General features: G+C 38.6%; 1 protein-coding gene across 1 annotated transcript; it reads left to right on the top strand.

Moving 5' to 3' along the window:
• The first annotated feature begins 30,161 nt into the window (after positions 1-30,161).
• ZNF804A (zinc finger protein 804A) lies at positions 30,162-67,536 on the top strand. Its single transcript, XM_019472533.1, has 3 exons — positions 30,162-30,383; positions 61,733-61,863; positions 64,245-67,536. Exons 1-3 carry the CDS (start codon positions 30,162-30,164, stop codon positions 67,534-67,536), a joined length of 3,645 nt encoding a protein of 1,214 aa, XP_019328078.1.
• Positions 67,537-72,089: the final 4,553 nt, after the last annotated feature.

Below are 72,089 nucleotides of genomic sequence, written 5' to 3'. Positions count from 1 at the left end.
CATATCATGTATCTGAGATACATAATTCTTTCTTATTTAGTCTGCACTGCTTAATGAAGTGCAGAAACACTAGTCTCTTGATGGAACTACCATTCACACTTGTCCTCCATGCTCAAATTCTTTGATACGTGCAGGCTTTTTTTAATATAAACCTTTACTTTTATAGTAGACCTGCAGTACTCATTTGGGAGGGGGGGGAGGTATGTGACAGTATTTTAAAGAATAGGGGGATCAGTTAGATTTTACTAAATATGTTGGTAATAGAGTGGTTATCATTGAAGTGCATGGATATAGATTGAACTTAGTGTTTAAATGCACTGCAGTTCTTCCCTATGGCACTTCTACAGTAGGTGAGAAATCAATGTTAAGTGTTTAGCTGAATTATTTATGCTAACAGAAAATTTTATTTGATCTGATAATTTTAGCCCGGAACCGGCCTAATAGGAAGTAGCTGAAAATTGCCATTGAGACAAAGTGGGGATTTGAAATGTAGATATTACCTGATCCTCATGTCTTGGAGTGCAGAAGGATAGGTGGAAAGGGTATTGTTCCATGCTACTGGGATGAGCACCTGCCTTCCACTTGAGGAACAGGGCATTGGCATGGGAGGGAAGTTTGTGTCAGTCAGTCAAGTCTTTGCAGAGCAAAATCATTGAGCAATCTAAGTGTTGCATAATTCTTGTTTTAAACCCAAGGTAGTACGAATTTTTAAACAAACACTACTGCAAAAACTCTAAATTCATCTGAGTGCCAAGATTTGCAATTCTGAGATAAAAACGTGGGGTGTGAGTTTACACTTGAGACTTCACCTGTTAAAAACGTGTTATTGGATGTGATTATTATTGCATTTATAAGCCAAGATAAATATTATACAAAATAAAGGACAGCAAATCTCGGGAAGGTTCACCTGCATATATTTGCTGTATATGGGCATTATTATTACTGCAAAAGGTAAATGGATAGCATGTTCAAGAAAAATTTTAATATAAGGTATTTTCACTGGCAAGGCCTGACATGTTCTAGTCAGAGGACTTACTAGAGTCTCAGGAAAAGAATCATCTAGGCTCAGCAGGCTGTTAAAAGAGAATAACCCTAGTTGCGAGGGTTTTCAGGACATTGTGCTACAATTGTTTTTTTGAGACAAATGTTGTCTTCCAAGTTTTTTAGTCTTAGTAGGTCAAGAGCTTTGCATGTTGCCAGAAATATTTTTAACTGACTTCCAAAGTGAAAATTAAAAACGTGGGTGGATTTAGCTGTCTATAAATAGAAAACGTAATGTATTTGGTGCTCTAAAGTATTTTGTCTGGCCAGCAGCTACTGCTCCAGAAATGTGCAGGTGTATTGTAGGTCCTGTCATGTCATACACACTCTAGAGAATCAAAATACCAACTCATCTCTAGGCTTAGGCAACTGAATCCCACCATGTGTTAAAAAATAATGTTTTTTCTCAAGCAGAGAATCACTTAAGTATTTTCCATAGCTGTTCATTACAACACAGTATAAAGGCAATAATTAATGCCTGCCTGATTATTTTCAGTACAGCAATGAAATACCATTAAGAATACTTGAAAATGTAAAAAATATATGAGAGAGCAGATAATTTAAACTGGAGGGCTGTTTCATCATACACAACTAGCAAATGCTACTTTTTGGAGACTGCGCTTTGCCCTATGTAATTTGAATGAATATAGGTTTTACTAATTTCACAGATTACATCCTGCATATAAAAGAGCCCTGGTTAATCATCAGTATTTTCTAAGTACTTTTTATCAATATTCTGTATCTTCCAGGAAACCTCTGGCATTACCAGAAATGTAATTTTTTCAAGGTTGGATACAGAAAAACACTGATACACTTTCTGTAGTTAAAGATCTTAAAATGTTTTCCATAAGCTGCTACTTAATACATCACCAAGGATCGCTCAGCTACATTTTTAAGTTCATTAAGGATGATGAAAATCAGGGAGATGGAAAGATGCTTTCAATTTGTGTTCCTTCAAGAATTTGCTACGTTTTTTACGATACAATCTTGAAATTATACTGAACTTGTTTGTGAGGAAGTTTGACATTGTAAATTCAATGACGATTTATCTATCTTGAAAAAGAGATTAATAGATGAGTATTCTTAGTCATAAATGTATTATATAAAATCATAGCAAACCAGACATTTCATTAAATGGCGCTCAGTGACTCCACAGTACTCAACTTCCTTTGACTTGACTTGAGCAAACAAAATTATATGTGTGTCTGACTTAGCCAATGTAAAGAGTGTGGGCTTTCAGAACTTTTAAAATACTATTCAGAGGCAGGAACACATCAAAGATGAATATGTAACATTTTCTTTGGGAATATTGTTTAGTGATTCCCTGGTTTTTATGTACACTCTTAAAATATGGAATTTATTATGTCCATTCATTCTCATCAGTGCTCTTTGAGATCCTTACTGATATTATAGCACTGAAATATTGTAATATCATTATTCTGAACCAGTGTTACTGGTCATATTTTCACAGAGGGTATGACTACCTGGTGATTTGTATGCTTCTAGTAATGTTAGTTCATTCCTTTTGATAAAGAGGGTACCAAGAGTCTTTGTAGAAGAGTCAACTTTTGATACCTACCAGAGAGCCAGTACTTAGTAGATTTGCAATGTTTATAATGGGGAAAAAAAGAAGGGGGGGGAAAAGTTAAAAGTAAGAAGCACTATCAAGAAATTATTCCTAATCATGTTACTATTCCTGAGGCATAACAAAAGAATTCTGGAAAAATAAAATTGCAGGATGCAAACCTCGGGTGTCAACTTGTCACTATGTTGCATTTAAAGTAGTTATTAAAATCATTATGCTATCAACTTGTGAAGTTTATATACACCAAATATAGCAACCTGCTTAATTGCTCACTATTTTACAGTGAGTGAAAGGCAGGCAGAAGGTGAAGCGGGAGTGGAGAGAATGGTATGTTTTCAAGGTACCCATAAAGGCCTCTCTTTCCTGTGGAGTAAATTAAGCATACGTTGTTCAATAAGACCTTAGTCTTTGAATATAGAATATGTTATTAGAAATGCAGCTGCCTACTGGTCTACATAGTTTAGAAATGGTTTTATTGGGATCTTCCAGTAATGCAGCACAATGCATATTGACATGACTTTGTAGCTCTAATCATGTTATTGACGCTTTTTCTCTTGGGGAACCAGATTAAAATGAACTGGTGCAGCCAAAAACAGTGTTTAAAATACTTCGGGTCAGGTGTCAAAATGTAATTTCCCATTGGAGTAAAGCTGGAGAAACTCGGCTGAAGTTACTTCAGGTTTGTGTTTGTAGGAAGAACAACTTGACTCTTGATTACTACAGAAACTCATCAATGAAAAGGCTGAAATGTGATTCTAGGTTAAAACAGTAACTTACAGCATTGCTACAGTAACTACATAACATAGCCAGTGAAAGAACAATTTCCAAAATATAAATTCTTGGGAAAAAAAACCAAAACCAAACCCTCAGCCGTTTAGATTTGAAGGGTAAATTTACCCCAAATTATATGTGTTGTCCCCATAAAAAAGTGAAGAATGAGGAAAAAAAGTAATTTCTCCCAATACCAAAGTTGTAATTGTAATTGTTCCTTCTGCTATAGCAGAAGAAACACCGACAAGTCCTATCAATTTTCATTCCTTGTAGAATAACGTCTTTGCGTTATTTTTCTCTATTTCTTCAAACCTGGGATATTTTTCTTTTGTCCTGCGCAGGGAGTAACATAAGGTTATTGATGCAGAACCTACCAATGGCACCCTTCTTTATTTGGGATGTAGTGATTTCACCAAATAGTAACTGATGACTCTGCATTTGTATTTCTCCACAGCATTGGAGGCTGTTAAATGAACTCGCACAATCACTAATTTCAGGGTAGTTGCCTTATCAAGTAAATTACTTCTTTCAGGTAATCTCAACGTTTTCATTGTTCTTAGTCATATCATTACTCAAAACTAGAATTCAAAAAATAAGGCATTTCACAGTTATTAAAGCCTATATATCACAAGATCATCTCTTTCTAGTAGGACATTAGTGGCAAATTTGTGCACAGTATGGTTAGGAATTTGCTTAACCCCCTCCAGTCTGCAGGTACCTGGTGGCTCCATGAAAGACAGGAGCAATGCATCTTCTCATGGCCTAGGAGCTAGATGAGGCTAAAGTTAAGAGATGCCGTATTTGCATACAAGGGGACCACGGTATGTGTTGGTTGGCAGTGTTATAGTAGCGTAATGTGTGAACAAACCGTAAGAACACGTTCATGGTCCCCATGGCAGACTGGAGGGTAAAAAGCCCGGAATGGGCATGTGTTTCAGGTCTGTGGGATGCCTTAGTGGATCAACTTAGTCAAAAATACTTGGTCAACTGAAAATATTTGGGCTGAGAAATCAAAGTCTGTCAAGATTTTTTAAGACATCTTTGAAAATGCTGTGTACCGGATTTCATTATACTCATTCTTACTGCTGGTAAATCACAATGAGCAGAATATATGGAGACCAATTTCTCAGAAAGAAGGAAAAAAAAGAAGAATAAAAGCAAGTCATCTGTCTTCTGATAACCAAGCTGGTTTAGTTTTCCAGGTGTATTATACAAAATAACCTGGTTTCTGTTATTGCTAAATACTCACCATTCAGATTCAGTTTTGGCTAAGAATTGGAGGACAGGCAATCTTTCTTGCTTACTTGTTATGTTTCCCGACAAGAAAAATGCAGAAAAATAAGCTTTAAATACAGAAATCACTTGTTGAGTGTATTTCTGTCGTCTGTAGAGGTCATTGCAAATTCTGCTATGTATATAAAATTTCAAAAAAAATATAAACTTGATCTCTTTCTTATCAATTCTAATGTTACAATGATTAGAGCACCAGACAAATGTGACTGGAGGTTAGCATTCACTAGTTTTTTTTTTCCTTCTGACTGGCAATTCTTGCCATATCACAATATGATTCATCGAGATACATGTGTACTCTTTGGTAAAAGATCTGAGTCAAAGAATAAGTGCATCATATCCTCTTCTGAGGATAATTCATTGAAGAGAATGTAGTTTTCATTTGTTGAAAGTATCTGGGTAGTAGGTATCCCTTCCTTCCATCTGACCATAAAAGTTGCTGGCACTGCATGCTGTAGATAGATCCATAGACTTGTTAAGCATTTGTTTGGAAGAATGGAAGCTGATATTGAGTTCATTAACACTGTTATAATGGGATGTTATTAGAGTTACAAGAGCACTGGGAAATTCAGATAGACTGTTCTGTCCAGTAGGGAAGTACTTAGCTACTGTAGCATCACGGTTATTTATTTCATCTCTCCTCACTTGCCAGGTAGTAGGTTGGTCTGGGAGGAGATTAAAAATTAGGGATCCTATAGAGCAACAAATATCTACTTCCTTCGCTCTGTACCTTGTGTCTTTTTTTTTGTATTGAGCTACTATTCTTTTGACCAAAAGTGTATATTTTTCCCATAAACCTTTATAGTAGAGATGTTGTAATTACTAATGGAGGCTGTTAAATGAAGAAATTTGTTATTTGTTATTTGTTATTTGTTATACCAACACTCATCCCTTCTTGCATAGAAGAATTCCAACTTTCTATGAATCTATGATTTAATTTTGGGTGTCTCTATTTAAGACCAGTTAATACACTATGGATAGAAATTATTAATATACCCACTCATTCAAATTATTCTGGATACTCTCCCTACTGTGATATGCTACCATAATTAATTCAAGTAAATGTTTATATTCAGAAAAATCGTGTTCTTATTCAAAGTACATAAGATCTTTTGGGGGGAGGAGGCAACACCCCCCCCTCCCCCCCAAGCCCAAGCACCAACACCAGGCTGATACATTTTCTCGCTAAATGAAGTTGTTTTTTATTCTTCCTTAATTCTTCCTAACAAAGCCACGACATTCAAGCCTTAAGTTTATAGTTGGTTCAGTGACAGGTGTGTCCTGTTTATAGTTGGTTCAGTGACAGGTGTGTCAGTGTCCAGACATGCATACTTATTTTCTGTTTTTATTTTTTCACATACCCTGTCTTCTGGTTGTACCTCATTTACCATTGTCTGTACTCTTACAAATGCTTAGGGAAGCACAGGCGCATCTTTGCATTTTAAATACTCAGGGCTTGTTGTCCAGGTTCCTCTGAACTGAACATGGCAGGGAAAAAGGGTGACATTACTACTTTTTTCTGTGTATGCCAGATGTGCAGGGCCTGGCTGATCTCGTGTGGCTAGATAGGAAAGCTTATCTCAAAACCTCTAACAGGAACTTGCTTTTGTGTGTTTCAGAAGCAGTATTAGGTGGAAATGAGCAGAGTGGACACTGTGATGAGTATTAGCTTTATCATAGCTATTAGCTATATAATTTAGGTTCTTCACACTTTCAGAGTGAAAGACTTTTTCACTTATTTTTATGAAGATATTTTAAAAATACTTTCATGAAGATACTTTGCACATGGTGTCAGAATCCAAAGCACTAGAGGGAAAGCATACTTGAATCCAGTAACACATATCCTGTGGTGGAGGAGCAGAGGCCTTCAGTCCTGATTTCTTAAGCCCTTTTTTAACTGCTTTTTGGAAGACTGAATGTGGTCCATCCCACCCAGATGTATTGAACAACTCCTGGGTGGGTTGGGTGGGTTGGGTTTTTTTGCTTTGCCGATACGTGTGACAAATGTGTGTGCAATTTTCACTTTATATTAAGGTGCTGTCAGACTCAATCTGTGTTGACCAAAATCTTGTATTGTGATGAATGACAAAATTCTAATATAATAATTACCTTTTATGTCTGTGCATAGATAATTTAAATTGGACAGAGAGAGGGCTTCCAGGCTCCTTAATCTTCTACAAAGGCTGATTTTCTACAGAGGCAAAGGTAGAATTTGTGGTTCGTTTTTTTCTGAGGATGAAACCACTTTGACTCAAATTCTGAATTTGTGACCTTTGAGAAGACCCCACAGGACAAAGTCTAGTTTGCTTGTGTATTTTGGCTCTGGGAAGTGTTTGTGGACCATGATAAAAACCAGAGTATAAAATGCTAATCAGCCCAGAACTGATGTTTACTTTTGTTATCTGCAGACTGCTATTGTTTTTTAGATATTCACATTTAAAAAAATGAAACAAACCCCAAAAAACCAAACAAACCTACAACCTATTTTAAGAACATTTGATTAAAGGCAGGAGGCAATGATGACTGCTGGCCACAGTACCAGCCTTTCTGATATAAAATACTCCCTTTTACTCTCTGATGTAAGAATGGTGTACGATGTTCTGAGCAATGATGTAAGAACAGCTGTAACAATCCCTTAGTTGGGGACCACCTCCAGATGCTTCAGAAGTTCTCTGATCTCCTGAAAAAAGAGAGATGTCATTGAAAAACCACTAATAATATGGCAAAGCAGACCTCTTCTAGTGTTAGGTCTTTATCTAGATTTTTTTAAAATGTGATTAGAAATTGCATATCAGTTGATTGTGTATCTTATTTCTTGAGAAACTGTTCTAATTGGTTACTTTACTATTACATCACCATGTACCTGAAGATTCATGTCATTTTTTCACTAGAAATTCCATGGTTTGTTTAGATCTCTCTGTTCAAGGCAAACTGTCCTTTTCTGTGTATTTGTACAGTCCTGATATCAGTGCATGGACCTTACTGGTCTTGTGTTGTTACATCAATATAGATGTAAATTATTGTCATTCTTAAAGTGACTGACGTAGCAGACTTTTCTTATAAAATTGCAGGCATTGGTCTTGTGTTGTGTCATCAATATAGATGTAAATTATTGTCATTCTTAAAGTGACTGACGTAGCAGACTTTTCTTATAAAATTGCAGGCATAGTCAGCCCACGATGAATTTTAACATTTGCCATATGACATCCATTTAAGAAAGCTGATTTGCAGCTTCTGTGAGTAGCTGTCAGAGATAAAGTTTTCCCTTTATCTCTCAGCTGATACAAAACTCCATTCTAATACAAAAATCGTGTGAAGATTGTAATTATACAGAAGCAAATAACTGAAAAATTTTGCCCATCCTCTTTCTCTGGAAGTAAAGAGAAATTCAAGGTTTTGAAGATGTGCTATGTTTTTTTCATTAGATTCAAACTACATTTATATTAGTTGTTCAGAAATGACATGAAAATGTACTGATGGACTGATGTTTATGGGGAATAAATTAAATATATTTTAGTACTGTAACTAGGAGCATAATGTTGATTCCTGACCACATTGCAGATTCCACCCTTGTCCTGTACGTCATACATTCAGTGTGCAATTTCTGATGTTAAATTCATGTCAACAGATACATTCAGTAGACATTTATGAGCTGGTACCTAAGAAATTGCATAAACTGTTAAAGCCAGCAGAGTTACCCTTTTGTTTCTGTGAAATAAAGGCAGAATAGAAGGGCATGGCTAAATCTGGGGGTTGGAAGTTGTTCAGGAAACAATAGACAGTGCAGTGGTGCCAATAAAAGGTGTTGCTTTGTTAGTATGGCATGTTTGGTTATATGAATTTAGAGGTTATTGAGAAAAAGTTCAAATTCAATTTCTAGTCGGTAGTTCAGAAAAGAATGAGATAGGTGTGTTGGCGGGTGGGCGCGTGAGGGATATCTGTCTCTGGGTTCCTCAGTGTCCTTCTGAGTCTTGTTTGTAGGAATCTAATTACGTTTTGAAAGGTGTGTTGACTTTCAGTGCCATTCTGATTCTCAGCAAGGACAATGTGATTGGATGTGGGATCTCTTGCACTTCTCTTTGCCGTTACTCTGTGACGGTGCTTCTTAGAAATGTTGGGGAAGGGCGAAAGAAAAGGCATAACAAATTTTCCATTTCCTTTTGCCAGTTAATTTTACGTTCTCAAGTTTGACCATATATTAGCTCTAATGTGATAGTCATGAAGCATCTCAAAACATGTTTGCTTTGGAGGAAAAAGTGTTCTTATAGTAAATTATTCATTTAGATTTAGCTTTCTAGATGCTTGCTCGGTCTCTGAAGCTTTGATTAGAAATATGAATATTGAATAAATGACCAGAGGTGAGCAGTAGTTACTGAAGCATTCGTGTAGCTGTCTGAGGCAAATAGCCCCAAGCTGATTATGTGTATCAGCCTCCTGCACACCACTTGACCCTGACACATTTTGGAGCAGGCAGGTCCTCCTTACTTCATCATTGCCATTGTTAAAGACAGTGGCCTGTTGGCTTGTTTCTTACCAAGGTCAAACACATCAAATGGAGTGGGACGTCAGCATGATCAGATCTAAATTGCTTGCTGCACCAATTTCTAGCTGTATTGTGGTCTAATAGCAAATCTCCTGGTTTCCTTGCAGCTAAGGCATAAAAGACACACATGGTATAGGGGGAAAAGAGGGAAAAAAATGGAGAAGAGTTAAGTTTTTAGCCAGATGATTGTTAATCTGAACTTCCAGACCAGGGAGATCTGTGGAGGCATGGATTGCAAAGCTCTGCCGTTTATTGACTGAATCTGCTGTTTTAGAATAGAGTTAATTTAACAAATTTTATGGAAGAAATATTGGCGATATAGTAATACAAGCATTCAGTACTTTTGTGGAAACACCAAATGCCCTTTCAGACATATTTCAGAAAAATATCAGCATTTCAACACAATCACATCTTTTAAAATAGGCTATTGGGAGGGTTCCGCGATCCTGTGGGAGCTTATACAGAAATCTGCTGAAACAGAATCAGTTCGTTCTTTTGACTGAGTATAGCCTGATTCTATATACGTAATCTCAAAGCTCCCAAAACTGCAGCTATTTTCCCAAATATGTACTATCACATCTTAAGCAACAAAAGGGGCTGCGTATTGGGTCTTAAGGTTGCCTTCAGAAAGCTAAATTCACATAACCTGCGTACTGTTTTTGTGAGCATCGCATTGCAGTAGAGTATTATTGGCCAAAATGCTGTTTATATGTTAGGGCTGGACAGTCTTTTAGAAATTGAATGTTTGCTCTAGATATTTCCTTCATATGTAGACTAAGAAATGAGCCACAAATTGTACTTGAAAACGGGAATGTCTGTATTTACCTTCAAAGAACAAACTTCACCTGAGAGATCTGATTGTTTAGGTTAAATGATGCCATTTAGAAAGAATTTCCTTCCCAACATAAACGATACATAAACTCCTAAATAGAATTTGACACATATGGAGCTGAGAAGAAAATGGAAACATTATGAAGGTTTGGTAATCCAACAAATCCTGCTCATATAGAGATTAGAGGGTTCTTTGGGTTTTGTTTGGGTTTTTTTCAAGTATTAAGGACTTTATCAATCTTGAGCAAATCTGTTACAATATGCTAAAAAACGTGTTGACAGTATCTGTAGTTCACCAGCACTTGTATTCCCCTAATTCAGTCTGATCTCTTCTATTGAGGAGCTTTTCTTTGGTATTCAAAATGGACAAAAAACAGTGCTCTGCCAAACAATTGAAACAGGTAGCAGCTGAGAGAATCGCCCTTCGTTCCCCCCTATTACCTGGCTATAAATGGCAAGGAAGAAGCAGCTTCAGAGGGCTTTAGAAACGTATGTGAAATGAGGGAAGAAAGATTGTCAGGAGACCTCCTTCTTTCGGTTGGTTTGCATTGCAAAAAAGCTACCTGAGAGCCCACCAATGTACAAGCCCTAGGAAGACAACTAGGTTTTGTGCTTTAATGAGGTGGAAGGTAAATGCTGTTTTGCGGGTGGGTTTCAGCAGCTAGTCAGCCTTTCATTCATACATTGTTTTCTCTTGTCATTTTTTAAGAGAGCTGCGGCATGCTTGGAGCTCTTTTAAAACCTTGACAGAAAAAGTGACAGATGTCTTAAGCATGACAATCCTCAGACTCTCCTCCCCTGTTTTTGGAAAAGGCTTTTTGCAACCTGTAACATAAATAGCTAAATCAGATGAAAAGGATCTATTGACAACCATTGCTTCAGCATGAATAGCGGAGGCTTGATAAATGTTACTGTAAGTGCCCTTATACATGCTCAGGTTCAAACCGTTTTTCGAGGTGCTATTAGAGGTTATGTGTTGGTAGTTATACATTTTAAATAAAGAAATCTTCTCATCCCAAAGATACCACTTATAATCAATGTTATTAATATATTTAATTCAGTATTATAAACCTGGAGTAAGCCCAATCTGAAACTGTCTTTAAAATTATGCTAAGCTACATCAGTTGAAATGAAGTCTATAAAACTGCTTTTCCATGTTGAATGCAAGCACGGATGATTTCTTTTTTAAATAAGGATAAAATCAAAGGTGTTATTTGTATTCACTCTGGTTTTGTACTAAAACCCATAAAAAGACCACACAGTAATCAATTGCTGGTGTTGGCTATTGTACAAATGTAGCTTTTGCAGTACATCATTAGTTTGATTCAGGTTGGCTGAAATAAAACCATCTGAAACAAGTCTCATTTTGTATGGCATTTAGCAAGTGCGAGATGATAATTGCTGTCACCGAAGCATGACTGCTTTTGTAATGAATACTTTTCGCTTGTGTTCTGAGTATGTAGCTCTGTGTGTGTAATACAGCATGCTTTAATCTTAAAATAATAAGCAAATTTGAAATTTAATTTATTGTTCAATAAAGTTGTATTTGACAGAGGTTCTGGCTTCAACAGTCAAGTGATCAATGTTTGCTTTTAATTACATAGCACTGGAGAGATCCTATACACCTCTTTTTGTGATGGCGTGTGTTTCCAAACAGTTATGTTGAAAATCAAATCTGAAAAGCGTGGTTTAAAATTGGTTAATGACATTAAGTGTTAGCCCAACACATCACGTTTTCTCCCCCGTGCTGTTCAATCAAATCAGTGTTACCTGATTTTACAGTGGCTTTGATGTGGTCCTCTTGTATTTAGGTGAGATTGTTTGACTTCTTTGCCTTTCCATTGATCTTGCCCACTGATGATACTGATGTCACCTTTCTGTTCACGTAAAGTCAATACATTCAGCAGTAGATTAAGAGCTACTCCTTTCTCGCTGGAAAAATAAGTACAATAGTATGGCTTTGCCTTCTGGTCCTCCTGTGCAATGGTAGAGCTAGTGTGCTACACATTAATATATGCCAGGGCTACAGGAAAGTTGTAAAGTCTCTCTTGACATTAATAAATGCCACCACATATATGCTGTGATCCTTTGTTCAAAAATTCTTCACCAAAACTCAACCTGTTTGACTGAGTGTGGGAAAACTGAGAACCACTGTAATGAAAAACCAGAGGTGCAAATATATATATGTAGATAGATATAGATACAAAATCATGTAGATGTGTATCACGTTTGGAGAAGAAACAAGACTTGAAAATCTAAGATTTCATTGTTGTAACCATATTGCGTTATATAATCAGAGATTTTTGGAAACATTATTTTAATGTTCCAGAGATAGGAAACAAAAACAAAACAACAACGTAAAAAACCCAGAAGACAAACTTTTCAATTTTAAGGAAGTTTTTGAACTGAACAAGGAAATGCTATGTTTTGTTGGACAGCAAATGTTATTTAAGTCTTCCTTCAAGAGCATTACTACGTGGGTTCTGCTGCCTAAAATTGGAGAATGTGTTGGGGGCGTATGCTTGAACTTGTGTTTCATGATTTCAGAAGATATGGAGAAAAAAAGAGGACAGAAAAAAATCATTTTATTAAGGTCAATATTTGCTTGCTGCAGGCACCAGCTGTGGACCTGTGGGAATGAGCTGGGTCCTGTCTTTCTGCTGGGAACTTCTCCCAGGATGGCTTACTTGGCTCCCTGCCACCAGTAGAAACTTCTGTTAATCCCGTGACTAGTTACGACGTATTCTCATAAGTGGTGATGGTGGACCCAGTTGTTTGCAAGTGATTAGATATTACTTCATTAATGGCTAGGCCCTCAGGTATGGATGGGCTTTTTGGGGTTGGTTACTTGGGTGTGGGATGACATCTGTTGGGAGTCAACTCTTCGCTGCCCTCCTCTCTGCTCATCTTCTTCTGAAGTGCTCAGCTGCCCAGAATAAAGACTGAAGCAAGCAATGCTAGAGCCAAGGAGCTCTGAGACTATGCAAACAGCCATTTAAATATACATTAAAAGAATTTGCGTTTTCACTTACATACTGTTGAACTATTTTGCCTACTACTTCTCTTTGTGACTCTATTACTTTTCAATGCAATTTAAAAATACTTTATTTCATAATTATTTGTGTGGCATATAGTTACATCATAAAGAAGAATATTATGACTAGAATCAAGTAGGCAGGGGAAAAAGTATTTGTTAATGGGAAAAGTAAAAGCTTCATGCTAGTAAATATTTTACCCATTTATGAGAGAAAATGGTATAGGAAAGCTTTTTAAAAGGTCAATGAATTTCTATTAAATTGTTCTGTTCTCATTGCCTTTAAAATTAAGCATGCAAGGTCAACATTAAAAGCCTTATGTTCAGCAGCTGAATTGCCATTTAAAGCAGAAGTCGAACATTTGGGCTCAAGAAAGAGAAAGGAGTGAAAACTTTTACTTCTTCCTACTGCTTTTCCAGGAGCTGTTATTCACAGCAATAATTTTAGATCTACCTCCTTTGGTAAGATATTTCCAAAATGGGAATAGTCTATATGTAGAGAATATTTGTGTATATATACCATCAACTCTAACCTCTTAAAGTGTCAGATTCGGTCAGTCTCATAGGTTATTCTCCTAATGAGTCTTGTGACGGTTTTGGACTTCTGGTAACTCCTAAAGGAAGTCAGCCAGGGAAAATACATAACCTATCCGTGTCGTGCTGTGTTATAGGGCTTTGTGTGCTTTATATCAGTTAGGAATCTCACCTTCCGTTCCTGTTGGAAAGGTGCTTGGTCAACAGGTGGTTTGGGGGTGACCTGGAGGCCAGGAGCTATAGGTGGTTGGTTGGCTGGAGCTAGTACTGGGGAGCACCATTGGTCCTGGGCATGAGGGGGTCTTTTATACGTGATGAGATGTTGATATTGTAGGTTTGGTCTTCATTTCTGCTAATTGCAGTTGCTGAAGGCTACGTTTCTGTGCAGATAGATGCTGTATCAATTGAGTTGGCCAAAGAATGTTTTTCTTTTAATAAAGACAAAAATCAGTATTTCAGTAGCTTGTTTGAAAACATTTAACAGAATTTAAGAATCCAAAGCGATGGCCACCATCACAACTTTTCTTTCGTCACTTGCTCGCTTGTGATTACTGAGCTATAAAACCCAATTTTAATGTGACAGGAGCACAATCCTGAAAAAATGTTCAAAAAAAACCTTACAAATGCAGGATGCAGAGAAAATAATATAATCAACAGACATGTGTCTCATTCTCAAGGAAAGACTCCAAATAAAACCAGGATACTGCTGAGCAACTGATTCTTTTCTATGTATTTTCAACTTTCTTTTCAGGGACACAAATTGTCATTCCCGGTCTGCTAAAATCTGTATTTTTCTCCTATTATTGTTGTTAAGGCATTTTTTTAGTAAGAGAAGATTGCTAACAGCTGCAGCACCTGTTAAATTCTCATATCAAAGTTAAAGGGATGTTTAATTTATTTTACTTTTAATCTGGTTTAGATTAGAATGACCTTTTCTTTACTTCATATTAAAATCCCTTTCTTGAGAAATTAATGTTTTCCTCCATGTTGCATGTATTGATTATTAGTGGTGGTATTTATTCATAATTAAAAATACAGTAGGGAAGAAAACCATTTTTAAAGCTTGATCTAAAGCCTTCTGGTATTTGTATTTCACTGCATTTTGATACTAACCCTTGTAAGCATGTAAATAGAGGAACTGTATTTTTTAAAGAGCTATAAGAAATTCAAATGGACCAAACTAGTATTAATCTGTCTTTCAAATTTTGGGCTAACCCACCTCAAAAGTGTTCTAGCTGATACAGGAGTGCAGTCAGTCGTTTTGTCGTGGCTTTGGACAGTGTCTATATGAAAATGCAACTTTGATCTCAACAGTATCTGCACAAACCCCAACCGAGAACCGGCTTTGTTCTGATTTTTAGTGCTAAAGGTAACAACTTTCTCTTCAGGAAAGTAATTGTTTCTTTTTTCTTTTTCTTTTCTTTTTTTTTTTTAATGTTACATAAGCAAGGCTCAAGCAGCCAAATATTAGAAAGATTAGAAAGAAGCAATTTAGCTTAGAAAGAGCTATACAGATTGTGGAGGGTGACGGAAGCTGTCAGTATTGATTTTCTGCCACTTTCCTGTCTGACCTTTTGGATTCCAGCGGGTGCTCCTAAGAGGATTTAGCTTGTAACAAATTAAAGATATCACAGAACAATTGCTGACTCATATTATAAGAGCTGACCAAGCTCCTTTGCTATCAGTGCAGTCTTATTGTATGCAGGGACACCGTCTTTATTTGAGTTAATGTGCTCATGCAGATAAAACTGATTGAAAAGCTGTTTATAAAAACAAGGTTAATGATGATAAATGCAGTTGCTATCTACTTTATTTTTATACACATATATGTGTATACGTATGTGTCTATTTAAACATATAATTTTAAACTTTGGCTTGTAAAATTTATGACATGCAAAGGGAAAAAAATATACCAAAAACTTTGATAAAACAATGTTTAAAATTAAGTAAGCCATTAAAAATATTCATATATAAAAGCTTCATCTGCATCGTTGTGGCTGAGATTGGAAGAAAAACACCTAAGTGCTTTGTCTTCATTTAACACCTCCTGGCAGCATCTCGACACAGAACTTCAACATGAGCATCCTCTGCTGAGTACCCTTCCACCCTGTTTGGAAGAAATAAATTGCTTGTCTGGAGTGCTTAGAAGACTTTAATCTAACTTAATCATCTTGAAGTATTTTACTTTATGATGCAATTCAGTTCGGAGAAATAATTTTTTTTTCACTGGATGCCCAGAATACATATAATAAATATATAATAATAAATAGGAAAATTCCTTGTAACTGTTAGCACAATTTTAAGAAACAAAACATTAGTATGTCGGGTTTTGTGTGTGATAAACCTGTGCTATATTAATGTATTTTAAAATCCCACAGGAATATTGATCCAAAAGAGCTGTCTGTGCCCTCACTGTGAGAGGCAGTGAAGGGCTGAATATTGGTTGGGGAACAGAGCACTAGGTGTGCTGATACCAGTATTACCATCTCCAGCCCTTACCACTTTTATGCTCTTTTTTTTTTTTCCCCCCACAGCGTTTGGCAGAAAAGCCAAAAGCAGAAAAGACAGTCCTGACACTTCTTTCTGGTAAGGTCAGGATTAAAACCGCCTTGAGTTTAGACTTCAGCCTGAGGCTCCCCACTGTGCTGACTTTTCTAACACTGGTTTTACCTAATTTCACTGTCTTTCATGGGTCATATCCCTCGGGGATTTTTCTTTGTAAAATTAAGCCTGGCCTGATAGGTTTCCAAATCTGTTTCTGTTACTACAGGAAACTCAGCAAGACAGTAGATCACTTTAGCTATTAGGTAGCATATCTTAACTCTGGTTCCAAAATTAGATTTATGCTGCCACAATCTGTATGTATATGTGTTAATGTACATGTGTGTATACATGAAATGGAAAACACATTTCAGTCTAACTTAACAGCGAAGCAAAGATCTCAAAGTTTTATGTGTTTTGCAATGATGGAGGATCTAGTGGAAGAGGAAAAGACCACAGCATGAGGATATTATTCATAAATGTTGGAGGATCCACACTTGAAACTCAGGTCCAGAGGAAATCAGACCGCTGCTGCAGTTGCTGGCTGAGCTCTATTTTCTTGAAGAACAAAGTCCGAGATCCAAAGATCTTTAAGGTTTGGGAATATATATAACTTTTTGTCTGCTCACTGATACTTAAGGATCAGTTTTTTAAGTAGGCCTTGCTAAGCTCTGTATCCAGAATGTCAGTTTTAGGGTTTTTTACAAATAGCCATACAAATAGCCATATTACTGCAATATTAAATTTTGTGGGTTTACTATTAACTGTAGATAAGCTGGAACCCTGTTCATCTGACTCCTATATCAGCAATATTGCACATACTGTTGCTTTTTAACAAAACTGATTAGCGGACTCAGAAATGCTAATTTTGCATACGTTTCACCGATGATTACTGCTGGAAAAGCCTGTTGTGCATCCAGCAGTTTCTGTGGCGCGGGGCATTTGTCTGCTGTTTGTTTTTTCAAGGCAGCTGAGTTCCTTTCGGCTAAAAAGGGAAAACTTTTGGCTGGGTAGGGATGGCTTAGGACTAAGAAAGAATTGAATAGTCCAAGAATATTGAAACCTTTGAAAAAAATCAGCACTTGCACGCAAGAAATCTGTTTCTTTTACCGAATGCCTCGAGCTAACCACTAATGCTGGCATCTCCTCGATATACGTTTCTATCTAGCATGCTGTGCCATTATTTCTCCCTTCCAATCTTTTTTTCTAGTTGTATGAGAAGATCCTTGAGCCTTAAGGTCATGCTTCTTCTGTAACTGGTGAGCAGTTCACAACTCTATAGCAACTTCTTCGTGAAGACTAAATAAAGATCTTCAGCTCTATAGTTTTACAGAAACCTAAAAGTGCACATTTATCAGACAGAGTACACCACATTGGGAGTCTTCGTTTTTAGTTTCAGTTGTTGCACTAATTTCTTTTGGACCTTACACTTTTGCTATTAGCTTTGATTCCCCCTGTAATAGAGTTGGTCAGTCTTGGCCAGCTCTCTCACTTGTTCCATATCTCATGCAACCACCCTGTTGTTTGTTCTGGCATGGTGGTGATGGAGCTGAACACCGCTTAACTGGATATGTGAACTGATTCAGATTTTAATTAAACATATTTTTTTTTCCCCTGAAGAAGTATTTTTAACCTAAATCAGCTTGCTGGTCTAAATAAATGCATGTTCCTGCAAACAAGTGTGCTGGTACCAAGGAGGAGTAACTAGGCATAGAGAAGAAGCCTTGCTATTGAGGAGGAGGTACCTATAAGGTACCACTTCAACTTCTGGGGACTCTAAAACTGTCTTTTATATTCTGTTCAGAGTCCCTGAAGCAATGGGAACCTATAGGCACCGCTCAAATAGAAATCGTCAGTAAGATACGTGGAATACTTTTCGTGCCGGAGTTTCAAATTGGGCCTGATGGTTTTTGCAATGTCCCTGTTATTAGCAAAGGTCGAGACAAGTGTATTAGCACTGCTCACATAGGGTTTGTGGTCTAGCATCTCCCTCTCTGATAGTGGCTCTGAGCGCTGCAGTGTGTGACAGATGGGCAGAAATAGTCCCTCGAGCTTCAGTCAGATCTCGGTCTCTAGTCTGGTCTTGAGCCTTTGTGAGTGTATATTGAAAATGTATTTAAAACCACATTTCTTTACCTGACAGCATGACAACATGTCATTCACTGCATTTTTGCTCAACTTTAGGGTTTTTTGACAATTTGCTATGCAGAAAACAGGACAGAAAATGGAGAAAAATGGAATAGTGTGACGAAGGATCAGTCTAAATGTATCCTTTGTGCAAACGTATGGGTTTCAGTGTGATATTTTTGAGGAAGCTGTGACTGTTCCGTGCACGTGGCTCATTTTCTCTGCATGTCATTCACTGCATTTTTGCTCAACTTTAGGGTTTTTTGACAATTTGCTATGCAGAAAACAGGACAGAAAATGGAGAAAAATGGAATAGTGTGACGAAGGATCAGTCTAAATGTATCCTTTGTGCAAACGTATGGGTTTCAGTGTGATATTTTTGAGGAAGCTGTGACTGTTCTGTGCACGTGGCTCATTTTCTCTGCACCTCTTTAAACACAGCTAATGATTATGGGCAGTGTGGGTAAATGCTTCATCTTCGTGCGTTCATCTCGCAGTGAAAGGTGCCACACATACAGCACTGCTGGCAGCAAAGCGGTACAGAGCATGGCTGCAGTCCTGATGCTGTTTTAAGAGTCTCCTTGGAAATGTCATTGGTGGTAATGGCCAGTCATTTTTAGGTATTTTCCATCAGCTCGTGTACAGATACTGGATGTAAGACATTTGAATTTGGCTATCCTCGTTGCAGGGCTGGCTGTTACTGAACACTTGCCTGGGTAGGTAGACAGTGAAGAGATCGATAAAAGTGCTTTCTCGTGTCTTTTTTGTATCTGACACTCTTAACTTCAGAAGCATTTGCCCAACAGTGTATCTTGACACATAGCTGTACCGCAGTCCTTCGTTTTCTCCCCATTTTCCAATACAAAGGTGAAAAGTATCAGATAAACCAAAACCTTTTCTTCTCCTCTGTGGCCAGGAGGTGGAGTTAAAATCAGGCTTTTATGCACTTATGAGCCTTAAGTGTTGTTTTTATTAAGCGTCCGCTGTCTTTCCCTTTTATTGAAATTATTGAGTATCAACTATCCAACTTTATGGCCTAAAGTCTTCAAAGCTTAAGTATTATCGTTCACATAAAGTAGCGATTCTCATGAGTTGCATCTATTCAGATAACTTTTTGTATAGGTGAGGATCACAGCATTATAAATGCTCCATCTGCCATTTGTTTCTCACACAAATAAAAAAGAAAAACTCATTAAAAGTCATTGGAAAAAAGATACTTGCCATGGGTCATCAGTTACTGTATTTAGTATATAGACTGCTGCTTCAGTGGCAGCGACGCTTACTCCAATCTCCTTCCTCTTTTTTTTTTTTTTTTAAACCCAGGGTCATTCAGAAGTTTGCAACATTTTTTATTATCTTTTCAATAAGAACAAAGACCAGGCCCATCTCATCTCAAAGATGCTATATCTGGGTTTAAGACTGCAATAAGGTCACTCATTATTTAGCTAGCGTAGATCCACTAAGGTAAATCAGGGCTCCTGCAGGGCTCTTCTCATACTTTGGCAGCTTACAAAACAATCTCAGAAATGAAAGAACAAGATCTTCAACACCAGTTTGTGCGTTTGCAAAGCACTGTTCTTACAGCCTCATTTCTCTTTGTCTGGGTAGTGTTACTGTCTTTTCACTTAGACTGAGCATCTTCATCACGCTTGATTACTGCTTGTGAAGAGTATTTTGAATCAACCCAAAATTAGAAGGAATTTTTAGAAGGATTTTTTTCAAGGAGTTTTCTCTATGGCAAATTTAAACTTAATTCCATTTCCCATTAGGACAAACTTTTTCCGTGGGCTTGTGAGTAGAAAGATTTATTTGCATTATTTAAAGATGCCAAAAGAAATGATGTTTTGGGGTTTTTTTCCTCCACTTTTTTGTGTTCAGATGAAGTCTTTTTCTGACTACGGCAAGACTGAGGATTAATTTTAGGAAAATAAATATTTACTGTGTCATATTGCATCATAATGCAGATCTTAAGCTCGTACATATTCATAATTGGACAACTGAAGGAGCTCAGGAGAGTAATTCCTAGTGGCTTAGGGAGTTTGTTGTGGTGGTGGTGGTTTTCTTACCTAAAATTAAAAGTACATTGGTCCAGCCCTACAGGATGTATTCCATTTAATAACCAAACATCTGCACGAGAGATACTTCTTTCCAGTGGGATAAGCTGATACAGACCATCAGCTATATATCAGAATAGACCGTCCTTCTGGATTGCAGCTAGAACTGTTTCCTATCTGCGTCCAGGACTTGTTGGGCAGGCTCACAAACCTGCCTAGGAGTGTTTCAGACCTGGCCCAGTTCTAAGGTATCTTTTTCAATGGCTGGGTATTTAAGTGCTCGTGGCACATAACTTCAAAGCACACACTGTAAGGCTAGTCATGATGGGTCCCTGAAGCTATAAAAAGGTAGTAAATTTGCATGAAAAGGTTTAATGGCCTGGAAAGCCATAGTAAAATGGAATCAGTAAAAGGGTCTGTAAAGAAAAATCACTGAGCCTGCTGGGGGGATTTCCAGGAGCACTTACTTCCATAGGCACCATGCACAGTTCAGCAGTGCTCTGCTCCTAACAAACACATTGGCTGTGAAAATGCAGTGGACCTATTGAATTTAAAATACGGTTTGAAACTTCCTCAGTAGGGCAAATATAATGCTCACATTTTTAAGACATTGATTCATATTTAAATAACAAAGTTTCAGATTTGTTTGAAAGTAGAACAGATTGCAATTTTAAACAGTCGTGGAGAAGCTGTGTTCTTGAGAGGAACAAAATGGGACAGAAACATCTTGATTTCAATACAAAGATTATTATATTCCCTTTTGCTTTCCCTTAATTTTTTTTTTTTAAATATGAGCAGAAGCAGAAAAGAGAAAATACAGGAAAAATAAAGTTTTGAAAACTTAGCAAAAAAAAAAAAAAATCACTATAGAGGATCATGATAAAAATCTTGCAGGAAAAAAAAAATTATTACAGTCAAGCCCAGCAGCCAAAGCTAGGAAAACTGAACGTGATAATCACCAAGAACTCTCATCCTGAAAATACAGGTATGCAGATTTTAATGTTTAAGTTGTCTCATAGATCAATCACATGCTCAAAATTAAATATAATAAGATGGGGTCCAATTTTCTGTTTCCCCGATGTCCCAGCCAACTTTACTGGCAATTTTTACTAGATCAAAACCTAACTTCACCAACAAATTAAAGCTTGAAGAGCTCTAGAGCAACCTTAAAAATACAAATTAATAGCAGCTGGTCAATTGGCAGTCAGTTAACTTGAGGTGAAATAAACAAACAACTCCCCTTGCCTTGTCCTTTGCCCTTCCTCAGGTCCTGAAACACCTTACGCAAGATGTGGTCATACCCCCTTCGGATTGAGGGCTGCTGGGCATGAACACTGACATTTGTTCCAGTGCTCGGTTTTCATGTTCAAGAGGGATTTTTCAGTCCGTCTCCAGGGCTGCAAGTTCTGCAGGGTTAAAAGGCACTTCATTTAGTTTAGCGTGGCGCTGGAAGGATCAAATAGAAAAACTTGATTTTCCTGAAGAGTCTAATTACATTAGACACTTACCTGTCAATGAAATTACATTAAGTAGCTATGAAAATCTTTAGATGTCTACATGCCTGCTATAAGGAAATTAAACACCAAAAATCAACCCCAGGATGTTTTTAAATGAAAAATCTGCTCTAATTAAAGTGTGTGACTGGACTATTTAACGTAGAGGAGTAAAGGAGATTAATACCAGGCTCCTTCTTCCCTTGCTTATCATTGAACAGGGATGAACATTCAGTGAAGAAGATATTATCTGGAGTTAAACCTTCTTTCTTTTCTACAGCAAAGCCTTCTTCAGTTCCGCCTTGTATGGACTTCAAAAGGTTAGTGGTAGAGATGGGGTAGATAATTTTTTCTCCGTTATAATTAGACCCATGCTTTCTCATAAGCAGTGATAAAGAGTTTCTTCTTAATACAAGTATCCAAGCAAAGACTTGTGGCCAGCACTCTCACCTTATAAGTGCATGCTCTGCCTGGAAGTAGGTTTTAAAGCACTAGAATAAATAAGTAATTCTACAGATCTATGCACAACAGTTAGTTTTAATGGCAAAAAACCCCAATCAAGTTTCATTTTGAGTCCCAGTTAAAAGTAATTATACAGTATAAGTGCTTTAAGTAAGTTAATGAGACAGACAAATCTGATAACGAATTGCTGTCTCATCATAAGCTTCCTTTCAAGTTAATTCAATCTTAACATTACAGGACACTGTTCTGCATTGCTTTGCTCTCCACTGAGTCCAGCTCTGTCCCTGTTCACATCCCTCTCACTCTATTTAGTGCAGGGGGGGCGGAATTCAGCTGTTTGCATTAGTAGGTATATGGTTAACAAATTTGGTGTTTCAAAACAATGAGGATGGCATTAGGAAGCAAACAGCACTAACTGGAATAAATTTTGCTATTTCCTTCTAATTTCACTGTGTTATTTATCTTAATGCTAGGGTGTTTATCTAAATGTGAAATACTGTCTGTGTGTTTATTAGGAAGCTGAGAAACCAGTTTTATAATTATTTGCTGTTTTCAATAGCATTTTCAAGTATGCATGTAACAGAATACTGATTAGCTCTCTTGTACATAATAAGTGTTTTGGTTGGAATCGGTTGTCTGCAGGTAATCTTGAAGAGAAAGTAAAGGTAGGGTGGGGTTTTTTCAGCCTCTGATGTTCCATTAACGTAGGGGTCATCAGGATACCACTTCTTCCTTGGGCCCATCCTCGTCCATTGCAGTGGAGCACTGAAACAGTGGAGTCATTGCTGGCGGAAACTCCTTAGCCTGAAAGGAGAATGTCAGAAGGGAGCAAGAAATCAAGGAAATAACATCTGATGTTCATGGCCTTGTGAGTTTTAGGTCGCTATCACATCTCACAGCTAATGGGAGAGTTTCATGTAAGGTAATCAAAAAGATCTGACAATATTCTTGGTATTTATTTTCCCAACCAGTTTCCTTGTAAACTTGGTATGAAACTGAAACTCACTATATATTGCTTGGAAATGAATTTGTTAAGATCAATGAGTAATTTGATCAATGCATCTGATTGCCTTTAGCTTTAGTCTCACCACCTTGATGAGGACAAGAACCTTATAAATAATTAGATTCGGTACTAGACTGCATTAATATTATTAATGTATTCTATTTTTATTTATTCCTTCAGGTGCCTCAGTGGGTGATGTACAGACTGCTTACATGAGGAAAAAAGTGATATGCGAAGATATTACAAAAAAAAAAAAAAGTACCAAGTAATACCAAGATTGGTAGCAGAGGAGATGTTAGTAAATTGTACATTTTATTCAGTGAAATCTGCTTCTTTGTACTGTCTTTATAATACCTAGTAAATATACCAGAAATTAAGGAATCCATTGTTAATTGTGCCCACGGGTATCGCAATTAATTCACTATAGAGAAGTGTGCTCTTAAGCCATGGCTGATTTTTCCCTTGATTTTTTTTTTCTTTTTTTTTTGGTAACAGCATATTTTTAGGCAGATTCTTTCATATAAATACAGCTAATACATAGAGTAGTTTTGCCAAATCAAGAGTATTAGCTCGAGTTTTTTGACAATGTTCAAAATATAATTTTGCTTTTTTTTTTTTTTAGTTATTGGGACAGAAAAAAATGCTTTAAATATTTTTTGTGAAACAAGGTTACACTAGAACATCTGTCAGGTCTAATGTGGTCTAATCCAGAAGATCAGACCAGAGCAGTCTAATCCTCTCTGGGATGACTATACCAGTAAATTATCCTGAAGAAGGGGTTTATTTCTGTAATACATTTTACTTTGCAGTGACTGCAAGCCTGACCCTTTTAAGTCTACAGTAAATGCAGAATAGCTTACTGCAATAAAAGGAGCTCACATTTATTGTAAAGTAAGAATATTCACACTGGCAATCACCATGGAGTAGATGATGGATTATAATTTCACACTCTTACTTTTTTTTCGTAGATGATGGATTATAATTTCACACTCTTTTTTTTTCTAGCTGACCTTTCTGCAGACAGTAGAAGTATGAGCCTGAAGTGCACTCCATAAAAATATCCACTGGATTGAGGCATCCATTCCAGTCTCCAAAGTTATCTATGTAAAATGTGTAGTGTTTCTGTAGCTTTCCTTCTTTTTCTCTCGTATAATGGGAGCAGAAAGTCCAGTCTAGGTAGTTACAGGTAGCCCCACTGTGGATGAAGCCTGCTCTTAATCCAATTTATCAGACATTTGCAGTAGCATTTGCTCAGGCTTAAGGCTTCAGAGGATGGAGAAGATGGATTTAGAGAAATAAAGCCAGCTGATAGATGTGATCACTTATTAGAGATCTTTCATATAAATTATGAAAAATAGCTACAGTGAATTATAGCTGTAGGCTTTCAGATAATAAGCCTTTCAGGAAAAAAATAATGAAACTAAGTGACGCTCAGTTCTGAGTTTCATTACCAAGCTGAATCATAATTCAAAGTTCTTTTAAAACTTCCAGGATGGCTTGCAAATCTTGACAAAATTGAGACTAAGCTTGATCATATTTAACCATTTTAAGTGAGTTTTTTGGCTGCTACTTCAGTAATATTTCTCTCCAATAAGTTTTCTGATCATTTCTGTCTGCGATCCATTGCCCAGTACTATCAAGGTCCAGGGACTGTAATTTTTTTATTGTCAGTTTTTGGGCAGTTATCCCTCATCAAAATCAATAGAGCTCACAAAAGCCTTCTCTTCCAAGGTAGTACTCCTTGCGAAATCAGTAGAAATAGCCTAGCAGGCAGAGAACCAGCAGCCTCTATTCTCCTGTTTCCATTCGTCATTCATCCTTGAAATCAGACTTTCCTCGGCTCCCGATGCCAAGCAGCAACAGGAACTTGCCCTCAATCCTGACACAGCCTGGGGGATCCCACGGCCATAGGGAATCTCCTGAACACCCTCCATTAAGGGTTTTATTAAGGGGTTTTTTTGTGAGTACATGTGCAATACAATAAGTTGAAGTCTTGGAAAGGACTAACAAAGATGTTTGGAGAGGTGATTCAATATCTTTTCCCACCAGATTAAAATAAAATTGGTAAGTCTCATCCGGTAGTCTTAGGGGCTAACATGAAGGAACTACCTTCTTTTGTGTTTCATGATTGTTTGAAGTGCAACACAATGCAAAATGTTGTAAAAAATAAACACTTCTGCTACTATTTCTTTAGAAATTTTTGTTGCAAATATATTCCTGTTGTAGATAGATACTTCACTGCCCACAATTAATAGTTAATGCTATTAACCATGCTTGGATCCCAAACCTGGTACCTCAGCCATGAGGTTTGTTAATGGCCATTGCTGCCACTGAAGAAACATGAAGTTTCTAAGGTCAGGTGAAGTTTAGTAGTTGGATAGAAACATCTCCTGCCAGCAAAATATTATACGGCAGCAAAGGATGTAGGTCATAAAGGAGTTCTATAAAAATGTTGGTTTAGTGCTTTATCGTGGTTTTAAAAAAATCATATGTTAAGACTTACTACAAAAAGGAATAGGGTAGAAAATAGAGACTATTAACATAGTACTGCATGGCACCATGGTATATCGCATTATCATGTCTTCTTTTGGAGGCTGTGAAAAGAACAAGCAGACGTGATGAGTGGCCTTGATGTAAGGAATGCCTGAATAAACTAGAACTATACCATTCAGAGAGCGATGCCTGAGAGACAGTGTGTGTGGGGGGGGTTATATAATTATGAATGACCCCGTCAAAGGGAATTAAAAAATGTGCGTTTATGACCTTTTCCAATATGCAACAACTGAAAGTAGCAGAACACAGCTGCAAAGCAAAGGGAACGGTCCTTAGTTAAGGGTCACTTTCCTTAGTTGTACAGAATAAAATCTTAAACGGGTTCAAAAGTTTGACCTGATCCAATACAGCCATTCCTATGTTCCTACGGTGAAATACTTTTGGTTCTTGTCATTTAAAAGTCCTGTTTTTCCCCTCCCTCATGCATGATCGAGCTCCGTTATTATATTCCATCTACTTATTTGCATCTAATTTAGATGATGTGATGACATTCTCTACATTGCCTCTGAAACTGTGATGTAATGTTGTGATGTAAAATTAACCCTACCCCCTGAAGAACCCTAGCTGAAGTAATTTAGTAGTAGAAACCCCAAGATCATGATGAGATTTTATTACTTTGCAGTAAAGTTGTTCATGGGGTTCCAGTGTCTCTGCTCCATTAGGATGCATTGGCATGTCAAATATAATTGCATTCAGGTTAGATTCTGCTATATAATAAGTATACAAATATATTAATGACAAGAAGAGAGCCAAGGAGAATCTCCATCCTTTACTGGATGCGGGGGGCAACATTGTCACCAAGGCTGAGGAGAAGGCTGAGGTACTCAATGCCTTCTTTGCCTCAGTCTTTAACAGGCAGAATTTTGTGTCGTCCATCAACAAACAAGTACATTTTTCTCAACCTTCTTTTGTTTTTTCTTCTCTGCGTGTTTCTAAAACTCAAGAATTAATATAGTTTGTAGTACATAAAAAACGGCTCTTAACTACCTCAAATGTTTGCTGAGATTTGGCCCAGGCTTTACCTGTTGAGCAATATGAGAGAGCTGAGCTGCCTGTAGTGTTGTACCTTGTACAGCTGATGTTTGTGAAGGCGTCACTGAACTGTTACTGCTGCTCTTGTGCACCTCTTCCATAATCAACTACAAGAAAAATAACGAGTTAAATTCAGTTAATGATAAATTTGAACAGCAGATAGGTGCCCAACTTCCACGGATATTTTAGAGAATCTCAGTGCATAATGCTTTTAGCCTTATTTGGACATTTTTAATTAGTTCTTTGTCCTTTGATGTCACTTTCTATTATGGAATAGCACAGCATTTTTTGTTACTTCCCCTACGATACCCCGAGCATTGTTACGCCTTCGCACGGGGACAAGAGAGGAAAGACACGGTGGGAGCCTTTCCACCCGCCCCGTGGGTTTGGGCAGGTCGAGCACAGCACCCAGCACGCCGCCTCTCGAGGCCTCGGAGCCCAGAGCGGCACGAACCCCCGTTTCGGAACAGGAGACAAGTCCCATTTCGCCCTGACAACACCTGCAGTCCAACCGTCTGTCAGCACCGGTTCAGACCTACCCCATGCTGAAGTTTACTGTCAAATGTGTTTACTGAATTTCCTGGTTTTTCATGAAAACAAACAAGTCATGAGATCTAGGAAGAAAACCAAGGTGAAGCATTTATACTGAAGAATACCTTGCTCTAAGTAAAATAATTTTCCAAAATATTTTACCCAAGCTACCAGCCAAACCTATTTTAAAACGTCTGAAGGTGTATAAAAACAAAACAGGGACTCAAAATCAAAGCACAGAGATCACAGTTTTGAATTTTAAACCCTGCAAAAGTCACTCCGTCTCCATATAATACAGTCAGTCACACTTCTCTCATTTCTAAGATTTTATATTTAACTGTTCAACATGTCTTGACAGCATCCCCCCTCCAATATTGGGGGATTTAGTGATGTAAAAACGCATGCTTTTAGGTGGGGTGAGTGGGCGGACCAGCCTAGAGCATTAAAAGATGATCGGTGAGTGTTAAACATTTTGTCACAGAAGGTTTGAAACTGTTGAAAGGACAGTTGCTATGAGACTGGAAATTACATTTCTTTCTGTGGAAATGTGAGTCATTGATTTTTCCCTACTGAGATAAACCACAGCTCTTGCAGCCTGACATATACTTAGAGGGTAAAAAGTCAATGTACACCAAGAGCAGAATCTTGTTCTTGCAATCCTTACTCATCTGAGGAGCCCCGCTGCAGAACTCCCCAAATAAGTTACTAAAACAGGACTTTGTGGAGAGAAAACTGATGGTTGGGCGATACGTGAAACCGTATCCTTTGTGGCACAGAACAAACGTTGACGGTTGGACTCGATGATCTTAGAGGTCTCTTCCAACCTCAATGATTCTATGATTCTATATTATTTCAAAAATGGTGCTTTATGTCAAGAGGAACACCAATGAAGTTACGTAACTTTATTCAAGGTATTATGCTACATTAGTGTGCGAGTCTTGCAAAATTTTGCTTGAGGGTTAATCAACAACATGGCGTGAGATCTTTATGTAAGGAAAAATTACTATTCAATTCACTGTTCTTGTCTTAGAATCCATCACATTCACTCTCGTCCTTCACAGATGTCATATATAATATTTCAGAGTTCTGATAGTTCCCCCAAATCCAGAATTTTCTTTTTTGTGTTTTGAAAAAGCAAAATTAGGTGGCATCCCTTTGTAGACTATGAGAATTACTTTTCAAGTGTTTCAATGAGTGTATGTCATAGGGTCTCTATATGCTGTCTCCACTGCTTTCCTAAACATAGGCATCTTGGTAATAATTGAAGTGGTTCAAAACCTGTAGTTTCTTACTAGTTGCTACCAAGAACTAAATGCAGAGTTTCCAGGCTAGGTTTCCACACAGCATAAATATATTTCAAAGTGTAAAATACTGCTGTTTCTTGAAATAGAATGCTAACTCACTTTGCTTTTAAACGAAACAGATTTTATGAAACATCATTTTAGAAACGTGTGAATTCCTCGCGTGTCAGCCAGTATTCAAAACACCACCCTGAAGTGACTTTTGCAATTCTTTTAATGGACGAAATTTTGATGAGAGAGTGCCTCAGTTTGGGTATGAATCAACGGTGTTTGCTAGCAGTCCAATCATGCTGAATTATATTTAAAGTACTATTTTAAATAAGTACTTTGTGGATGTAATTCTAATTGTATGACTCTTATTCCTGTCTTTTTTTAATAAGCATCATTGTTATGAAAATATTCTAATCTGATAAACATAAATTTTCCATTTTAAACTCCCAAAAATATATTGGAAGTATATGAGTTCTAAGCTGTAAAAACTGCTAGTGAATAGGGACTTTTTTTCCCCAAATTAACTCAGTTTTGGGTGTTCTGATTACGAGATCATCTTTTATCTTAATCTAACCAAACAAGGAAGATGACAGAAACAAGGGGAATTTAGGGTCAGTTCCAAAGAGCTCACAGTGATGACATTTTGTGAAACAAATCAAAGGAGTGTATTTTCTTAAACAATATTTGCCGCATTTGGGATTTCAGGATGTGATTCTATCCCAGACAGACGTGTCAAAAGCAGGAGTCATTGCACTGAAGTTATACATGTTCAATGTTTAACTGGTATTAAACTAATTTGAGATGACAGACCATTTCCATGCTTTTTCAGAACAGGCCATGTTATCATCAATGTATTTAGGAAATTAATAAATACTACTTGTATACAATTTGCTCATAAATGGTAAGCAAGGTTGTTTGTAATGCTTTTGCTAATGTATGGTAAATGGAGATATGTGTTTCTCCTTCTAATATTGGATGACAAATAACAAAGCTATGGAAGATACTCATTACATCTCAGCTATGAAAGTGTTCCTCACGTTTTCATGTGTACACGTGTTCAAGAAGGACCCAGTAGGGCTTCTTTAATTTTGTTTTCTTTTTAGTAAGCGTACTTTCTTGTAAAAGCCTGATAACTAAATTATTGCAGTTTGTATCTTCATCCTTATTGTGCTTGGGTGTATTACCTAGCAGATCTTTGGAGCAGTGAGTCTTGGATCAAAATTAACTAGAAAATAGCCTTCAGCATGATAAATATTTGTATTTAGACAGAACCTGGGGAATTCCTTCTAGCGTCTGATAGAGCCCCTAAGGGGAGCTGGCAACTGTATAGCAAATTGAAGTGTGCAAATCTTCAGCCTCACAGCATATACAGTAAATATGTGCAGTGTAACACAGCAAATATGTGAAGGCTTTTAGTTACAGAGGTGTGTAAATGTTTACAAATATGATTAACTGCAGAGCACAAAATCCATTCGCAGCATCAAAGGCAAAACTAAAATTACTTTTTCCTGCCCCCCTCCAGGATTATGCTGAAAAGAAAAACACGATAGCAAAAGCTCTGGAAGATCTTAAAGCCAACTTCTACTGTGAACTCTGTGACAAGCAGTACTATAAACACCAGGAGTTTGACAATCACATTAACTCTTATGATCATGCTCACAAACAGGTAAGAGGAATCTGCTCACTACTTCAACTTAGTTTCAGGTAGATAATGAAATAAGATGTCCTTCAGGCGAGCTTGGAAATCACAGTTGAGTTGTGCCCAAATTTCAGGTTCTGGGAAGCAAAATACACTGTTTTCTTAGAAACAAATCTTAACATGAAGATTTTACAGTCAAAAATTCTGAGATGGAAAGAAAGGGAAATGTGAACAGTTCAACTGTGAAGAGGAACAGGAAATGATGAAAAATATGATTAAAAGTGTAAATGTACAATTTCCTTGTTATCAGTTTAATTTTGCACATAAATAAATACTGTGGTATACCTAAGAGATGACTTACTGGGAAGCATTTGTTGCAACAGATGTGGATAGGAAACTTGACATGCTCTTTGGTAAATTTTCTTTTAGTGCAGGTAAGTTCTGAAATGGGCTATGATTTTACTTAAATGCATTGAATATAAAAAAAAATGTGGTAATGAAAAGTTTCTGGCTCAGCTCACAATAAGCTATGTGTGAGCTTTAAAACATTGGTATTTACATTTTTACCACCACATTTTATCACTGCACCTCCAAGTTGTGTGTCCTACTGTAGTAACAAAAAAGCAGTGCTTCCACATAACAAGAGAGGCAATGCATCCCAGTGCAACGTCTTCGTCTCTGGAGGAGCCAGGACTATGTAATTCAGAGGAAAATACAATGCATCTTGACTCCACCGAAGAGATATGTAACAATAATGTAAAGATGTGTAATAACTGTACAGGAAATTTCTACTTATTCCACTTAGCTGGTAATTATTCTGTATCTTTTTTATTTTACCTGGTGAAATCATATGGTTGTGGATCTGGATTGATTGCTTTTCATTCTAATTGAATCTCCCCTTGTCCTGTAATTCTGCTCAGGGTGAACATAGATGAGTTGCTACACGTGTTTTATATCTGTATTATGTAAGCCAATGATTTGCTTTTCTTTCCTTCAGCACTTCTCCCTGAAACACTTCCCTCTCTCTCTCACTGGTATTTTTATTTAGCCCATAATTTACACTGTCAGCGTGAGTGTTAGATTTAGTTTTGAGAACTACAGAGATGTGGACCTCAGAACCAATAGCAATCTGTGAGAAGCTGGAGGGAAAGATGTATTAGATAAGAAATTAGCAGGTAGCTTCATTGCATCCTATAGATATTTATTATGAGTTGTTAATAGTTAAAATACATCTGGAACTGATTCCTCAGGTGTTATGTTCACACAGCAGCACCTCATTGATGGAAGGCAGGAAAACAGAAGTGATGGGCAGAGTCTTCCCCACTTGAACTCTCTTAGGGTTTTTATTTATTAATTTTTAAGGGCTCTGAAGCACTTTCAAATGAGAACCTGAAGGCTGCCTTGTTCGTTCCTCTATTGAGTATTGATGAAAAATTGATTTTGAAACTGAGGTCAGGTGTAAGACTGAACAGGGACTTGTTTCCAGTGGTTCACATTAGTTATTCTGGTTTTCTGATGGCTTTAGACAGGAGATGGTGGGCACTGCACTAGCATCTGACGGAGCACGGCAGATCCTACCTCTCCATCTTTTGTGTAGGGGGCCTGTGTGTGTCCGTGTTTGCATGTGGCTTTGTGGATGTGTTTGGTGAAACGCAGGAAGCCATCCTCTTCCTCTGTAAGACATCCACAACTCTAATCTCCCTGGTAGGAAATCAGACAAAAGTTTCTAGTTGTCCAGTAGAAAAAATTGTATGGATGCTTGTTTGGGTGAAGTAATAATTTTTTGTAACATTACTGGCAAATAAGACTATCGATTCCTGAGATTAAAGCATTAAGTTAACTCTTCTGGAGTGTGTTTTTGTGGTGGTTTCTACTGGTGTTATAAAGAAAAACCATTCCTCTTCCCATATTTCAGGTGAAAAAGGGGGCAGGAAGCATATGCTGCAGTGCAGGCTCACTCAGATTTGTTCAGTTTTCAAGGAACTTAATACCATGTGCTTTTTTTTGAGTAACCTAATTTAACCAAGTGTGCTAGAGCCATTTGCAGGTGCTACTGTTGAATGCTCTGATTTCTGTCTTGAAACTTCCTACCTCAATGGCAGAAGTTTTCCAGCGGTTCAGTAGGGGTGAGAGGAACAGATAATCTGTCTTTGGATTTTGCTTCATATTTTTCTCTTTCTCCCTTTGATCACACCTTTCTACTAATAATGGACAGGTAGGGGGAAGCACTTACCACAAAAAGCTTCCCATGATCCAAGGATAGTTGTAAGCATATGCAGCCAGTTCAGTTTCAGTGATTCCAGCACCTGACAGTGGTTTCTATATGATCAAATGGATGAGAGCTCTGTCTAAACCTGAGTTCATCCCAGCTGTTCTGAAAAGCTGTATTTAATTCTAATTGAGCATTCTGTTATCACACCATCTAAGCCATGGGATGGTTTATCAGAGAAAATGTTCATAACAGCTCCTGTACCTCAGTTTTATTGTAGAAGATTTTCTTTCCATCGATTCAAAGATTGCTAGCACAGAAAATTTACAGGATTTAAAACAGAAGATTTGATAATTATGTGGGTTTCCTCCATTGGATGGAAGTACACGGCCTTGTACTGTCAGGGGTTGGTTGTGTTTTGATTTATTGTGTCTTACAGCTTCTGAACACCCGCTTTGAGATAGTATGAGGTCCTTCTAACTGGTCCAGAAAGAAAGGATAGGAATAGGGCAAAACTAACTATTTCCTAGGACCTGAAGGAGTTCAGACGAGTGTTGCAAGATCTCCACTGCCTCTGTTAGTGTTTTCTTGTTCTTAGCTTTGACAATATGGTTTGGAGAGCAATATCTGTAGCCTTTATGAAATAGTCCTGGAAAAGCAACTTGCAAGCAGTCAGCGGTAATGGAGAAAAATGAACTCTTTGCTTTGAAAGCCTAGACAAAAAAAAAGAAAAAAAACCCCAAAATACAGTGCAGGTGTCTTTAAAGACAAAAATGTTCTGGGCTCAATACAGAGAGAAATGTAACTAAGGCAGAACTGCTATTATTTAATGTAGTAATGAGAGAATTGCTATTTGATGGTCTAAGATCACGGAATGCAGCTTTTGAGACGCATGCCAAGACTTTCAAAACATGGTGATGCAGCATTTCTTAAGTATTTGGAAGCGCATGAGGAGCTCTCTGAAGTGCTGTATTCATGCAGGGTGAAAAAATCCTGCCTGTGTTCCTCAAAATGCTGTGGTTTTGATAAATGTGGCTGAGCATTAAGTCTAAGGCTCTGAATGACCTTCGTCTTGTAGCCGTTCAGTCAGTGAGTTGTTTTATCTTGTCAGTGAAGAAGGCTGGATCACACAGCTAGGTCCCTTGCATCAGTCATTCCTCAAGAGACTTTTGTCGCTACAAGAACGAAGTGGTTTTATTCCTGTATTTGAAAGTCTTCCTCTCCATCCCAGAACTTCTGATTAATCACCTCATATCACGGCAGCGCACCCGAGCTTGGTGCTGTTTCCTCTCCCAGGAGTGCTCTTCCAAATATCAAACAACAACAAAAAAAGCTGTGATGAAAAATAAAATTAATAGCCCTAATGTATTTGTGGCTAGATATGCAAATACAATCAATTAAGTAAATTGTAAGTAGGAATTTTTCCCCACAGAATCAGAGGTCATTTCTCAAACTGTCTCTCCCTGGATGAAAATGGTCTCCCTGCTCTAAAAATGTATTTAAAATTGTATGGAAGTACTAAAACACAAATTATGCAGGAAGACTAAATTAGTAGGTGTCTTATTTCCCTATTACAAACACAGATTTATGCTGTTTACATTTTTCTCCTCTCTACATGTTTTTCTTCTTTGCAGATTTGTTAGGACATCAGTGCCAAATAGGTTAGGGAGTATCAATCTGTAGCCAATCAGAAGTCCAAACTTTGAACATCTTTATGTGTTTGACTAAATATTTCATGGAATATGGGTGAAGAAGAAGAAATTCGGAAGTGGAAGGGTGTGGTTAGGCATAATGATAATAATAAATCCGTACTTTTACTAAAGGTATACCTCCTATGAAGTATGAAGCATATAAGGTATAAAGTAAGAGCAGTATAGCACATTTGGGGATGCCAGTATTCTCAGCAAAGGTAATTGGAGGTTAGCAGTTGTTTGACTCTGCGATTTAAAAACAAAGCAGCAAATCCTTGTGGTCATCATTACAGCTTTTTTAAAAAAATCTCATTGTAGAGTTATTCCCTCTCAAAAAAGAAAAGATCCTATCTCTTCTACTTGGTTGGTGCCTGCAGAGGATGCACTGCAGTGCATCTGCTGGTCACGAGTAGGTCAGCTCAGGGCACTGCGGTGGATCTGCTCACAGGCCATCTGCAGCTTCTGGCATAGCCAAAGAGTTTATATCTGTTTGAAGGGAAATGTGACACGTGCTTGGAGAATTGCAAAGTGAAAGAAATTAACTATTTACTGGGAGCAAACAGTATCTTATGTTGTTTTTTCAGACCTGCTTTTTGCAAGTTGGGTCCCACTGGAGCTATTTGAATCAGAGGAAGACAGAGGCAACATGTTGTATACCATCTTGGAAATATAGAAATAATAATTCTCAAAAAAAGTGTCATCTTCTAGAGCAGTATGTTAATAAAGAGTTTTATTGTAGTAAGAATAAAACCTTAAGAGCTTCAAAAATATTCTGAAGATTTGCTTTATAAGCAAAACAAACATGATATATAGTGGGTCAGAGTTTTGGGGATGTTCACCAATAAGGGATTTCATAAAATAAGAATATTAAAACTTCTGTTTCTCAAGTTTTAAGTATAGCCCTTCCTGTGGATAAGCTGGAGTTGATTACCTGGTAGGGTGACGGTGAAGGGGATCACAAGGAGCAATGCAGAGCCTGACAGCGCTCGTTTCATGATGGCTTTGCCAGGCTCTGCTTGATGAGACGTGCCTGAGAGGGGAGGCTGGAGGCAGAGCCCAAGGCCGGCTGCTCTCAGCTGGGTCCTGTCCTCTTCCACCGGTCAGCAGCCCTTGCTATAGCTCCATGCTGCCTGACATCACATTGCATTTTGCTGGACCTTGCTGTGCGCTGAGCCCAGCCAGGAGGGTTACTTAATACAACAAAATAGGCAAGAAGGCCATGGTGAGAATTTATGGCTGTGAAAATCCCGGAGAGTGATAAAATAAATCATTTCTTCAAGCACTGCCTAGGCTGGTCTTGGATCAGAAAAATGCCCGTATGGATGTCTCAGTGCCAAGCCCACGGTGTCTTGTGTGACTGAGAGGGTGGGTGTCTTTCTGCAGGGAGAGTGGGGATGGGCAGGAGGAAGGCAGTTGCAGTGCCAGCCACTTCATGCTCTGGTGGGGAAAGCGTGACCCGGTGCGTGCCGTTGGATGTAGCTTGTGGGAAACTGGGGTGGGAAGCATTTGCAGCGTCATTTTTTCCATTCCTTGCAAGTGAAAATAATTCTTTGCAATATGTTTCAGTGCGCTTTCTCTTCTTTGGCGCTAAGTGACTTATCATTTTTAATATCAGATAGGATTTTTGCAGCTGAATTTTCCAGAATGGAGAAATTTTGTATTTCTTCCCTTACTTCAGCTTGTTTCTCGTGTTAGAAGAGAGCATCATCTCAGTGTGTCCTTATGGGCAAGCAGTCTTAACTTTCCAAATGTTAAGCAAGCATACATGAGGATTTAAACATTTTTGTTTGAATCGATCTTGTGTAGCTCTTTCTTACTGTTATTATTGCTTTCCCAGGATGTAACTTGGCATGTCTTCCTATATTTCTTTTTTTTCCTCAGGAAAAGATAGTCATCTTTGTGGCCTTTTCAAATATTAAGGGAACACAAACAAATGTTCAGCTGTGTGTTCATATACATACGTATATTTGTAATACACACAAAACCACAAAATGACCCCCTCCTCTTCCAAACACACGCTGCTCTTATCACTGTATTTCAATTTTTTTCCCATGATTATTGCATTATATAATGGTCTTTTGTGGTTGGATTGGGGTTTGCTCGTTTGTATTTTAGTAAAAAACTTCCTTTTAAGTTTTAAACATTTATACTGACAGAAATAATAAAAAGGGTCATCACTAGACCTATTAATCATAGCTCAGCACTGCTGGTAGCATTGTAACAGAGTGTTGCAGTAGACACTGTGCTTCCTTTCTCAACTCCTTTTAAAAAAAAAAAACAAACCAAAACACCAAACCAAACCTCCTGCTGTTACTCTGAAGAGAAAGGCAAAACTGCCAACATAACAGAACCACACTGGGCCATGAAGGAGGAGGGAAACAGAAATGAAGGTCTCTGCTCCTTTGCAATGTAAGGATGTGCCCAGAGCAAATGCTGGAGAGAAATTTCCAGGGGGGAGCCTGTTTCTGGATGGTAGGCTGCCAAGAGTGCTGCTTCTGGGGTTGCCCTGGGATGGGTGGTTTGGGGTAGGTTTTGGTGTAGACAGAGTGAAGTGCAGGGAGATAATTAGTGGGAACTGGAAGGCTTCAGGAAAAGGGGAAATACAGTCCCATTGCATCAGGGCACAAAGCCGCTTGGAACTTGTTTTGCTGGTCTGTTAATAATGTGTCTGCATTGGAAGGCTGCAAATGATAGTCCATATTCTGCTTTACAGAATGTATTTTAAAATTAAATAGTTAAGTTCTGTTATTTATGAATATTTCCATATATTTAGGGAGAAACTTCACACACTCTTTCCTGAATGAAAGAAAAAAATTATCTGTTTTCCTTCCAGTTTTAATTTACCTATAAAATTTAATCCCAGAGATTGGCTTCTTGATCGTTATCAGTGTAACAGAGTATTTAGGCACTCTTCAGCTCAAAACTTGTACTGATGGGTTAGATGAGGATATTCTTGAGTAAAATATTAATAATGCAAAATCCAATTTTGTTGCCAACTAACATTCTGTTTCCTCATTACCAAAAAAGACATATCACTATGTTCCTGCCTTAGTAATTCTAACAGAAAAGATACTGCATAATGTTTTCTGGTTTTCATGTTTGGGAAATTCTGTTCTGTAATAATGTTTGATTAACCAGTTGACTTATTTTTTCTGAAGAGGTGTTTTTAGAACAAACATAATTACAGTAGAGAAGTATATACCCTGTCTGTCCCACTGATAGCCTGCAAACAGAATATTAACCCCATGCACTGACACTTCTGATTCCACAAGGAGCCTGTTCTTTAACACGGGAGCAGCCTTACCCAGCTGCAACCCTTCCTGACTTTAGAAACTTGGTATTTATCCTCAGTTCTTTAATTTTTTTCTGTTTTGAATTATTGCAGCCTTCTCCTTTCTGTCCTTTTCAATATCCAGATCAGTCTGATAACCTGATAAATCAGTAATGTTATATTTCTATGCAAAAAAAATTACAAATTTAATTGAACCACCCATTGCTCATTTATTATTACCTTCCAAATCTAGATTGAGCAAGTTACTTCCATGGGCGGGGGCGCGGGCGCGGGGAATACAGCCCCAACACAAAAAGGGAGGGAAGAATTAGGGACAAGAAGAAACATGGTTTACTCCATACATCTCCCTGGCATGCATTTCTACTGTTGTGTGGTTCACTCTTTATTTTAAAACGGTACTCATAAATTTCAGTTTAGCTTTGTCTTTTTAAATCAATTTGTGAAACTTTCTACATGTAACTTAGCTGAACTTGAGGCTAATTTTAAACTTTGCTTTACCACATCAGCATTTATCAAGTTTCTGCTGTTTGGCCAACACTGTTGCAAAAGAAAATATTTTTTTCCATGCAGCACTAAGATAAGAGTGGACATAATAATTAGGATTTGAAGATAGGAAATAATACAGTGTTCCAGTACATGATTCCTGAGGCATCATGCATATTGTAATGCATCTTTTGGCGTACAGTGTTTTAATGGGGAGAAATGATTAAAACCTTGTGCTATACAAACTTGGAGATCAGATGATAGTTTACCTATCACTTGCTTTGTTGTATTAGGCTATAGATCAGCTGAGCAATTATCTGGAAGAAAAATATTCTTTTTTATTTTCATTCATTCCTTAACAGAATCAATCTCCCAAAGTTAATTTAAGCGTTATTATTGCTGCAAAGTTCAAACCAATCAACAGAATACCTTTTCTGTAATTTTCAGAAATTCCAAATGCAGTTCCATTGCTGTCCTGAAAGTAATCAAGTAGAATATAGATTAAGTGTAAGTAATGAATAATATGAAAAGCATTTTGTTACTCCATAGTTTTGAGCTGTCAGTGATCATAGAGAAAACTGGTATTTACAATGAAGTTTTAAATTTTCTTAAATGAAGGAGAAACTAATATGTTGCTAGTAATATATTAAATTCTGGCTTCTGAAGGTGAATCATTTTTTCTGTGACATTAACATGATTTAATTTGCTAAAACAATTAAGTGGTGCACGTGAATGGTTAGTACTCCATGCCTGATGCTGCAAAAGCCACCTTACAGCTTTCTATTTGCTACCAAAAAAAAAGTTTCAGGATATCTTTTTTTTTTTTTTTTCCTTAGGAGCTCTGCTAGCACAACCTTTTCAGTACAAGCCACAGTAAATCTTAGGGTAATTATTGCAGTCTTTGCTGATCCATGCAAAATCAATCCTTCATTCATTTCAGAAAGAGCTTGTTCTTTTTTCAGTGGTGGTTCTGACCTGTTGACGAAACATAGTGTTGCAATCAGTGTTGCCTTTTGTGAAGAGATGTGATGAGGCAAACAAACTATATGGACCTGATAGTTGGTTTCCCTCAAGTGATAATTCCTGCTCAGCATGCATGCTGCATGCAGTAGGACATCGGGACCTCTACAGAGCCAGGGGTTAACTTACGGTACATCTAAGGGAAAGTTGTATGCTTTGAGCAGACAACTAGCACTGTAGTTTCTTCAGGCAGACTAGTGCTACTCTGGAAATTATAATTACTGTTGTTCCACATATTTTAATTGCAGTTCAGTAGCAGCTTATACAGAAATGTCTTCAAATTCCTGAACCGCTCTAGGAGCATTTAGCAAAGTCTATAATAGGAACTTGTTTTTTTTTTCTTTTTTCCACGTGCAGTCAATGCAGTCTTGGAACAATTTATCTGCAGAGCCTCTTCTATGTTTGTCGTTGGCTTTTTGGGTTTGAGCTGCAGTGATTAGCTGGTTGGCTTTTGCTTTGGTTTGTTTTTTAGTTAGTGCTACAACTACAGCTGCCCAGTAAAGGTCTGAGTGACTCCCTAATTTAAACTTTCCCCACCCTCACACTGCAAATGAATAAAGTAAGAAAGACTTAAATAAGGGCTCTGTGAGCATTTGTAGGGAGAGATTGGGCGAGCAGGAATGCAGTCTCATTTGACCTCTGTTGGCCCACAGGCAGTAGCCCTCATTTAAGAATGTTTCAAGAGTCAGTGGAAAGGAAAGCTAGAAGTGTGCCCCTGCCTTCAGTCCTGTTTGTATTTTGGATTCAGCTGAGCCTTTTCCTTCATCGCAAGGATACCACACACTGTTATTCCAGTAATACCTCCTAGTCTCTCACTGTGCTTTCACCCGTGCTTGTTCATGACAAACATCCTTGTGACAAACCTGAATTATTCTGTGAAGGACCTTTCAATTTCTTCTGAAGTCTCCATGTGTGGCAGAAGAGTAGTGGTTCAACATAAAATGATTGGAAGTGTTGATGTCTTTTGGTTGAATGATTTATTTTAATTTTTTAAGACATTCAGTCTGCAGAAGACAGTATAAATGCAAACCGTCTACTACGTGACCGTGCCTCCCTATTGCAGGCATCCTTCTCTTTCCTTGAATTGCCTGTTCCAACAGCATGTTGCATCTTTTCTTAAATTAGAACCGACAAGAGACCCATGGTATACTTTAATATAAATAATAAATAATATTAATTCAAGTTCATTCATGATTAATGCTACTACTTTTAAATGCCTGGCTTCTCTGATATGACTTACTGCTGTTGTCTTGATATGCAGTCTTGATATACCTAATGATACCAAGAGAGAACACAAAAGGTTAGCTCTGCACCTGTAACCCACCTTCCCTTTTCTAGCACTGAAATTCAAGAAAATTAAAAAAAAAAAAAAATCTATTTAAAACCTCCCTGGCTTCTCTGATATGACTTACTGCTGTTGTCTTGATATGCAGTCTTGATATACCTAATGATACCAAGAGAGAACACAAAAGGTTAGCTCTGCACCTGTAACCCACCTTCCCTTTTCTAGCACTGAAATTCAAGAAAATTAAAAAAAAAAAAAATCTATTAAATTAAAACCTCCACCTTCTTTAATGCTGATCTTTATTTATTTATTTTTAACCACCTTTTTGTATATTTTTGTATAGCTATTAAGTGCATTCTTGCACTGGCATCTGTATGTTCACATCTGGTACGGGATCTCATTGTGTTACATGATTTATAACTAGAGAGAGATATATCTGCCGACAAATTGCTTGTAATGAGAGCTGGAAACAAAGCAAGATACTCACAGCAATAGCATGGAAGAGAAGGGTTACAATGGGACCAGAGGTTAGGGATCATTATCACAGACTCCCTTAAGGATCAGGTCTTCTCCTCCTCACCTCTGTGCATCTTTCTCCCCTACTCCTGGCTGCAAGAAAAGCAGCTGTACCCCTGGCCAAGGGGGCTTTCCTGGAGGCACACTGGTTACAGTGAGCATTACAAGAGCAGGGCACTTGTTTAAGGATACTTAAGGTTATCAATAGTCTTCGTCTCATGGACAAAAGGCATGGTATGAGACATTGCTGTCACTAGGTATGATAAAAAATGGAAGGCTATATTGATTTGAAAATGAACTCACAAATAAAAAGTAAAATAAGTTAATGAAGCATTAAAATGATGCTTATGAAACTCACCCTTAGTTGTTTTCACTCTCTTTTGCTAAGCAAGCATTAAGCTAACATAAATGGTTCTTTTTCTTTGGTTTTGTGAGACAGAGGATGCTGCCACCTCTCCTTCTGTCTCATGTCTCTTTGCAATCCCACTTCTCTGCCCCAGCAGGAGACTTTTCTTCTATACCACCTCAAGATTCATTTCTTGCTTAATGAATCTTTCTTTTTTCCTTTGTTTGGATGCGAGTACGACACATGCTACTGGTGGGGGTTACTTCATTTTCTTCCCTCATTTCTGGCCATAGTTACACGATTTGCATTTCTAAGGAATACCCCAATTAGTATATTTTCTTGGCATCAGCCTACTATAGAAGGTTGGTTAAAAGTTACGTATTGAATAATGAGAAATATATTCAAAATACCATCTAAGATAAATTATTATAATCTACCTATGAGCGTTATATGCTCACTGAATAAGAACGTTTGACTCCTAACCTGTCTCATATCTGCTTTACCTACAAAGGCTGTAACCTCTTCATTGAGCACTTGGTGTTTGCTTTGCACAGTGGAAGCTCTAGTCTGAGTTACTCCTTAGTGACCAACACTGCCAACGTCTTCAAATGGCCAGACCCAATATAACTGAGTTCAACTTGGATCTCAAAGAGATCCAAGAGATCCAAGAGACCCAAGAAGGTTTCTGAGGGGCAGGTGAAATCACTAGGGGATTAACAGCTAAAAAAAAATACAGGGAATATTTGCAAGAAGATTTTTGTGTTCAGATGCTTAGAAGTAGGTCAGGCCTGAAGCAGATGTCCATCTACCCCATGCCAGAATTCCTGCAAGGCATATGCTATACCCAAGCCTATTTTAGGATCCTTTTTCTTTTTTTCTCAACTCAAAAAAAATCAGAGTGAGGAGGAGCAAAGCTTTGTCCAAGCAAAGCTCTCGTAACAGCTGAGCAATAGGATTTACAATGATGAAAGCTGGGCAGCCCTCAAATGGTAGGTGTTGAATAACCTCACTTATGATGATGAGGTGGGGGGTTACTTTACTTAAATAATGATAGATAGCGTCTTAAATGATAGCTACTCTTTTCGAAATGACTCTGCGGGTAGCGGATTTTCTTTTCAAGCACTGTTCGCGTATCTTGCTTTGGCTCTGCACACCTGCCTGGCTATGAACAAAGGGAAGCTAGAATAGCTAATGACTCATCTCTCTGCCTGGATTCACAGGAAGATCAACAAGGCAAAAATAATGTCATATCATTTTCCTTAAGCAATAGTGAGGAGAAAAGATTGTGTATTAAAAAGTGCTGGGTTTGGAAGCTTTTTATTCCCTTAAAGGGGATTTAAGGTAAAATTCAAGGTTTATGTCCTCATTTGAGTACAGCTTCTCTACCTGCTCATCGTACAATGGAGATTCACCACTACAAAGGGGCTTCTGTGCCTTCCTCTGTAGGTATGCACGGGGAGGTTTGACTCCTTTGTTTGCAAGTCCCTCGAGTTACCATCTGAATTGGAGATACTTGATCTGTAATTTATTGTTAAGTAGGCAACTGAGAATAGCAGGGTTCAAGCAGTGTACGTATCTTTTCTTGGTCCACTGCAGAGGGTGAGCGATTCTGCAGGTGAAGCCAACCCAGTTCTTCATTGTTCTGTTGTTTTTTGGTTTTTTTTAAGTGAAAGGAAAAAAAAGCAGAAGCATGTTTCTGAGCTTGGGGTGAGCCTCACGCAAACAAGTTAATGGCTCTGCACGCTGTGCAAGGTCTGAATTAAATGGGGAGTTGGAGTGAGGGAAACGAGGGCAGCCGGTGAGGTCAGGGAGGGAGTGGTACCCTGCCTGCCCTTGCGCTTATTGAGGGGAGAGCTCATCTTCCTGTGGAAAGCGGCTGCAGGCATGAAGGAGTCTGCTCGGCTCTCTGCAGCAACAGGCACCCTGAATAGGTGCTATTCCCTCCCCAGGCAGGGATTGTGTGTTGCTGGAGGATGTAAAGTGGTATGGTGTGCCCTCCTGAGCACTTCACTTCAAGCACTCATTCTTATGTGGGCGCTTTGGAAAATAAAAGATAAAATAAAATACACAGTGTTCATAATAAAAATCTAAAATACTAGTCATTTCTGGGAGCACAGATGATTTCTGCAAAGTAAACTGCCTGGTATGCTGCTAAGGAAAATATTTTCTTGTACATTTGTAACTGCTGTCATTGGCAATAAAATTGCTTGAAATATAAAATAATGGTAGTGTGTTGCCTACCATGACAGAAATTGTAAAAGGTTTTGGCCTTTAGTACACTTTAATGGGTGCTCTACAGAGGAACTGACACTTCCATTTATTAACTTGTAATCGTCCAAAATAAATCCTGCTTTTTTCCCTCCCAGTAGATTGAAGCCTAGTATGTGTTAATTGTGCTGGTTCTTCTCCTGGCCTGACACCTTGACAGCTCTTGTCAGCTTTTAAAAGTTATTCCCTTATGAAAACGGTACCTCTACTGTTATTCTCCCATAATGGCCTTGCCACTCATCTCTTCTGTGTTTTTTAATTCTGACATCAAAGTTTATGCTTAGCGTTGCCCCCTGACAGGAGAGCGTTCTCTAATGACTAGCGGTAGGTCAGTGCTCCCTGTTTCAGAGAGAACGCAAAAAAATTAAATCCAGCATTTCGGTTTGCAAGTGTACGCCTGGGGCTCTTGCTTTACTAAGGCTCAGGTATTTGCTCTTCATTAAAGAAATGAGGTTGTACAGTAAACTGATTTATTAGCTATACCACCCAGTGCTCTCATCAAATCTCACACTGTGCAGGACTAGAGCATCTCATAATGTCTAAAAAAAGACCGCTAATTAACATTTATGTGCTGCAGGACATGACGGTACTTCAACGGGTGGCACTTCTTCCTTTGAGTCGGTATTGGAGCAATATAATTGTGTTGCTGGAGTTGCTGCCTTTGAGATATAAAACCGAGACCTTGACCACCACGATAATTGAAGTTCCCAGACTGCTTTCTTAGGAGCAAGGGTGGTAACTCCAGTTCTGCACTGACCAAAATCCAGGCAGGTAATTAGATTCTGTTACATTAATCCCCCCTGCAGCTTCAGCTGATGATAGTGGTGGCTTCTCTTCCCATCCTCACCGTTCAGTGTAGCTGGTATGCACCGTCAGACAGCTGCCGCCGTCTAAGTCAAGAGCAGTTGTGTTTCATTGATGAATGACGTGGTACAGGTCATTCATACAACCCCAGCACCTGGAAAAGAATAAAAAGCAATTGTTACACTGTGGAATTAATTGCTATCGGAAAGATAGGTTTTGAGTAAGGAAAAATACTACTGTCTGTATTTGAGTACTTGAGTCACCAGAAATCACTGGTTTCTGCATTTGGGTTACATGTCAGCAGATGAATGGTGCAATTACCCCGGCACTAATCAGATCACATTGAAGAAAACACAAGTTAAAGGCAATGCTTTCACTTCCACTTGCTGAAAGTGCAGTAGCAGGATATTATTTGGGAGAGTTTGATGTGTTTTGGTGTGGGGTTTTTTTTCTGATGACTACTCTGATGTGCTCTAGAATCTAAGTTTTTCACCATCTTCCAGGTCAGAGGGAGAAGTTATAATAATGTGGGGAACACACAGTAACTTGGAGAAGCAAATAAACTGCTCCTCTTCAGGACGCTGACTCTGAAGTATAATAACTTCTGTTAAGCTGGTGTAATTAACGGTTTCACTGCGTTCAGGATCTTCAAGAGTGAAAGGCAAAACTATCAAAATCGGTAGTAATTAGAGTTTCATTTTCATGTTCCGGTTGGGCTGAGCCTGGAAAACCAAGCTGCCAACTCTGTCTCCACAAAGAGCAGGACTAGAAAGTTCTTAGAAAATATGATTGTCGCCCCAGGTTGTCCCATTACCTTTAAGATTGAGAATGAGGAAATGGAAGACGCTTTCATCATAAACCCAATTCAGAGGGCCATTACGAAAGACCAGAAATAGCTGAGGAGCTGTACAAGAGGAAGGATCAACTAATTTAAATGTGAATGGACATTAAAAGTAACATGGCTTAGTCTTTCCTAAATTTTACATCCCATTGGCCATTTCTTTGCTGCTGGTGGATAGAGTTAAGCTCTGCTGTAACGTGTTAACGGCTGGAGAATTCCTCCAGAGTGGAAGTGGGAGAGTCAATGCTTTCCCTGGCACTAAGCAGAAGTCTGGACACAGACTGCAGATGTGCTGCATACAGGATGCCAGCTGGTGTCTTGAGGGTCAGTAGAAATTTCAAACAGAATGATTTATTGTTAGTGATACTGCCCCAGGCAGAAATGAGAGTTCGCAGCATCAAAGTGACGTGTACTCTTTGTAGGCACACGAGATTTGTTCCACAACATCTGTTAAAAGAGGAAAGCAAGTCGAAGCTGTGCTGATGTATCTGCTTGCAAGGGTGTGAGGCTGCTACCTATAATTGTATCAGAACTCTTTTATTGCCTTTTGGAAAACACTAGATCTGGTTTCAGTAGTGAGAAGTACTGGGGACTTTCATTGCTTAAATGTGCATGCATTTGATGAATAGACCCACCTTGTGCTTGTGTTAGGTGCAGCTGTGTATACACAGTGTCTCAGGGAAGGCTTTGAATTTCTGGTGGGAAGCCAAGTATCCAAATCTAGGTTTTCAGTGATTTTGTTCTTACACTTCATCGTCTTTTACCCATTGAACGAAAGCTTGAAGTTTTAACACTGCAAAATATTAATATTTTAATACAAGAGGTACTTAAAATTGTGCAAAATTACTTAAGCGGTCCTTATATTTTGTTTTTAGTGTCCATATTTCAGTGCAATCATTAGTATACATTTTGGAAGTCTGTCAGTATAAAAGATGGTTTTCTTTCACAAAGACGGCCATTTGCAATTTTTCACCCAGGATCTGATTACGCTTCTTAAATTTTAGAGAAAAAAAGTGCTAAAACCCTAGCATAAAATGTTAGTTCAAGGTATAACTACATTCAGTTTATCTCAATGCAGTAAAGTGCTATACATTAATAAGATTTGATGAGAATAGAAAACACTCGATAACTTATAACCAACTTATTAAAACTAAGTAGCTGTTACTTTAGTTCCATCTTCAGTGATCTTTTTGCAAGTTATTTCTTTTAATACAAATTGCTCTAATTTGGGCATTGGGATCAAGAAAGAGCTTTAGTTGTCTGCTAGCAGCTTACCCAGGGACCCGATTCCTCAAAATTTGGGAAGGTCCTACCGAGTCCAGGTGCAGGTTTTGGTGCACATACAGAGCTCTGGTGCTGCCTTTGCAGGACGGTGAAATGGCAAATGGTCCTGAAATAAGTCAGATGTTTGTCTGCTGCTCCATCTGAAGAAGCGTTTTAAATTATGAAACTGTGAACCATTCTCCTGCCTTATGTTAGCAATGATCTATGACTGCTGATCTATAGCTAATCCTCACTTGTAAGCATCTCTGTGCCTCTGTAACAAGACAAAACAACCTGAAATGGGTCATGCGGATTGCAGCTCCCTCTAAATATTCTCAAATCAGAAATCAGATCAAGTATCAGTACTGTGCGATGTTTTTCATGGCAGCTGCTTCACACTAAGTCGATTTTACAGGCCGAGTTTGAAGGACAGGCTATTTTGTTTTGCAACTGGGGCCATACAATAAATCTGAGTCAGAGCCAGAAATGGTGTATGGGTCTCCTGATTGTCTTTATTTGAAGCCTGTTTGGCCATGCTTTCCTTCAATTATAAATGTGCTCACCACCTGGTGTGCCATGCATTCATGTGCTGATGTAGCCTAGTTTTGTGGCACACTGGTAAGGACAATAGTTATTTCAGCATACGTACTGCATAATAGCAATAATGCTATTCTCTGCTGAATTGCGTGTTTTTACTGGAACTAGAAGACATTTTAATGTATGTATATTTGTGTTAGAGGTAAAAGCATAAGTTTTTTTCAGAAAGTTTCTAAGCTTTGGAACTTGAGAAATTTTCTAAGCCTTTCTGAGTCTTTCTGTGCCTATGTAGTTGCATCCTACACAAGCAGGCAAGAACCAGTTTTTGGGGATGACAATTTGATGAATGGATTCAAGACTTTCATAAAGGACGAGTCACTTCGATGCGATTAAGAGAGAGAATTCCAACAATATATCCAAGATCTGCAGAGGGAAAAAAGTGTCACTTGTGTAAAGTTGTGTTCTTCTAACCTTCCCTAACATCTTCTGTGGCAATTTTGAAAAAAAAAAAGGAGAGGATGTGGCAGGGAAAGACAAGTGTATTACAGATTTTTTTCCTATCCCAGCCCAGAGGGCACTACAGCATACTGCTAAGAAATCTTGGAGCAATAATGTAGGAACCTTAAGGCAGAAGTAAAATTTTAAGACCAGCCTACTTTAAGGGACGTTGTGAAGACTGAGAGCAGGTATCTGAAATATCTAGGTCTCCATGGGAGATAACTTGTGGAGAGAACAGCCAATTTTTGGGTAGGATAGAAGGAAATGTCATTATTTGCTTCTGTATTTTTTTGTAGCTATCTGTAGGAAAAGAAGTATAGAAACAAATTTGAACCCAAATTTGTGGAAAGGTTTTCCTCTGTTCTTCATTAAAAATGCCCATAAGATTTTCTAGAAAGAGAGAGATTCGTGTAGTTGACAAAATTAAAACAACAACAACTTTGGTGAATCAGAACCAGAAAAATATGGTGATCACCCAGAGGGTTCTCCTGCCAAATTAAAGACCAACAAAGATACCTGTTTCAACTGAATAGTGTAAGTTTGTGGAAAGGTTTTCCTCTGTTCTTCATTAAAAATGCCCATAAGATTTTCTAGAAAGAGAGAGATTCGTGTAGTTGACAAAATTAAAACAACAACAACTTTGGTGAATCAGAACCAGAAAAATATGGTGATCACCCAGAGGGTTCTCCTGCCAAATTAAAGACCAACAAAGATACCTGTTTCAACTGAATAGTGTAAATCTTGTGCAAAAATAGAGAATCTGATCTGTAAATACTTATTGATTGTGGAGTGCTGTAGCAATGCTTGTGTAGTGCTTGAGGATGGCAAGAGGTTTGTTTGCAGGGCTGGGAGTTCTCAGAATAAGATTATTTTTTCTGGTCTTTGTAAGAAGAGTGGGCAAGGCTTTCAAATAGCTCTCACCGCTAGTTCTTAGTTGTAGAGTACTTTTGTTTGTTTCTTTGAATTTGCTGTAGGGAAAGAGAGTAAGGCACTTTATTTTTTTACTTCCCTAAACATACAGTTACGCTGACCTTGAGATGATAAAGCTTCTGCTCTTACTTTCCATTTTCTGTGGCAATGTTTTATCCAGCAATACCTTCACGTTGAGTATAGACATTTTAAATCTATCTTCTGCTGAGATAGATACAGATAGGTCCTCCTAGTTAATTGCCCCTGTTATTTATGTGTCAGATAGATAGCTTTTTATGGGCTTCTTTTTCTTCTTTTCATCAAAGCTTGAGCATATAGCAGTTCAGCACTGTAGGTAGTGCTCTGCGCTGTCTTCCTCGTGTGATGCTCACCTGTTAATCAGAACCTGTATGTGAGAGTGGATGTATTTCTATCCTGGCTGTTGTTATTGGAAAGAAAAGGTAAAAAAAGGATATTGTCAATTTTCCTTAGGAGCTGCTTTCTGCCATTAAGAATGTGGACTGAGATTTGGGTACATTTCCATTTGGTAATGAGCTTTACGTTATTAGTTAATTATTGTTTTTATTAATTTCCTAGAGATTCTTAATCAAGGGCAAATTATTTCCTGAAGGTTTCATATCTGATTGAGGCAGGGGAATATTACCATGAATTGCTTCTGGGTTACATTAAAACAGAAAGCTGGACCTGCTCTATCTATCATCAGCTCTGTCGCGTGTTCAGCTGGTTCTCGAGGCTGAGGTACCTGACCAAACACCTTTTGCAGTTATATGGGTGAAAGAAACACAGCTGATGTGCAAAGCCAAGAATTTCTTGTTAGTTTAGCTAAAGTCCTAACAGCCTACTGAAAGAATTATTATTAGGCCAATTACAATGATACTGGCACTTATAAACCAAATTACCCAATTATAAGAGCTCATTACTGATAATGATGCAGATATATGTAAGCTTTCTAGTGTCTGATCCTTTTTTGGTGTTACGGTCCTCCCAAGAAGAAAAGGGAGGTGTCATTACAAGTTGTCAGCATGACGAGTTCTTCATATGGGGGAGTGTGATGTTGATATTGGTGGTTTCTTCGTCCTTTTTGCCAGGAAGAGGGTGAAGTTTGATGGTTTCTTTCTCCTCACTCTGAGGTCCGTTTGGGGTAATTTTAATATATTTACTAACACAAATATGTGCTCCAGTAGTTCCCAATTGCATATTGTAGTGAAATTTGCTATATATAGTGTTTTACATATGTTGGATGCTGCTTAATTTTCTTTTTATCCCTAAACCCACTTTTATGCATATTTTAAAGCTGCATTCCTTTAGCAAGCAGTAATTGAACACTAGTGAGTTGTTTATAGCCCTGGGACCCTGCTGTCATCCCGTTCCTTCCACTACCAAGGCCTCTGCTATGACCTTGAGCTTGTCTTTTTGGGGGGTCTGTGTTACAGTCCTGGTTTCCCTCAGCAACCTCCACACTGTGGTTTACTGATAACTTAATACTTTATTGACACACTGTGGTGACACATACATCCTTGCTCTACAGTTGGTCTGCAAAAGCAATGATGCAGTAGAAGACACACATAAATAGAGACATGTGCTCTCATAACCACTTGCTACCAACATCTGCTACTCATGGTAATGTCAGTGGTATGTTATCAAAGTTACTTTACAACACATTTCATTTGCATAGTTGAAAAAGAAAGCATAAGTCAAACTACATTATTAATTCATTTTGCCTTGCAAGATGCAGTCTTCATATTTAATAATTTTTTCTTTAATCTTGTGTTTTTCTCAGAGGAGTCTGTGTGAATAGTATTAAAGTTTGGATTAAGGATAACAGATTTTGTGTGTTTGTGTGTGCCAGTTAGCGCTGGCTGTGAGATATGTGTCAAAATTTGCAAAGGCCCGTTCTTGTCTCAATTTTCATTGGTCAAATTTTATATATTCTTTGAAGAAGCTTGTCATGACCCTGGGATAATCTCTGGCAAGGACCAGATCCTGCTGATGAGAAGCGATTTGTGAACAGAGGCCTTGAACAGCTCAGTGATCCAATATAAAACTGATATGAGAAAGTGATTGTGATTTAGCTCTGACATAAAGAATTAAAATAAAGAGCTCACTTTGAGGGAATTCAGATATCTCCTTCAGCGCCATCAGAGTTGTTAGAGTATCCTTCAAGGATTATGGAAAATATCCTTTAGAGAACCTGACTGTAAATATTAATTCCTCATTTTCAGTCATTGTGCACATTGTAGAGACTGGAAAGATTCAAGATTTGGTAGGTTCATTTCAGTCTCCGTGGCAGTCTTTCCTAAAATGTCAGTGACCAAAGAGGCTGAAAACATAGACTAAAAATTTCTGCTTGCAATTTAAGAACGGATAGTATTCTCCTTCAGTAAAGAAGGAGGAATAATCAGAATAGCAGCGTGATCCTACAGAGAACTTCAATGCTGGAGACCCAGTGAACCATTTTGACCAAGGTGAAAAGCTGGTGGGTCACAATAGACACCAGTAGGTGTTGGAGAGCACTGGAGTGAAGAGTTGTGGGATGAAGTCTCAAAGACCTCAGAGCTGCCAAGTATGTTATTCATGTGGAAAACAGCAAAACAGTCTCCAAAATGAGCAAAAGACAGCTTTAACAGCTGAGCCATCCAACACTTGTGTGTTGATGGAGCCATCCATTTTGTGGCCTTATCATCTCCCACTGGAAAGTCATTCTAAAGGGAAATCCAATATTCTCTCTCCAAAGAGGTGTAGAGGTGACCTTTCTCTGAAAGGAGTTCTTGGTGAGGAAGTCATTGCTCCTGTGAAGTGATTTATTGAAGATGAATGCTGCTGAAACAAGGATTTTTCCAATAGCTTAAAGCTTTCCGGGTAGAGTTTAGATGGGATGTTGTAGAGCTCTCGTTATTTATGCGTGGGAAATTGTAAATGGCCAGAGAATAAAGCAGTCATCAACATTTAGCACTCAGTGATTGAAAATATCAGAAGGCAGTGCCTCACTGAGTGAATGTTTTGGTTGCAGCAGAACTGTCAAACTTTAAAATATTGTACATGCTATGCTCGGAAAGAGTATTCTGGATGCTTAAACTTCACTACTGGAGTGAAAGGAAGGTGACGGATAATGCTGTGGGACCAGGGAATGGCACATGATGTCTGAAACGATCCATGCTGGGTTGTCCATAATAATCATTGGAATAACCATTTCTTGACAGGATTTAAAATGTTGCATATGGCTTTTTGAATTAGAATCCTAAATGGTGCAGGAGTGGGTGTAAAGGTAAAGTGATCCTTGAAGAAGTGACGTGTACCGATCTTGTCTTTAATCTCTGTGACTGAAGAAGCTTCCTTAAGTGTTGCTAAAATTTCCATGGTGAATTTAAAACCTCTGCTCTCCCTGAGCTCAGCAGGAGTTTCTCCATTGACTTCAAGAGAAGTAGAATTAAGCCTAGAGTCATTAAAATAAATACCTTTAATTTAGAGACTAGCATATGTAACCACTTTCCAGATGTACAAGTGTGTGTCAGCTTTATGTTCTTTTCATTATCTGGTAAAATTAATTTGATAGTTGAGATGCTAATTCTGTATTCCTATGCTGTTTTCTTTGGTCTTGGCCTTAATATTTATGGAGTATTCAGCTGATTTTTGCTGAAGCTAACAAAAAATATCCTACAGCTTGCAATAAGATCAGGCTGTTGTTATACACGTGGTTAGTAGCTATCGCAGTGAAATATTCAGTATGCAACGCTCAGCAATTCTGCAGGCTTAAACCAATGTTTTTGCACAATGGCAATGCTGAGGCCATTTAGTCAACTTTAGAAAACATAGTTATCTTAAAACAAAAGCAACAGAAGTCTTAATTTATGCTCCATAACCTGTTATTTGTCAAAGTCCTGGAGCCTTGTTCAACTGTAAGTCATAATGCTATCTGAATCCTGCAGCAGGGGATACTGGAAAGGAGCAGAAGATGCACAGGCATTAGAATGATGTCAAATGAAACATGAGGCTTACTATGCTGGGAAGGGCATTAATCATCACGTAATGAAGTATGTGTTTGTTTCTGGCAGATAACTTCTGAAGGAAAAGCGTTAAAACGAATAGAAAGCAAAGAAAGACTTATTTTTCCTTCCATTGCTCCAGCGTGTATCTTTTGCAGTCACCTAATCAAGAGTAATTAGTAAGATCTTCATCAAGATAACTAGCTTTCATGTATATTACAGGTGCAAGTGTGCAAAATATTTAATATTCTGATTTTCCTCATGATTTTGAAAACAATTAAGTTTTTGTTTGGTATTGGTTTTCATTTAGCTCAAGTTTCATTTATTTTTTCCCCATGAACTTACATAGGAATATCTAACTGAACTCGAGACACTTTACAAGAAAGATGCTTCATATACAAGTATGAAGTAGTCTCAAAACCTAATTACATTTCATGATAAAATAATTTCAGTTTTTATATTACAAAAGTAGAAAAGACCAATGTGGATTTTCAGTTGTGTAACATAATACTTGTATTTAATATATATTTGTAGGATCTCAATGTAAAAGCTGGTGCAACAGTTCTTTTTTGCAGACTACGCAACAAACTGAACTACTGCGTATTGCTCAAGTGTGCTCATGAGCAAGTTATAGTTGTTTGTGAACATTTGCATTACATCAATTCATTTAAAGTTAATAAAAATCTCCCGAATCATGAAGAATCTCATCTTCTCATCACCCGCCTCCCTTCAGGCCCATGACAGGCAGGTAAAGCAGTCCCAACCTTCCCTTTCTCTTAATTAATCCCCACTTTCTCCCAGTCTGGGATGACGTTCGTGACAAGTGCTGGCAAAAGAGCACAGTTTCACTTCAACTGATTCTACCTATTCAGCAATATTGTGGGCTCCAAGGACTTGCTATTTTTAAATCTATATCTGTGTGTGTTAGATTTCTTCTAATACCAAAAGACCATCAGGAGGGCACGGCTGCAATTCGTGGTAGAAATAGGAGAGGAAAAGGATTATTCACAACCTGCATGTTCCTTGTCATCTGGAGGGCTTAATATCTGATCATATAAAATGTGGTTCTGTTGCAAATTTGCAGAGCTCTCAGTTTTTAAGAGAAGGTTTAAATTTTGCAGCTTAAAGTGAGATGCATGCAACTATAGGCAGAGGCAGTTAGAAGCAGCTTATAACATGCAACAAACTGAAAGTTATTCATAAGCCAGCTATAGATCAATGTTATTTAATAAAGGCCTTTTAAAAACAAAGCGAGTGGCCAATGTAGTCCATACACTGATAAAGTGAGGACATGAGATAACTCACTGCGTAAGAGAGAAATCGTAAAAATGGTGGTTGGAAGGAGTCGCTGGCTTCCTGCTCACCAACACAAGATCATCGAGTTAGACGGTGTTTTTTTCAGCCATGCCTTGAATTTCCGCAGGGGTGGAGATGACACAGTCCCTGTAGGTAATGTGTTCTGGTGCCGCACCACCCGAGCAGGGGAGCTTTCCCTGCCACTAGCAAGAAGTAACTCCCCATCAAGCAGTTGTAGGCTGCTGTTAAAATTCCGCCCTGTTCCTCTTCTATTGCAGGAACACATTATAGCAGTAATTCCATACTGGCAGCATGAAAAAAATGATTGCCTACTAATTTCTTCCTTAGCCTCCTTATTTGAGTGGTTGAATTACTAATTTCATTGAGAAATCTTGACATTTCTTTCTGTGGAAATAACTTGCCTTGTTTAATTTCCGCTAGGGAAGGCCTGTAGCACTAACAGGGTAAATTCTTCTTGTAGTAGAGTATTTTTTCTTGGAGCTTTAATTTTTTTCTATAATCTTTACAAAAGGAGAAATTCTTTTTTTCTTTTTTTTATTTTTAATAATATGAAAGATATGGTCATGAAAAGTATGCAGAATTGCAGAACAGAGCACAAGTGAAGAGATGCTGCCCTGTCATGCTGTGTAAAGTGAAGGGGTCTCCCGTTGCAGAACGGTAAAATATATATGCCCGCACAAACCACCAAAGACAGAAGGAATATACGTGTATCTTACATCTTAGTGAGCAATGTTTTCTGCTTTAAATGGCATGTATCATCTGCATTTGAGCGTTTACAGGTGTTACCAGAGCTCTGATCCATTCAGTTATTATTTATAATTGATAAAGCTCAATTCTCTTTGCGAAAGGATACTAATCTGATTTGGTGTGACAAGTGTTTATCTAATGAGTATGTTGTCACTCTGTTTGTCATACCATAATTCACGTAAAGAAGCAATAAACCATCTCAATTAACAGGGAGAATATTGACAGCAGTCATGTATTCAGAGAAAGGGGAATATTCCCCTATTTCTCTGGAAGCACATTTTTCCCCTATATTTCTCTAGAAGCACAGCTTCTGGAAAAATCTCCAGCAGCTAAGAAATACTCATATTTAATCTCTGTATTAAGCAGTAATCAGATTTTTTTTAAAAAACAAACTGAATACAAGCCAAAAACCCCCTTTCTTAACAACTAAAAACATGTTTTATATCATATACAGATTTAGAGGGAAGAAATATTTAACTTGTTTTAAACAAATCCAAATGCCACTTCCGTGCCACCTCCACGACAGCGCTGAACTACCAACCCATGTTCCCCATGTTTAGGTAATTAGCAAATTTTTGAAGGGCAAGAGGGAGCTGCAATGGACTTCCAGCTCCTTTCAGGGTGCAAATGGAGTTAGAGACAGGACGGGAGCTGGGGAAGCTCATGCTGGATTTAGGACACGCATGTAGCACTGAATATCCCGTGTCTTCATGGTCTCAGCCTAATGCTGCTGTCGCTGGCTGGGAGGGTGGAGTAGGAGCAGACCTGTGCCTTGCTCTCCCCATCTGGCAGGTTGTTCACCAAAACAGGCACTGATGCCCGTGGCTGCAGCACTGCAGTCTCCTCATCCTCCCTCTTCTGACGGGGGCAATTTAGCAATTTAACTCTTCATCAATTACTGCATTTAGCTTTGCCTCCCTTTGCAGTTTCAAAGTCCTTGTGCCAATTAAGCAGCAGCTGTGTTTTCTGGTGTGTGGCGTAGACATGACAGTATGTCAGTTCTCTTAATATAACATAAAGTTATAGGAATGAATTATGCACTGGACTCTTTCCCTGATCACTCGTCTGCTTTCTCAAAGGTTCCCACGTTAGCTGTGACTCTGCTATATCTGATCTTTCAGAAGCAACTAACTTGAAAAAGAGCTACAACAGAAGTGTCAAGGTGTAACACAAACACTTGGTATTTTAGTGCTCAATATATAAAGGGCTGTAGCAACGTGCTTATGCTATTTGGGCTGCAGCTTCGAGTATTTCATAGTTAGGGAGCAAGAAAAGGAGGTTTTATTTTGATGAGTTATTTTTAAAAGCTAACAATCGCATAAATTCATGATTCAGTGACTACTGGGAATACGGTCATTTTTCCTGATAAAATAAAAAGACAATAAAGCAGCAAAATTTGATGTCATGGCTGATAAGTTCTGTAATTTTATACTTCCACTGATCAGAAAATGAATTTATGGTTTACGTATTTTCAGCATCGTAAAAGTCCACGTAATTTAATTGTTAATCTAAGGTCAAAAGCAAATTAGCATAATAATATCTGAACTGCACTGCCCTGAAATCCCCTGATAGGCATCTTTCTGACTCCTGCTATTATAAAAACTGTTCCCATTGGTTCCTGACCCTATTAAAGTTGTTCCTAGACTAGGGAGATAAGCTTTGCACGGGTAGTTTATGAGACCCTCTCTGAATAAGCAGTCATTAGATGATGCCTTTGTGCTGGGGGGGTGGCTGGTTTTTATGTGAAATATTAACGCTACAGAGAAAGCCTGTATCAATCCTGATGCTTCTTATGATTTCCCCTTCGGTTTTATAAACTTTGTTAAAAGTTTCACTGCTTTTCTTCAGAGTCAGTTCTGATAACATTAAATTATATGTTTCAAGGTATAAAATTATTTGAGGCTTTTTTTTTGTTTTGGTTTGGTTTTTTCCCCCCTCATTTTATCACCTGGTATCCTAGTATTCAGGTACATTGTGTTTCACTATTCAGCCTGTACTTGCTTTTGCTGTCCTGGGCATATTTATTAATTAATGCCTTCCCTATGTTTTGAAGACCTGTTAGTTTGAAGTGCTATTGTTACAAGTGCTTAAATCTTGGGTTTAAAAAAAACCAAAACCAAACACCACTTTGCAAGGTGGCAGAAGGCTTGTAATAGTGATGTAAGAAGTGCACTTAATACCATAATGTGTCTTTACCTTCAAGAGGCTTTCATCCACAGAGGTCTTCAGGCACCTGGCTCCGGCAGCAGGATCTGGGCTTGTGGTTCCTATATTATAAAATGCAGGGGAGAATTAGGAAACTCAGCATGAGCTTTTTGAAAAGTGGCATGCCAAAATTAACTGTTCATTGTGGTAAATGGGGAAATGAAGACAAGGGTGAAGTAACCAGAAATGGGGTCCTGTTGGAAGTCCACTTAGGATTTCTTTGATTTTTTTTTTTTATGAGTGTCTTCCACGGCAAGCCTGGGGACACCTGAGCTGTATGCCTCTGGGTGAAATGCAGTCACACCTGAGTTTGGACCTCATGTGATCTTCTCATGTATAGTTTCATTCGTGCATAGATACATAGGAGCTGGTAAAGTCTTCCTTTTCGTCTGGACTTGCATACCTCAGCTCACCATGATGTAATGGGTGTGCAGTAAGATTCCCAGCTGAGTTTCTTACAAATAGGTGAAATATTTCTGCTTCAGGCCCCGTGTTACAGTTAGGTTTGTTAAAACAATCCAGCTTCTGCCCGAGTGAAAGCAGCCCAGTTGCAGGATCCCATTGCAAGGCTGGAGAATCGGGGTTAGGCTTCCCATTGCTCCGGGCTGGGAGAAGTCATTTGCAAACTGACGGTGGTCTGTGCTCTGCAGGTTCAAAGTGGCAATACAGCATATCAGGATAATGATGAAGGCATTTAGTTCTCTTGGAGAAGTGTCATTTAATTATTCATTGTGAACTGTTTGTTGAACTCTGCTTGCTAGGACTTACCCATTTTGAGCTTGTTCATAAGCAGAGCAAAATACAGGAGGGAATCATATATAAATACTGTATGACTGCCTGCTAATTATTTGCTTACTGATCCATGGAAACAAACAAACGTAACAGGCATTAAACTAACTATTGAAGTTAGCATTAGTGAATAACTCTGCCACATGGAAAGGCATAAAAACGTTAAGAAAAAGATGCTTTTTAGGAATAAGGCACACTTGGTTTTTTACTGCTGCCATTTACTTTGAACAACTTTGGGGGGGGCCTTGTGATACTCAGAATGCATGGACTATCTGGTGAATGGAGTTAAATCCAGTTGGCGGCCGGTCACGAGCAGTGTTCCCCAGGGCTCAGTATTGGGGCCGGTCTTGTTCAATACCTTTATCAATGATCTGGATGAGGGGATTGAGTGCGCCCTCAGTAAGTTTGCAGACGACACCAAGTTGGGCGGGAGTGTTGATCTGCTCGAGGGTAGGAAGGCTCTGCAGAGGGACCTGGACAGGCTGGATCAATGGGCCGAGGCCAACTGTATGAGATTCAACAAGGCCAAGTGCCGGGTCCTGCACTTCGGCCACAACAACCCCATGCAGCGCTACAGGCTTGGGGACGAGTGGCTGGAAAGCTGCCCAGTGGAAAAGGACCTGGGGGTGTTGGTCGACAGCCGGCTGAACATGAGCCGGCAGTGTGCCCAGGCAGCCAAGAAGGCCAATGGCATCCTGGCCTGTATCAGAACTAGTGTGGCCAGCAGGAGTAGGGAAGTGATTGTGCCCCTGTACTCGGCACTGGTGAGGCCGCACCTCGAATACTGTGTTCAGTTTTGGACCCCTCACTACAAGAAGGACATTGAGGTGCTGGGGCGTGTCCAGAGAAGGGCAACGAAGCTGGTGCAGGGTCTGGAGAACAAGTCCTATGAGGAGCGGCTGAGAGAACTGGGGTTGTTTAGCCTGGAGAAGAGGAGGCTGAGGGGAGACCTCATCGCTCTCTACAACTACCTGAAAGGAGGTTGTAGCGAGGTGGGTGTCAGTCTCTTCTCCCAAGTAACAAGCGATAGGACGAGAGGAAATGGCCTCAAGTTGCGCCAGGGGAGGTTTAGATTGGATGTGAGGGAAAGTGCCTTTACTGAAAGAGTGGTGAAACATTGGAACAGGCTGCCCAGGGAAGTGGTTGAGTCCCCATCCCTGGAGGTATTTAAAAGACGTGTAGATGAGGTGCTTAGGGAGATGGTTTAGTGGGCGTGGTGGTGTTGTGTTGACGGTTGGACTCTATGATCTTAGAGATCTTTTCCAACCTTAATGATTCTATGATTCTGTAACTAATGGCATTTTACATATAATTGGGTAATATCTTGTTTTCATTTGCATAATACAAGCAAACCCAACAAAATACAAATATAGGGCAGCATAAATGCAGTGCTAGCAATCACTAGCATGACTAAGTGCAGTAAGGGAATGCAGGTTACGATAGCTTATCGGATGGCTAAATAAAGACAAATGGAAAATAACTAAAATATCAAGAAATGGGGACACACATTTTCTCACTTAGATGACCTTTTATGTATAGGAAATATTATTTTTTGGAAACTGCCCAACCAGGCCTCAAACCACCTTGCATCAGGTGCATGTTTTGTGGTTTACAACTAAGAAAAGTTCCACTTATACATATGTATTTGCTGAATAAAGTCCTCAGGAGTTACCGAGGTATAATCCTTATAGATCATTAAAGCTCTCCATGAAAAAGGCTGAGATACCAGTTGTAAGAAAAAAAAACCAACCAAACAAACCAACCCACGTTGTATAACTAGTTCATATTCTGCTAATACCGGTTTTCCGTACAGGAAAAGGGTGGTGTGTTTGACAGGAGGTCTGACAGAAGGGGAGCTCTGGAACAAGTAGTTCTCCAGAAGAGAAGGGCAGACAGTCCAACATAAAGGCTGTGCACACAAAACAATGTAGCAATCAAGGGGAACAATTTAATTACTTAAAAATTGTGAACGGTTCTTCTGTACCAGATCTGGTATGTGCTAAACAGATAATGATTGATCTGGCTGATGAGAGGCTCCGATCAGTAGAATGATGTTTGCTTGGCAACGATAGGCATGAAACGCATCTTCTATGCCTCCAAGATCACTTAAAACTTCCTTTAACAGCATTGTCCTTATTCACTGTGAGCGAGACCCTACTCACACCCTGAAACATGGAGTTGTGTTAACTTAGCACTCCTGATGGCATGGAGTCCTGCTAACTTTCAGCAGTAAGAGAAAAGGGGTCAAAATCTGGTCAGAATCAAATCACTAATTATAATCATCCCAGTAATTACAGTAAAGTGCTGCTGCTGGAGGGTGATTATGGATTTTTATACACCTCAGCTTCTCCTTTTTAACCTTGTGAAAAAGCACCCTTTTATCTCTCTTTTCTTCTCTTGCTTTGTCGCATACTTCTTTCCTTACACATTGGTGGGGAAAAAAAACTGAAGAATTATTGGGATCTACAAAATGGAATGAAATCCTGTCTTTAAATGCCAAGGGCTGGAGGTGGGGAGGGGAAGGAGCAAACTTCATCCCTTTCCTTTATTCTGAGTGCTCAGAAGTTACCTATAAAATGAAATACTTCTGGTTTCACAAGTGGCTGGTGGGAAGGAGGGTCAGTATCATACTATCTTTAGGAAAACAAGAATGCACAGGGGTAAGAAATGTTCTGCAAAGATAAATCACATTTCAAACCTTTTTTCTTGGAAAAAAGTTACCATACCTCCAGTTTTGAGTGAATTTATAACCTTATACTGCATTAACACCATGAAATGAATTTTGATAACACTATCTAGAAAATATAAATGGTAGAAGTGATTACCTTTCAAATTATTTCTCTGTATCTATCAAGGATGTTTTCAAAGGAATATCCAGGTGTTTGAAAAATAATGCAAAATTTGAAAATAGAGAGTAGTACTCATTTTTCTGCAGATGTTTGTTTGCTTTCTCAGCATGTTTCTATGTATATGTTTCTTGGCATTAAATGGACTGCCAAGGTGGCATTAGCATCACCCAAAATGGCAAAGACAAATTCAGTGAGTAAATGAATGCTGTTATATGATGGATATTTTTCTGTGAATAGGAAAAAAAGGATCACAAAAGGGGCAAAAGAAAAAATTGAGAAGGAGCAGGAGAACAGTGCTTATAAACTTCTGCAAACTCCATTACATGTGTATCCAACATGTGCCACCATCGATAAGAAAAGTACTGAATACCCCTCTAACAATTTGAAGTTAGAATTATTGCTTTTACAAATCCACGTGGCCCCTGTTCATGGCCAACCATTAGCCCTTGGACACTTAAATGGTGGCAAGTTACTGGGTTCTTCCCAGAATCATGAAATTACGATCTCATAAGATGATGTCACCTAGACTGAGCCATACTGGGGACACACTGAGCAACTGAGCGGTACACCAATGGGATTTGGGACTTACAGGAATACTTTTTGCTGACATGAAGAATTAAGAAAGTCTCTGCGTATTGTCCTTCTGTGATATAAAGAGAATGAAATCCCCTTTTCATGTGGAGAATCAAAGCTGTGCATTTTAATTTCCCCCCAAAGAAACAGGCTGGAGATGAAATTGAATGAGATACTGGATCAAACCTCAGTGTCTGCTTAACTGCTGCATCAGACACCAGCAAGAGCAGGAAAAAAGCTCCTTCAAAGGGAGGACCTTCCCATTTCAAAATACAAGACTTCTCTGGCCGTTGCATCCCTTGGGGATCTCTGCTGGAACAGGACCCTTTAATGTCTTTAGTAATGACCTGGATGGCAGGACAGCGCACTCTCAGGAGCTTTGCAGATGATACCACCCTGATAACATGGCAGGGCAGGTCCAGAGGGACCTGGGTAGGCTGGAGAAAAGGGCTGACAGGGACCTCCCATGGTTCAGCAGTGATAAATGCTGTGCCCAGCATCTCGGGCAGAAAAACCCGAGATTTAATACCGGGTCGACAGGCTACAGAGCCGCTTTGCAGAAAAATACCTGGGGTGGTCTCATTATTTTTTATTACTATCTCAAAGAGCAATTGGGCTGTAGGAAGGTTTTTGGGAAGCGAGTCATGAGCAAAATTCTGGATGAACATTGCCTCATCCTACTGAGGCTGGTCTACGTTAATCACAAAAGCTACAGTAAAATTTTCTAGGTTATCTCTAACCTAGCTAACCTGTCTTTAGCATCTCTGTGTATTTTGGTTATTCACTTGAAATGTATAAATTTATTGAATGGATCGCTTTGGTTAGGTTCAAAAATAATTCGTGCCATGAGTGCTTACCAGAAAGTAACTGTCATTATAAACGTTATCATCCCTCGGTTTTTTGTGTGCATTATATGACTATTTCTTGCAGAGACTGAAGGAACTGAAACAGAGGGAGTTTGCTCGAAACGTAGCATCTAAGTCACGAAAAGATGAAAGGAAACAGGAAAAAGCCCTTCAACGTTTGCACAAGCTAGCTGAGCTAAGGAAAGAGACAACGTGGTAAGTGCATAGCTGCTGAAACAAAAAATACTTTAAAATAATCCCTCCACTGTTAGCTGGTGCTGTGGGACGCAGGGCTGTTGGAGTCCCTCGGCTGGAACCACACACACACGTTTTTATGGCATTTTTGAAGCAGTATGTGTACAGTAATTTGATTCACACTATGTGCAGAAATGAATGTTTAACGTTGCTTTTTCAGTGGAGCTAAAATGACATGTATTTTTAGTTTAAAAAAAGATGTTTCATATATATTTCATAAAACCAGGCACACTGGTTGAAAGCTGAGTGAACTAGGTCATGCATTTGCAGGCTGACACTACTTCATTGATGAGGTGAGGAATACAGTCTGTCTTTCTAGGATGTAACAGATCTCTGAGACTTAGTTTTCAAACTGCTCGCCTGGGAAAGCATCCAGAAATCTAGTTTTAAATTTCAGTAACTGGATTTTTTTATATTTAAAGGTAAGTTCTCCTTTTCGCCAGCTCAACAGTGTTTACCTCCCTCTGCAAAAGTGAATCCTTGTTAGTCATATGTTTTAGTATTGCATCTAGGCATACTGTTGAAATTAATATTGAGCTTGCTAGTCGTGACTGTATTCTCACTTAAATATGACACAGTTATGACACTGACAAGCCACTGAAAATATATGTACCAACCTTTCACAGTGGAATCTTAGGGGAAAAAAGCAAAAAACTAAGTGCTCAAACGCAAATGTTTTCTTTTTATCCAGCCTTCGTCTCACCGGATGAACTAACAGAGAAGTCCAACCAAGTTGCAGCTCTTGTTCAGTAATAGTCTCTTTCTCCATAGTTTGGATGGTGGGCAGCATGCTGAAACAAAGTCTGTCTAAGCAGGTGGATGGGACATGAATGTTGTGAGCTCTGTTTGACACGAGCAACATGACACCTAATTTTAATTTTTTTATATTTTTATGATAACTCATGTAGAGATTCTTTCTCCTCCATCAGTGTTTTAACTGTCCAAATTTAATACTTGAGGATATTAGATATTATTCCCCCTAAACATACTCCAAAATCTGAATTTAGCATATTTCAGGAGAAAGAGGAAAGAGAAACTTATTGTTTCCATTTTCCCATGCTAGTGAAGCACAGATTTTGCGGGGTTTTGTTGTTTCTGGGTTTTGTTTTGTTTTTTTTAAATATCCTTCTTCTAGTTCCTAAAGGAGAATTTATCTCTGAGCTTTATTTCTCTATTTAAGAATTGCCGTTTACTACCACTTTGCATCCTTAGAGGTGTGATATAGACACACACAGGATTTTTTAAACTGGTTTTTTCTAGGTTGGTTTTGTAGAAGTCACCATTTTATTCTGTTAAAGAAAAGATTTGTGTGGGGTTTTTAATATATATTTTAAATTTATGAAGAACTGGACAAGGCAAGAACTCTCATGAGGAATTCTTTTCTCCCAAAACCTCTACCTTAATTTCTAGACCCAATAGATTAAGTTCATCATTCTTTATCTCAGCACTTCTTGGGGTCCTAAATGACACTTGCAAGTCTTCCCAATGACCCATCGTCTAGTATTGCTCTGCACTGTAACTCAGAATAATTTGGTTAAAACAAAAAAAAAATTGTTTTAACATAGGTCCATTACTGCTCATGCTGAGCAGTTCCTATGGAACCTGGAAAATTGGCAGCTTAAACAGTTTTTGCTCTTCTCTTTGCTTCCTATTAAGTCAAATAGAACAGATGGGAAGAGGACATGGAATGAAGAACAGAAGTAGACAGTGATAAATTTTTTCTCAAGAGGGATGAATCACTTACTGCACTACTGTCAGCTGAAATACTCTCCCCAATATTATTTTTCAACGAAAGAAATTGCTGAGATTGCGACGGTTTGGTCTGTGAACACAAATAGGATGGGAGCTCCTGGGTGATTGCCCGTGGGCAGAGCAGCAGTCACTAGGATGATGACTAAGAGGGAAGTGGTCTGTGAGGCACTCTCTGTTTTAATATATTTTGTAGCACAAAAGAATGTAAAACCTGTGCTATTTGTAGTAATAGTGTTGTAACCATGATGGTCTACTGGGAGGAGAAGCAAAATTTCTGGGGAGATATACAGTCTCTTATTAGGCCAGCCAGTATGTCTAGGAAAAGTGAACTACCTTGTAGGAATATTAGCCCTTCAGCTGATAACTTCACATGAAGGAACTGGGGCCACAATATTTACTCCTTTTTTTTATTTTTATACTAGTCAACTGATCTTATTATAAAAGATGACATTTTTTCATATTTTAAAGCTACGTATCCACAGATTCTTCCTCTTTCCTTAAAAAAAATCTCTTGCACACCAGTGTAACACTGTATTTCTGTCTGCAGTTCTCTGAAAGGTACTGACTCCGAGTTTTGTTTTCCTTCCTAGTGCTCCTGGAAGCGGCCCTATGTTCAAATCCACTACAGTGACTGTGCGAGATCATTGCAATGATGTCCCACAAAGTGCTGCCATAGATTCTGCCAACAAACAGGATTTCAGCTGCACGTTAATGCACGATGCGCAGAATTGTAAAGACATCGCTTCTGTTATTTCTTCCACTCCTGGAAATGCATGCAATAATAAATCTGACGCTAACAAATGCGGAGATCAGGTTCAAGGAGCTCAAGGACATAGAGTTGGGTTCTCTTTTGCTTTTCCTAAGAAAGCAGCAGTCAAACTGGAGTCTTCAGCTGCTGTTTTCTATGAATATAATGATGAAACGTCTATGGAGCACGGATTTAGCAGAAGAAGTAGGTTTGTTCCAGGAGCATGTAACCTTCAGTCTCCTTCAGCGGCAGAAATAGTCCTGTGCCCTGAGGAGAAACATAACTGTTCTCACCCACTGGTGGAAAAATGCAGAGACACAGCAGAAGCTCCTGAAGCTCAGGAGTTAAACGAGCTGGCCAGTGAAGAAAGCAGGGTGCTAGAGAGTCCTGTATTAAATCCTGCTGTGTCCCATTCAAAGCAACTGGTGTCCTTGGACATGGATGGCTATGGTATTGATTTAAGTGCAGCAGACTTACCGGACCAAACGCTGCCTGAGGTTGTGGACAGTGCTCAGGTCCTGCCCCTGGGCTGCAGCGGTTACGAGCTGCGGGCAAACAGGGCTCTTGCACAGGCGGTTGTGGAGGATTGTTCATCTCTGCAGGATGTTGTGGAGGAAAATGATAAAGACAGGAACAGTGATTCATCCACAACTGAAACTGAAATAAAAAAGCTGGGTGCAGATGCATTAGTTCCATCACCATCTGAAGAAGGTAGTAGTGGAGCCCCACAAGGAAAACCGGACATGCGCAAGAGACCTTGTGAACCCTTTGTTCCTGTTCTTAGCAAATATGGATCAAATATTCTTCAGTGGCCGTCGGAAATGTTAATTTACACAAGTACAGACCCATCAATTTCTTATAGCTGTAATCCTTTATATTTCGATTTCAAGTCATCAAGAGCAAGTGACAGCCAAGAAAAGCCCAAGCATCAGCCAAACATACCTCATTTGCACCATAAAACTGAATCCAACCATAGCTTAGTCTCAGATTTTACAAATAAACCTACTTCAGAGTGTGGTGATTATGAAACAGAAATTAATAAAAATGTGTGCAACTATACAATACCCCTTGTAAGTAACGTTTCCCTCATCAGAAATTGTGATCTTGCAAAAAATCAAAATAAAGTGTCCTTGGATGAGTCATTCAGGATTAGAAAAATAGAAAAGTATCACGTTTCTAAAAATCACTTACAACAAAACACTGTGATAGATGAGAAATATAACAAAGTCTGGATCAAAGAAAGCCATGAAAAATGGCTTCACAAAAGTAGAAAACGGAAAAGGAGAAGAAAATTATGTCACTGTCATCATCATCACTGTGGGGACACAACATCAGCAGAAATGGAGATGTCCTCAGTGACTGAAAAAGAAATTAGTTACAGAGATGAAAATAAATACCAGCACCTCCAAAATAATCCAGAGAAGTGCAGACATGATGCGGGGAATATCTGGCTAGCTACAGGTGAGATACAGCAGTCACGTCAAAAACTTGGCATTGAAAATGGTCGTAAGAGATTCATGTCTGTGCCAGATCATGTACATGGGGACAGGGACTGGTGTGATGTTTGGTGTGCAACAAATAGCAACCAGCACCATGGTTGTAAACGACCACACAGAAAGAGCAAAGCAAGCTCTCGGAGACAGGCAAAGCAGTTGGCTCTGATTTCCAGGAGGCACAGCTTAAGGTACTCTAAAACATGTTGTAGCTGGAAAGTCAGGAGGTTAAGCTGTAGCCTAGAGCATAAATGTTTAGGACACTGCAGTGAGGAGAAGAGTCCAAGTCAAAACCAGTCCATAAAGAGAGGTTACAACGTTCTGACAGAGAAACCTGAAAAATCCCACCGCAAGCGGAGACAGCATACCTATTCCTCTTCATCAGATGAAAGCTCATACGGACAGGCATTATCAGCAGAGGAATATCTAAGGCAAGCGCGCACTTTAGGTACACATCACAAGGCAAAAGGGAAACGCAGGAGGAGGAAAAGTAGAATCCATCACGTATTCCGTGACAGGAACGCAAGAAGTGAGATCTCCAGACCTTCCAAAGAAAATTCTGCAAATTCTGCGTTAAATATTCTGGGGGACTTCTTGACTCAAGACAGTCTAGAGGAAACTAATGTGGATCCCAAAGCTGATCATGCAAGAGATACGGATGAAACAATGCAGCTGGAGGAAAGCAAGTCACCTCTAGAAGCTGATAGTTCACACATGCTGGAAAACGACAAACTGGCAGCGTGCACAGCGATGGAGAGTGCTCCGAGTACATTTTCTGGTGTCGTCGCAGGTTCTGCTGCTTCTGTTCCTGAGCACAGTGCTCCAGCAGCTGCTGGCACGCAGGATGTTCTACAAGATGAAAAGAAAAAAGAAAACGCCAACAGTCGTGAAAATCAAGCTCGTTACAAATTTCCCCTCCCCAGCAGACATTTGGAACAAGCTCCTCCTAAATCCTACCTTTACCATTATGAATTGGCTGAGTCTCTACCGCATGAGAAAATAAATGAGGTGACCAGTGAATGGGTACAGTGTAATCCTGGTGTATTTAGCAGCCCACCACCTTTGCCTTTCAAAGAAGCACATATAAACAGTCATACCTTTTTAACTACCGAGCAGTTAATAGCCCCCTTCACCCTGCCAGATCAGACATTGATATTCCCTCCAGATAACCACGAAAAATTCAAAGACCTCCCATCTGAGACGTATCAGCAGATCATGCCACAAAACATGCTGGCCAACAAAGTGAAGTTCACCTTTCCTTCCCCGGCGATCCAGCCCCCAAATTCCCCGCTGCAGCCCTTGCCCTTGCAGCCACCACTGTGTTCTACCTCCGTTACCACCATCCATCACACCGTCCTGCAGCAGCACGCTGCCGCCAGTACGTTGAAGGTTCTCCAGCCCCACCAGCAGTTCCTCTCCCAGGTCCCAGCTCTTTCCAGAGCGCCTTTACCTCATCTACCAGTAGGACCAAGGCTTTGCCCAGGGGGGCATGCAGCTTTCGTCGCCCCGCCACATTTGCCGCTGCTGCCGCCCTCAGTCCTGCACCCGACCCAGCTGGCGTTTCCCCCGCTGCCACACACCGTCTTCCCATCCCTGCTGTCCCCGCACCCGGCTGTCATTCCCCTGCAGCCCCTCTTTTAGGACAGGCTCTCGGGGATGGGGTAAGGAGCCTTCAGCTAAACAGTCCTGCTGTTTCAACGGTCCCCTCGGCTTTGCAAAACGGTTCTGTGAAATAAACTGGTTAAAATTCCTCATTCTTTGGGAAGCATTTACTGTAAGTATAATGATGCAAACATTCATGTAAAGTTCAGACCTATACTATAACTAAAGCACTGAATAGTCTGATACTAATATGAACTCTCTCTATATAAGTGAAAATCATGTCTTAGAATATGTATAATGTATATAAAATATATTTATAGTTCTATAACTTATGTTGTAAAGTATTCACTTTTTGTTTTTTATCTTTGTGTATTTGCACCTATTTAATGTTTAGACAAAGCTGATGCACTATGTTTTGTACTATGTTCTCTGAAACTGTAAATCTAGTGACAAACTATCTCTTGCAATAAATTTTTGTTAACTACTTAAGTATATCAAAAATCTTTCATTATAAGCCTCATGGATGTTGTTCTTCCATGTTCTTCTGCAGCTGAATAGCATCCTCTACCCCTGCTATGTTGAGATAATCAGGTTTCCTACATGTCAGTGATTTATCAGGGAGGCTGAGAGACTAATACCTTGAGGGCAGCTGTCTTACTGAGCAAGAGAGAAAGGGTAATAGATCTGTTTGTGTTAGTGATTTGATGTCACCGTGACAAATTTTGCCTACTTGTAGTATGTGCACAAGCTGCTGACTGCTGGAGCTAATCCCTTTTATACTAAACCACAAAAAAAAGATGTAACAAAAATAACATCAACAATAGGGGGGGGGGAAAGGAAAATAACAATGGCAGTTTGACTTCAAGGCAATATTGCTTATAGCGAAAAGGTAGAGCATAGGGAAGGTCTTGGTTCCACCACGCATACTTTCTCTGACTGCACACATCCCTCGATGGGGGACAGATCTGTCGGAGTGAAGGTCCTTACTGCCTGTGCAATATGTGAAGATAGCAAAAGCACATGAGCATGAAGGGGAGGTCAGGAATAGCTTCACATGGGGAACCCACCAGGGCTTGATTCAAATTCTTAACCTCACTTCACCCCCCTCTTTCCCGCAGCATTTTGGTAAAGAAATAGAATAACATAGACTAGAAATTAATAATAATACTAATATACTGCCATTATTTCTAACTGTATTTCAGAGAATTCTCCCTACCTCTGCAACATTTTTATTGCTGTTAAACCTCGCCCAGCTTTCGCCTGGGAAATCTTCCCATTTGCTGTAGTATGAGATATATCAGGCCCACACCTGCGATGGTCCAGAGTAAAACCAGAAGTGGTTCTGAGATAGAACCATCTCTTTGATTAAAATGAAGTGTTATCGTGTGAGTGAAGCTAAGGATTTGCAGTATGACCATTAGTGCTAGATGTAGGCCCTCCATAATTAAAGGTAGGTGCTAGTTCTCCAATCAATTACTTCTTTTCACCTTTTTATATAGTATAATGAAAGTATATACAGTTGAACTGAAAGAATAGTAATTTTGGAATATTATTAATATACATTGCATATTAATAGTTAAAGACATTATCCATTTGAAAAGTAATACTATATCCTAAAACACATATATCTGGGTATTATTTTCTGCATCTATAGCATTAGAACTTATCTATATCAATACTGCAAGTTTTACTATAATATTACATTAAAACTATAGCAAACAGCATCTTGCCACTATTACAGTGTCAGCTTCTCAAGGGATGCGAGTTCTCTGTGTCGTGCAGTTACAAAGGGCTAAACTACATTAATAAGCAAAAAGTTGGTAAGAAGGAGCAGATGAGTGGTCAGGTTCTGGAGAGCGGCTCGGATCCCCTGCCTGAGGCTGTGGCGTGGAGCGGGATGGTGCTGAGCATCTATCCCTGTAATGCCATAAAGCAGGTACATTTTCTCTAGTTTGTAATTTCAGGTAAATGCCCGTTTCTATTTATCTGGTACCTGAAAAATATAGCATATAAGTGACTTTATACTCCTCCTTTATTTCAAGAGTATGCCTACGTAATCTGTATGTCTCCACTACCTCCTGTAAAATGCAGGTGCCAAGCGGGCTCCAAGCATCGGAATCTCTATTTGAAGGTGGAAGGTGCGTGCTAGCTGCTTTGTCTCCTGCCTTAGCTGACTTGTGCTGGCTTTTGTATTTCTGCCCTCCTCTGCGGTAGTCAGCACAGATGGTCCCCTGGGTTCTGATGTCTTCTCAAAGACAAAATCCATCTAATTATCTAACTACACTTGAAAAAAAGAAACCACGTAGGACAATTATGATTGCACATGATCATATCCATACATTTTTATCTGGCAGGAGATTAAAAATTACCAATCTCAGATTTTCCGTTGCAACGTTCATTGAAAATTCCCATCTATTAACTTAGAAGTTCACATTTTTTCAACAAAATGCCCAAACAGCTTTGAACGTTACTTTTTTCTTACAATTTAAATTAGTTTTTTCTATTTTAAGTTGTTTTTAAGACATTGCACAATTATTTATTATCTACTGTAATTGCTTTTCAATAGTGTATAAACTACTTACAATAGAAGTCTAATAACCATCAAATGTAATAATTTTCAAATATGGTATTGCCTTTAGTGCTAGAACTGTTTGTATATGTGACTTCATATGTAAAAGCAAAACCAATATAAAAATAAATCATGAGTTAGTTTAAAATTGAACACGCTAAATTAAATGACCTAATAAAATACTCTTTTGAGTTTCTGTTTTATTTTTAAATATATAACTTTGGGTAAGTTATATAAGGGTAGTTCTTCTTTTTCATGTTTTATCTGGTAGTTTAGATTAAATATGTATTTTTATTCCGTAATTTGGTAGTCTAATTTATAAGTAAAAATTATTGCAAATGTTAAATAATTGAATTTTTATCATTCTAAATAAATTCCACCAAATTTGTTAAATCTAATTAACTTACTTCTGAATTTTCAAATTTACACAGATCTAGTGTGTCTATGTTCCTGGCCAGTTTGCCAGTTTCTAGAATTGTTGGGCTGTCTTCCTAGTGTAAACAGTAAAAGTGATACACCTGAATTGCAAGAATTAAATCTTCAGACCTGAGCCTAAACGAGGTTATAGATTTTGTAAAGTGATTTCCCAGAACAGCTCTGCAGAGAAATGCTTGAAAAGTTAATCTGTTCCACTGAGATGAGAAAAGTATCTCTTTTTTGGTCCTTGGAAAGTTGCAATCTGTCCAGACTATGACCTTCTTGGGGATGTACCATTTCTCAGGTAACATGAGCCATAGAGTAATGGTCTAGAGGAGCTTTTGGGCATTAAGGAACATAATCGTCTCGCACTGTTATGGGCAGTTGGAGTAATCGGACTCTTTTGTCTTGTCTGTAAGTACACAGAAATTTTTAATGCTACCAATACATGCAAAGAATCAAATTGTTTATTTGGTTTCCTTCACAAACTAGAAGCTATGCAAGCTTTTAATTGCTGGGGAAAAATCACCAGCTTTCTGACTCTACAGGAGTGAGCGATGGGTAGTCACGGACGTAGAAACTGCTGATCATAAACATTGGTAAAAGAAACACCTTTTACAGAGTATTATTGAGTGAGAATATTTTTATCATTTGGTGTAATCAAACAACAATGAAATCATTATGAAGCAAAGTTGTCTTTACTTACAATGTTAACTTTTTATTAGTTAGTAAGCTTTTACACTCTTAAAAACCTCATTTGGATATGGTATTCACACTAAGCTTTAAAAGTCCATTGGGACATCCATTTATCTTTAATATATTACTATACGTGCTAATAATGCTTCTTACACATATTTTATTTATTATTACAGCATAGCTGTAATTTTTCTGTCGAGTTCATTTTCTATAATTGTGCATTTTTCTCAAAATACATGTTTTGCATTATGATATTTACTTGATATGCTGCATTTAAAATACAGCTTTTAAGTATATTTGGCCAGACTCTTAATTGGTGCAAATCAATGTACAACTTCTGACTTCGGTGGAATTTCATTGATTTGTACCAACCGAAAATCACTCATGTTGCAATGTTAAGGATTTTGTTAACTTTCCCAGATTAAGGCAATACATTATGACCATATGAATGTATTTTGAAGACAGTTACTTGTTTGTAACTAAGGTGGTAAATTTTAATCTACTGGGTATTTTACCGTGGTGCTCATAGTCTACACATTCTAAACTCCATATGTTCATTTTCTGATATCCATTACTGTACATTGCCTAAAGACTTGTGTATGTGTAGCAGTGCACATATTTATGCAATATGCCTACCTGTTGTAAAATTTTACAAAGCTATATTATCTCTCTTTATTGAAAGTAAAGATTACAAAGCTATATTATCTTTATTTATTGAAAGTAAAGACATTTTTACTGCATAAAGATCACTTGTTATTTTTAAATTAATATGGCTTACTATCTAAATGTGTATGTTTTTTATAGATCACTTAGATTTAACGTTTGCAGCAGGCATGGTTTTGTATATTATTTTATGTCCTTCCTTCTCCCCTTTACTTCAGGAACACTATGAAGTTTTCTCTTTATCTGT

This window comes from Aptenodytes forsteri, unplaced genomic scaffold, assembly GCF_000699145.1.
Source record: "Aptenodytes forsteri isolate BGI_AS27 unplaced genomic scaffold, ASM69914v1 Scaffold340, whole genome shotgun sequence".
Classification (NCBI taxonomy): domain Eukaryota; kingdom Metazoa; phylum Chordata; class Aves; order Sphenisciformes; family Spheniscidae; genus Aptenodytes; species Aptenodytes forsteri.
This window is presented reverse-complemented; position numbering and strand designations above follow the sequence as displayed.

Bases quoted from the DNA above. Each gene is read 5' to 3' on its own strand.
- ZNF804A (XM_019472533.1), top strand. From the start codon at position 30,162: ATGATTAACTGCAGAGCACAAAATCCATTCGCAGCATCAAAGGCAAAA. The intron at 30,384-61,732 runs GTAAGAGGAATC...TATTTCTTGCAG, and splicing joins ATGATCATGCTCACAAACAG to AGACTGAAGGAACTGAAACA. The intron at 61,864-64,244 runs GTAAGTGCATAG...TTTCCTTCCTAG, and splicing joins CTAAGGAAAGAGACAACGTG to TGCTCCTGGAAGCGGCCCTA.